The sequence below is a fragment of the Somniosus microcephalus genome, unplaced genomic scaffold (assembly GCF_052327205.1).
Source record: "Somniosus microcephalus isolate GS21.2 unplaced genomic scaffold, FLI_Smic_1.0 unresolved_chr4, whole genome shotgun sequence".
Taxonomy (NCBI): domain Eukaryota; kingdom Metazoa; phylum Chordata; class Chondrichthyes; order Squaliformes; family Somniosidae; genus Somniosus; species Somniosus microcephalus.
Genome location: NW_028225182.1, coordinates 27,306,836 through 27,378,924, shown reverse-complemented (window position 1 = coordinate 27,378,924; position 72,089 = coordinate 27,306,836). Strand labels below are relative to the sequence as shown.

Here is a 72,089-nt window from a genome sequence, read left to right as displayed (position 1 = left end):
CCTTAGAGATATTGATTTGCGTCAGTTCCTCCTTTGCCAATGTCCCTATTTTTCCCGATATCCCAGGGAGGTTTTTTGTGTCTTCCTTCGTAAAGACTGACCCAAAGTATGCATTTAGTTGATCTGCCATTTCCTTATTTCCCATTATATATTCCCCCGTATCTGACTGCAATGGACCAACTTTGGTTTTCACCAGTCTTTTCCTTTTGATATATTTATAAAAGCTTTTGGAGTTAGTTTTTATATTTTCCGCCAGCTTGTTTTCGTAAGCTATTTTGCCCCTCTTGATCATGCCCTTTGCCCTCCTTTGCTCTATCTTAAACTGTTCCCAATCTTCCGCTCTGGCGCTTTTTTTGGCTATTTTATACGCCCTATCTTTGGATTTTATGCTGTCTCTAATTTCCCCTGTTATCCACGGTTGAGTCACCCTTTTAGATTTCCTTTTATGCCAGATTGGTATAAACAATTTTTGCAATTTTGTCATTCTATCTTTAAATGTTTGCCATTGTTTATCTACCTCCAGTCCTCCCAGGAACGTTGTCCAATCAGACCTACTCAGTTCCCGTCTCATGGCATCATAATTCCCCTTGTTTAAATTCAGGACCTTAGTCTCTGAGTCAATTTCTTCGCTCTCCATTTCGAGTGAGAAATCGATCATGTTATGATCGCTCTGACCCAAGGGTCCCCGTACAACAAGATTACTGATTAGTCCCTTCTCATTGCACAGTACCCAGTCCAATATAGCCTGTTCCCGAGTTGGTTCCTCGACATATTGATCCAGATAACCATCCCTTAAACACTCAAGGAATTCCTCCTCCTCATTATTTTTACTGATTAGGCTAGTCCAATCTATATGTAAGTTAAAGTCACCTATGATGACAGCTGTGCTCTTATTGCACGCTTCTCTAATTTCCCTCGTGATGCCCTCCCTAACCTCTATTTTACTATTTGGAGGCCTATATACCACTCCTATTAATGTTTTTCGCCCCTCGCTATTTCTTAGCTCCACCCATATAGATTCTGTATTAACTGAGTTAATATCCTTCTTTTCAATTGCATTTATCCCCTCTTTTACTAGCAATGCTACCCCTCCTCCCTTTCTTTTTTGTCGATCCTTCCTAAATACTGAATACCCCTGTATGTTAAGCTCCCAGCCCCGCTCACCCTGCAACCATGTTTCCGTAATCCCAATTAGATCATAATTATTAACCTCTATTTCCACAGCTAATTCATCTACCTTGTTCCTGATGCTTCTCGCATTAAGGTATAAAACCCTCAGGCTTTTTTTATGCTCACATTTTTTATGAATTAGTTTGGCCCTTTGTTTTTTGTTCCTCACCCTTTTACCATTTATTTCTGTCTGCCTTTCACTTTCCTCTATTTCACTACATAGGTTTCTAGCCCCCTGCCATACTAGTTTAAATGCTCCCGAACTGCTTTATCAAAAATTACCCCGAGAACATCAGTTCCATCTCTGCACAGGTGTAGACCGTCCCTTTTGTATAGGTCACACCTACCACAAAACTGGTTCCAATGCCTCAAAAATTTAAAACCCTCCCTCTTACACCACTGCTCAAGCCACGTATTTAGCCTAACTATCCTGTTCTCTGTACTCTTACTAGCACGTGGCACTGGTAGTAATCCAGAGATTACTACCTTCGAGGTCCTACTTTTTAGCTTGGCTCCTAACTCCCTAAATTCTACTTGTAGGACCTCTTCCCTTTTTTTAGCTACGTCGTTGGTACCAACATGTATCACGACAACTGGCTGTTCCCCCTCCCCCTCCAGAATGTTCTGCACCCGCGCCGAGACATCCTTGACCCTTGCACCAGGGAGGCAACATACCATCCTGGAGTCTCGGTCGCGACCACAGAAACCCCTATCTATTCCCCTTACAATCGAATCCCCTATTACTATAGCCCTGCCACTCTTTTTCCCTCCCTTCTTTGCAACAGAGCCAGTCATGGTGCCATGAGCCTGGCTGCTGGTGCCTTCCCCCGTTTTCTTTCTGTTGTTCTTTGAACTTCCTCACTTTCTCCCCCTCTTTTGTTTTCAGGAGGTTCTCCGGGATGGGTAGGTTTGACCTTAGCATACGTCCCATAAGGAGTTGGGCTGGTGACTTACCACACTCGAGCGGCGTTGTGCAGTATACAAGCATGCTCTGGTAGAAGTCAGTTCCACTGTCTTTTGCCTTGTACATCAGTCTTTTCACTGTCTGGACCGATTTTTCCACGAGACCATTGGACTGTGGAAAGTGAGGACTTGACGTTGTGTGGACAAAGTCCCACTCTTTGGCAAAGTGTCGGAAACTTGCATTGTAAAACTGAGGTCCGTTGTCTGTGAAGACCTCGCTTGCCACGCCATGTCTGGAGAATATGGCTTTCATACATTTTATCACAGCATCTGCAGTGGTGGTGTACAGTCTACAAACCTCTGGATACAGGGAGTAATAGTCTGTGACTACAAGATAGTCCTTCCCTTGACATACGAATAGGTCAGCGCCTACCTTCCGGTAAGGTCTGTCTGGTGCTGGGTGTGGCTTTAGTGGTTCTACCGGATTGCTTGCTTGATATTTCAGGCATATTGTGCAGTTTGACACCTCATTTGTCACATCTTGGTTGATTCGTGGCCAGTACATCACCTCACGTGCTCTTTTCTTACACTTTTCGATTCCCAGATGTCCTCCATGGATCCTTTTTAGCATCTCTTTTCTCAGACTCTTTGGGATAACTATTTTACTTCCTTTGTAGATGATGTCTTCGACCACTGATAGTTACGCCCTGCAGTTCCAGTACTCTGCTATATCAGGTGAGCAGTCTTGCTTCATGTTGGTAAGGCATCATAATCAAACAGGCAAATACCATCACTATTTGCTGATATCATTACACCACAGAGGAAAAATAACAGTATTTTTACTCCCAAATATTAAATATTTTGTTCCATGAGATTTATCTGCTTTTATTGATGAATTTAAAAAGTCTCTATTAAAACCTGAGCCAGTGTGTTGTGAGACAAAGAGCCTTGTGTCCAATGCGGGGAATTAAGGCCCACAGCGGCCCCGGGCCCTGAACAAGGGACTGGAGAAACTCGCTGCCCAGCGGATCAGACAATCAGCCGGCGCTAGTCCCGCCCCTCGGGCTCCCCGATTGGTTGGAGGACCCGCCGCCGGCTCACTCTTCCAGCCCCGCCCACTGGGCACCGCTGGTCCCGCCCCTCGGGCTCCCCGATTGGTTGGAGGACCTGCCGCCGGTTCGCTCCTCCAGCCCTGCCCCGCTCGCTCCCTATTGGTCGGAAGCTCCCGTCAATCACCCGGGCAGTGTGAGCTGAGCATGCGCGGACCTTGGCAGCTGCCGCTGACACATCAGGTGAGAGAGCTCAGGGAGTGGGTTAATGAACCCCGGGGGAGGCTGCGAGATTGTCAGCAGCTCAGCTCTGCTCGGTGCTGTGTGAACGGGCTGCTCCACACCCCGGCTGCTCACGGGGAATGTCAGTGTGGAGGGCCCAGTGCAGAAGGCCCAGGGTGGAAGACCCAGAGGAGAGTGTCCGAGGCGGGAGGCCCAGCACGGAGAACACCAGGCGGGGGGCCCAGCAAAGAGGACCCTAGGTGGGAGGCCCAGCACAGAGGACCCCAGGCGGGAGGCCCAGCACGGAGGACCCCAGGCGGGGGGCCCAGCACGGAGGACCCCAGGCGGGAGGCCCAGCACGGAGGACCCCAGGCGGGGGGCCCAGCACGGAGGACCCCAGGCGGGGGGCCCAGCACAGAGGACCCCAGGCGGAAGGCCCAGCACGGAGGGCCCCAGGCGGGAGGCCCACCACGGAGGGCCCCAGGCGGGTGGCCCAGCATGGAGGGCCCCAGGCGGGGGGCCCAGGGCGGAGGACCCCAGGCTGGAGGCCCAGGGCGGAGGACCCCAGTCGGGAGGCCCAACACGGAGGACCCCAGGCGGGGGGCCCAGGGCGGAGGACCCCAGGCTGGAGGCCCAGGGCGGAGGACCCCAGTCGGGAGGCCCAACACGGAGGACCCCAGGCGGGGGGCCCAGCACGGAGGACCCCAGGCAGGGGGCCCAGCATGAAGGACCCCAGGCGGGGGGCCCAGGGCGGTGGACTACAGGCTGGAGGCCCAGGGCGGAGGACCCCAGGCGGGGGGCCCAGGGCGGAGGACCCCAGGCGGGGGGCCCAGCGTGGAGGGCCCCAGGCGGGGGGCCCAGCACGGAGGACTCCAGGCGGGGGGCCCAGGGCGGAGCGGCTGGTCGACAGAAGCGGAGCCGGGAGATGCTGTGGGTGAGCGTGCTGCACGGTTTCTAAAGTTGAAGAACGGTCTCCGGCCCGAATGAGTTCCAGCGGCCCCACCTGTGCTTCGTCTGGTGGCAGCTGTGAGGCTTTGTTTCAGTGATGGGATCGGGTTTGTGCGCTGCCATTTTGGTGGAGGAAAGACAGACTGTTCCTATCTATAGTCTGGTGCTTGAACAGCCGTAAGATGGGAAAAGAGAACGGGATACAAGTGAAAAAGGAATAAAGGAAAATAAAAGACAAAACAAGGTATATCGGCAAGGAATAGCCAATGTCTTGATGGCTGGGTTCTGTGAGTGATAACAGCAAGAAGAAGGAAATTTGAGTACTCGTTTTCCTCTTTTACGGGGTTTGAGAAAGTGGTCGGCTTCTTTTCTGTGGAAAGGTTGAAGACTGTGGATAAGGATTATGACATTATATGGTTGGATAACATCAAGTGAAGACCAGGAGTTATTAGAGTGCCAATAGGACTGGCGTTGAACTGGTATGACTTGTTTTTTGAAGAAGTTTCGGGTTCTGGTTAAAAGTAGTTTACTTGAAGTCTTAAGTGATTTTTTGATATGGTTGTGGGTCTTTGTATATTGTGGTGTTATTTAGTGTTAAAGCCTTCCTTAATTGAATGAATGAACGCTCTAGTGAACGCACGCATGCGGATACAAATATATGCACGCACGCACGCATACACAATGGAACTTATGTTCGACCGAATGAAGGGCCCGCTCCCCAGGATGAAGGCCCGCTTGGTGAGCGTGAAGCCTGCCCGACGGGTGAACGAACACACGCATGCACGCAGATAGAAATGGCACACATGTGCGCAGTCATGCACAATGGAACTTACGCTTGAGCGAACGAACGGACGAATGGAGGAATGAATGATTGAACGATGCCAGTTGGACTGGTGTGTACGGATTCTTGGTTTATTAAATAGTTGCAGTTTGTACTGTAAATATTATTGATTTACCTGTAAAATGTATTGTTGTATTTATATTGTTGACCATAATTGGTCAATGAATGTAATGGATTTACTATGTAACTGATGAGTTGTATAAGTACTGTTGTACTTGAATGTTAAAATTTTAAAAAGGACAACAGGTTATACACCAAGCAAAAATGATGAGTTACTAGATTGCCAGTAGGACTGGGATGTATTGTTTTTTACTATGGGTACCTGTATTGTTGACATTGGTTTTGTCTGGAAAAATGTATTATTGTATTTGTACTGTTAATCTTAAAGCTGTTTTTTAAGGCTTAGCCTTATTGTGGTTAATGAATATAATGGATTTATCATGTAATTAATGAGTTGTAACAAGTACTACCATATTTAAATAACAGAGAAAAAATGAACCCCGGGATCCCTGATAGCCAGCCAGGAATCTTGTGCTGCTGCTGTGCCAGAAGAGAGGAGAGGAGAGGAGAGGACAGGACAGGTGAGGTCTCTCTCTCTCGCTGTGTCCAGGAGGAGAGACCACATCTGTTGCTGCTGCAGCTACTATTGGGGTGCCAGAGGAGAGGAGAGGAGAGACCAGGAGACCAGACCAGAGCTAACAACAAAGGGAAGCCATTCCATCACTGTTTCCCCAACTGGTCTCCATTACAGGAGAGGGAGAGAGGTGAGAAAAACGAACATCCTACATCTGTTCAGAAGGAGGGAGAGCCGTTGGAAAACTTCTACAGGTGGGTGTTTCATGGTGCACTCTCATAAAGACTTTGTATTTAAGTGGAGGGGAGGAAAGAAGAAGGAGAAGAAAACATCTAGGGGTGTGTGTGAGCGTGTGTGGCTCTTGTAAAAACTAGGCCACACACACCACTAGCAAACACCCCTCCCTATTGCTTCCCTTTGTTGTTAGCTCTGGTCTGGTCTCCTGGTCTCTCCTCTCCTCTGGCACCCGAATAGTAGCTGCAGCAACAACAGATGTGGTCTCTCCTCCTGGACACAGAGAGAGAGACCTCACCTGTCCTGTCCTCTCCTCTCCTCTCCTCTCCTCTCTTCTGGCACAGCAGCAGCACAAGATTCCTGGCTGGCTATCAGGGATCCCGAGGTTCATTTTTTCTCTTTTACTTAAATCTGGTAGTACTTGTTACAACTCATTAATTACATGATAAATCCATTACATTCATTAACCACAATAAGGCTAAGCCTTAAAAAACAGCTTTAAGATTAACAATACAAATACAATAATACATTTTTCCAGACAAAACCAATGTCAACAATACAGGTACCCATAGTAAAAAGCAATACATACCAGTCCTACTGGCAATCTAGTAACTCTTCATTTTTGCTTGGTATAACCTGTTGTCCTTTTTAAAATGTTAACATTCAAGTACAACAGTACTTATACAACTCATCAGTTACATAGTAAATCCATTACATTCACTGACCAATTATGGTCAACAATATAAATACAACAATACATTTTACAGGTAAATCAATAATATTTACAGTACAAACTGCAACTATTTAATAAACCAAGAATCCGTACACACCAGTCCAACTGGCATCGTTCAATCATTGATTCCTCCATTCGTCCATTTGTTTGCTCAAGCGTAAGTTCCATTGTGCATGACTGTGTACATGTGTGCCATTTCTGTCTGCGTGCATGCGTGCGTTCGTTCATCCGTCCGGCAGGCTTCACGCTCACCAAGCGGGCCTTCATCCTGGGGAGCGAGGGCCCTTCATTCGATCGAACGTAAGTTCCATTGTGTATGTGTGCGTATCATTTGTCTACCTGTGTGCATGCGTGCGTTCGTTCATCCGTCCGGCAGGCCTCACACTCACCGAGTGACCCCCGTCCTGGGGAGCAGGCCCTTCATTTGGTCGAACGTAAGTTCCACTGTGTATGCGTGTGTGCGTGCATATATTTGTATCCGCATGCGTGCGTTCACTAGAGCATTCGTTCGTACGTTCGATTAAGGAAGGCTTTAACACTAAATAACACCACAATATACAAAGTCCTACAACCATATCAAAAAATCACTTAAGACTTCAAGTAAACTACTTTTAACCAGAACCCGAAACTTCTTCAAAAAACAAGTAATACCAGTTCAACGCCAGTCCTATTGGCACTCTAATAACTCCTGGTCTTCACTTGATGTTATCCAACCATATAATGTCATAATCCTTATCCACAGTCTTCAACCTTTCCACAGAAAAGAAGCCGACCACTTTCTCAAACCCCGTAAAAGAGGAAAACGACTACTCAAATTTCCTTCTTCTTGCTGTTATCACTCACAGAACCCAGCCATCAAGACATTGGTTATTCCTTGCCGATATACCTTGTTTTGTCTTTTATTTTCCTTTTTCACTTGTATCCCGTTCTCTTTTCCCATCTTATGGCTGTTCAAGCACCATACTATAGATAGGAACAGTCTGTCTTTCCTCCACCAAAATGGCAGCGCACAAACCCGATCCCATCACCGAAACAAAGCCTCACAGCTGCCACCAGACGAAGCACAGGCGGGGCCGCTGGAACTCATTCGGGCCGGAGACCGTTCTTCAACTTTAGAAACCGTGCAGCATGCTCACCCACAGCATCTCCCGACTCCGCTTCTGTCGACCAGCTGCTCTGCCCTGGGCCCCCCGCCTGGGGTCCTCCGCCCTGGGCCCCCCGCCTGGGGTCCTCCGTGCTGGGCCCCCCGCCTGGGGTCCTCCGCCCTGGGGTCCTCCGCGCTGGGCCCCCCGCCTGGGGTCCTCCGCCCTGGGTCCTCCGCGCTGGGCCCCCCGCCTGGGGTCCTCCGTGCTGGGCCCCCCGCCTGGCGTCCTCCGCCCTGGGTCCCCCACCTGGGGTCCTCCGTGCTGGCCCCCCCGGCTGGGGTCCTCCGTGCTGGGCCCCCCGCCTGATGTCCTCCACCCTGGGTCCTCCGCCCTGGGCCCCCCGCCTGGGGTCCTCCGCCCTGGGCCCCCCGCCTGGGGTCCTCCGCGCTGGGCCTCCCGCGTGCTGGGCCCCCCGCCTGGGGTCCTCCGTGCTGGGCCCCCCGCCTGGGGTCCTCCGTGCAGGGCCCCCCGCCTAGGGTCCTCCGTGCTGGGCCCCCCGCCTAGGGTCCTCCGTGCTGGGCCCCCACCCTAGGGCCCTCCGTGCTGGGCCTCCCGCCTGGGGTCCTCCGTACTGGGCCCCCCGCCTGGGGTCCTCCGTACTGGGCCCCCCGCCTGGGGTCCTCCGTGCTGGGCCTCCCGCCTAGGACACTCTCCTCTGGGTCCTCCGCCCTGGGCCCCCTGCCTGGGGTCCTCCGTGCTGGGCCTCCCGCGTGCTGGGCCCCCCGCCTGGGGTCCTCCGTGCTGGGCCCCCCGCCTAGGGTCCTCCGTGCTGGGCCACCCGCCTAGGGTCCTCCGTGCTGGGCCCCCCGCCTAGGGTCCTCCGTGCTGGGCCCCCCCGCCTAGGGTCCTCCGTGCTGGGCCCCCCGCCTAGGGTCCTCCGTGCTGGGCCCCCCGCCTAGGGTTCTCCGTGCTGGGCCCCCCGCCTAGGGTCCTCCGTGCTGGGCCCCCCCGCCTAGGGTCCTCCGTGCTGGGCCCCCCGCCTAGGGTCCTCCGTGCTGGGCCCCCCGCCTAGGGTCCTCCGTGCTGGGCCCCCCGCCTAGGGTCCTCCGTGCTGGCCCCCCCCCAGGGCCCTCCGTGCTGGGCCTCCCGCCTGGGGTCCTCCGTACTGGGCCCCCCGCCTAGGGTCCTCCGTGCTGGGCCCCCCGCCTGGGGTCCTCCGTGCTGGGCCCCCCGCCTCGGGTCCTCCGTGCTGGGCCTCCCGCCTAGGACACTCTCCTCTGGGTCCTCCGTGCTGGGCCCCCCGCCTAGGACACTCTCCTCTGGGCCTTCCACCTTGGGCCTTCTGCACTGGGCCTTCCGCACTGACATTCTCCGTGAGCAGCCGGGGTGTGGAGCAGCCTGTTCACGCAGCACCGAGCAGAGCTGAGCTGCTGAGAACCTCGCAGCCTCCCCTGGGGTTCATTAACCCGCTCCCTGAGTTCTCTCACCTGATGTGTCAGCGGCAGCTGCCAAAGTCCGTGCATGCACAGCTCACACCGCCCGGGTGATTGACGGGAGCTTCCGACCAATAGGGAGCCGGCGGCGGGTCCTCCAACCAATCGGGGAGCCCGAGGGACGGGACTAGCGCCGGCTGATTGATCCGCAGGGCAGCGAGTTTCTCCAGTCCCTTGTTCGGGGCCCGGGGAATCTGTGGGCCTTTATTCCCCGCATTGGACACAAGGCTCTTTGTCTCACAACACACTGGCTCAGGTTTTAATAGAGACTTTTCAAATTCATCAATAAAAGCAGATAAATCTCGTGGAACAAAATACTTCATATTTGGGAGTAAAAATACTGTTATTTTTCCTCTGTGGAATTTGTTAGTTTCAGACAATAACAACGATTTGTATTTATAGAACGTATTTAATATAGTAAAATGTCCCAACGTGCTTCACGGGAGCGTTATAAAACAAAATTTGACACCAGGTACAAACCAAGCATATTCCCATAAGGAGGAAAGATGGGGCGACCAAAGCTCAAGCTCCCTGGATGACAAAGGATGTAGACGTTAGAATAAAACAGAAAAGGGAGGTTTACGACAAATGTCAGGTACAGAATACCGTCAAAAACCAGGAGAATACAGAGAGTGGGGGGAAATTGAAAAAGGATATATGAAAGAAAGACTTGCATTTATATAGCGCCTTTCATGACCACCAGACATCTCAAAGCTCTTTACAGCCAATGAAGTACTTCTGAAGTGGAGTCATTGTTGTAATGTGGGAAACACGGCAGCCAATTTGTGCTCAGCAAGCTCCCACAAACAGCATTGTGATAATAACCAGGTAATCTGTTTTTGTTATGTTGGTTGAGGGATAAATATTGGCCAGGACACCGGGGATAACTCCCTTACTCTTCTTCAAAAGAGTGCCATGGGATCTTTTACATCCACCTGAGAGCAGACGGGGCCTCAGTTTAAAATCTCATCAGAAACAGTGCAGCACTCCCTCAGCACTGCACTGGAGTGTCAGCCTAGCTTTATCTGCTCAAGTCCCTGGAGTGGGACTAGAACCCACAACCTTCTGACTCAGAGAGCAAGTGTGCTGCCCACTTTTTTTTTTATATTATACTTTATTGAACATTAAGAACATTTACAACATCGTGATCATTGCATTGTATGATACAAATCAATTCCACTGCCCTGCACAGCCATTCCGCCACCACATTTTAACATCAAAACCTGAAGTTAAATTTGTCACCTGTAACATATATTAATCGATTGTACTTTAAAAATTGGTTGTAAAATACTGTCCTTAAATTCCTTTCTGAATAAAACATCCACAGAGCCTTATAATGATCTTTTAGCTTATATTTAAAATACTCTTTTAGATTGATTCTCCTCCCCTTAAAAAACAGAGCATTCCTTCTTTGCACAATCACGAATCTAGCCAAACTGAATATTAAATTAATTGCCGCTCCGCTAGACTCTGGCAGACTCTCCTGCAATCCCCATCTCAAAATTGAGTCCCACAGGATTCCCATTCTCGCTGTTCGGTCCCCACCCAGCAAAAAAGCTTCACACAACTGTCGAACATAGTACTTAAAGTCATTTACCTGCGGACATAACACCAGTAAATGGGACAGAGTCTCATCCTGTGTCCCACACATTGGGCAAGTTGCCGCCTCCACTCGTCCAATCTTGCACAAGACCGTCATGGTAAAAATCCGGTTATGAGCCAATTTGAAATCCAGTTCAATCCATTCTGGGCATTAAAAATTCGCCCACACTCCCTTCCAAATCCTGTTGAAGTCCAGCTGTGGGTATATACTCTGCCAAAACTCCTGACCAGCAGGTGTCTTGAATCTCCATTCTCTGAATACCTCATAGAAATCTCGAGTATTACAGTTGTCAAATTGGACTAACTCTCCCCCTTTCTCCAGTACAAAGCTTGGAAAAGCAGGACGCATTTTACTTCCTTTGGAGATTTCCGCATTTATTTCTTCCATCCAATCCTGTGGCATTGCCCTCACAATCTTCTCATACATGATTCCTATTGCTTTTCCTTCTACCTCCTGATCCTCCTCCCACACCATGTCCCTCACTATCGCTTCCGGCAACCAACCTGGAATCACCTCGTATAATACATCTTTCACCGATATAATCCCAGCTTTTATAAAAGCTTGATTAAATAAAACCTCTCCTTCGATGTTGACCCACCTGTTCAAAAATAAGGGCTGTTCTAAAAATTCCTCAGCCCCCTTGGGCATAAACTGCACACTTTTTAAAAATTGGGCCCAAGTCTCTACAACCCCCGAATAAAACCTACGGAGAAGTTTAATCGATTTCAAAAACATATTATTGTATTCCATATACAATATGCCCTGCCCTCCTATCCCACTTCGTTTTAAAAAAATGCTCAAAACTCTTCCAAAAACTTGAATTTGACTTCTGAAGAAATCTCTTCACCCATTTGATTCTAAAGGATTTTTTCTTCAAATCAATATCTGGGAAGTTGAGTCCTCCCTGATTTCTCCGTCCAATGATGGTATTGTAAGCCACCAAGGCTGGTTTCCCTTCCCATAAAAACCTCACACAAGCCTCTCGGATGGACTTTTCTGCCCACTCAGGAATATCCTCCACTGTCAATAAGTACCATAGCTTAGATAGCAGGAGAGCAGACACCACTGTTGCTCTTCCTTGCACTTTCAACCACCTTCTTTCCCATCTTCCCAAAATCTTTTTAATTTTCATAACCTTCGGTTCCCAATTTAATTGATCCGCTTCTTCCCTGTCTTTCTTGCACCCCATAAACTTCCAAAACCTCCACCACCTTAAAGGGACATTCCCCCAACCATTCCCCCCTACCCCTCCCTGCAACCAGGCATTGGGACTTACTATAATTCACTCTGGCACCTGAAGCTCTACAATATTCCTCCGCTACCTCCATAGCTTTCCTCACTGACTCCCCATTTCTCAATGTTAAGGTTGTGTCATCTGCATATTGGTGTATCACCGACACCAGCCCGGAACTGGGTACCACAATCCCAACTACACCTTGTTTCTCTCGCATCATGTAACCTAATGGTTCTGCTACCAATGTGTACAACAATGGGGACAGGGGACAACCCTGTCTCACTGATCTCTGTATCGGAAAATACTTAGATAAAAAACCATTACATTTAACACAGCTAAATATGTTTGAATAAAAAATCCTTATCCACTGAATGAAATTTTCCTTGAAACCAAATGCTTCCAAAACCTTCAATAAAAACTCATGAGAGACCCTATCAAAGGCTTTCTCTTGATCTATCTTTAATACATAAGCCTCCCTCCCACTCTCTTCTATGAGCTCTATCACATCTCGGATTGAGACCACAGAGTCTGCGATGTCCCGGCCTATGACTCCATAGGACTGAGAGGGCCAAACTATCTCCGGTAACACCTCCTTCAAACGATTTGCCATAACCCTCGCCAAGATCTTATAATCCACATTTAATAGTGTGATGGGCCTCCAATTCTTCAGATCCCGTCTATCCCCTTTATTTTTATATAAGCTAAGCTTATGATACCTCTCCTCATAGATGGGGCCAGGCTTCCCTCAATTTTAATTTCCTTAAAAACTCCTAAGAGCAATGAACTTAAAATCTCGAAAAATTCCTTATAAAATTCTGCATTTAGTCCATCGGACCCTGGGCTTTTCCCCCCCTTCATTCCACTTATTGCTATTTTTATTTCCGCTAATCCTACTTCTTTATCACATATGCTTCTCTCATCCTCCTTTAAACCCTTTTCAATAAAAGCAGTAACCTTCTCCATCTCCAAATTGGAAATGTCTTCTTTTGTATATAGCTCTTGATAAAAGCTGCTAGCCGCCTCCAAAATCTCCCCACTTTCATGAATGATCTTCTCCCCAACCTTCAACTCCTCAATTAACGATAATCTCTGTTGCAGCTTCTCTTGCTCTAGAAAATATCTAGTGCATCTTTCACCCTCCAATGCATCCCTAGCCTTTGCACGGAGAATGGCCCCCTTGCATTTTTCAGCTTGCAATAATTCCCACTCTTCCTTTAGCACCTGGAACTTAGTCTCAGCTCCCTTATCCCCTCCGTCAACTGCTTTACAGACATCCGTAAACCTTTTGTTTATATTCTCTTCTCCATGCCGGTTAGCTGCCACCCTCTTTTTCCCATAACGTACCGAAAAAACTTTTACCTCATATTTGAAATTATCCCACCAAACTCATCTTTCTTTCAAGAACAAAGGTTCCTTCTAAGCATCCTTTATTATATTTATAATCCCTTCTTTATAAGCAATTTCTTTCAGGTATTAATTGTTTAAAATCCATACCCCTGAACCGATCTTAACTCTGCTGTTCCTAATTCTAAGAACCAAAGCCGAGTGATCACTAAAAAATACTTTTTTATAATAAATCTCCATCACCTCCGAACTTAACCCTTCCCGCATTAACACAAAATCTATTCGGCTCTGTTTTAAAACATCACCCACCCAACCTGCTCTGGAGAACTCCCTTTTTATGGGGTTCCGGTCCCTCCATAAGTCTCTCAAATTTAAATTTGCCATCATTTTTATAATCATCCCTCTGGAGTTATCATCCTTAAAGGTCATCTGGGCTGAAATGTCCATCCAAGATAAAAATACATTAAAATCCCCCACTATACAAGGATTTTCCACCTCTGCCACTTCAGTGAATAACCCCCAAAAAAACTCGCGACGCTTGCAATGGTCGTTCGGTGCACAGATATTAAAAAGATCACAATTAAATCCCTCCAATTTTACCCTTAGCCGTAAAAATCTCCCCTCAGTGTCCTTGTCCATCAAGGCAACGTTCTCTTCTATGGACGGACTCACCAAAACAGCCACCCCTCTACGGTTATTGTTTGCACAACTTGCAAACACCTCTCCCTTCCAAACCTTCTGAGCTCTTTCTAGAATATCCTCATCCCAAAAGGTTTCTTGCAGACACAAGTCCGTGCCTTTAAAACCCTGCAACAACTGCTGCAATTTCTTCTCACCCCTCAGTCCGTTCACATTGATCGAGACCAATGTAATCATGGCTCCAAAGAAGGAAGTATGCCTGATAATCTCCCCATCATTTAATCTCTGGCTCTTCCCTCCTCTCATGCTCCTTCTCAAATTTTCGGGCAGCTGTTGCTTTTTCCTGAAGCCTCCGGCTCTTTTTCCCCTCCTGTTTGACCCCTCCCTGCTGTTTCAGCCTCTTCCTTGCCTTAAGTTTGGACCCAGGAGTTGCCCTTTCTCCCTCCTTCTGCCCCTCACTAACCTTTCCCTTTCCACATGATGCCACCCCACCCCTGACTTCCATGTCTCTGTCCCCCTCTACTTCCTCACACTCAAGCTATTCTGCAACCCCCTGTGCCTGCTCCCCGTCAGATACTTCATCTCCCATAGTCTTCCTGCTATCGCAGTTTCTCCCACTGTGCCGCCCCCTTCGACCACGTCTCTACCTCTGACCCTTGCACCTTGTTCCCTCACTCCATGGGACAATGGCGCACCTAAATTGTTCCCTTCTGACGTCTCTACCTCACCGATCCCATTCTGCTGTCCCTTTAAGGCTCCTGCCTCTTGCACCCTCTCCCCGCCCTGCCCCCTCCCGCTCACCAAAATATCCGACTCCCCACCTCTCCCCGGAGCACCCACATCTAGGGTTGCAAAATTCTGGGAATTTTTAAAAGAGGAAACTTTCCATGGGAATTTTCAGGAATTTAGAGTTTTTTTGCACACTGATGGTCAGAGACAAAAACCCTTATATTATCTTTGTCGTCAAAATAGACATACTGTTCTGTACAAATAAAAACAGGCTTTCAAAACTTTATTTCGGTTATAATTTTGAACTTTATTGAACCCCCACAAAAAAGACCCCTCTAAAATAAAATAAGAGCGTCAGCTTATTTAGCCTGTAATTTGTCCTTATTTTGTCCCTTTGAGTCTTCTACTCATGAGTCTTCTGAATCTTCTACTCCTCATTGCTCCTCCTGATTCTCTGACTCTGACGTGTCCATTTCCTCCTCTGTGTCAGTGTCTAGCTGTGTGGTGGACACTTCTGTATCTGGCTCAATAAGTTGTAGGTTCGCCCGGATAGCCACCAGTTTCTCCATTCTCTTGTTAGTCAGCCTGTTGCGCACCTTTGTATGCGTCTTCCCAAAAAGTGACCAGTTTCGTTCAGAGGCCGCTGATGAAGGTGGGATTTGGAGTATCACCGATGCAATAGGTGACAGGGCCTCAGATGCACAAAGTCCCTTCCACCAGGTATGTGCACTGATATGCTTGCATGATTCCCATATCCCATCCCCATTCCAAAGACCTTGCTTGGTAGAGAACTTTGCCAGACTTCCCAGAACTTTGCCCACATCCAGATTGAGAGGGTAGAAATCACACTGTAAGCGCTGTTGATCTGTTCTCCAGAAAGTATTGGTCTCCCAACATGCTTTGGGTCCAGCATGTATGCTGCAGCATGAATCGGCTTGACACAAAAATCTTGACGCGTCTGTATGAATTGAACAATTGCCTTCTCCTCTGCTTTGAGCAGCAGGGATGTGGGTAGGGCAATGCTGATTTGTTCTTTTAAATCAGTAAAAAGCCTGAGAACATCTGACAAGACAGCGTCATCTCCTTCAATCTGAGCAATTGCAGATGCTACTGGTGAGAGTAGTTTAAGGCTGCTAACCACTCTCTCCCAAAACACATCATCCAGCAGTATTTTCTTGATGGTGGTTTCCATATCCCCAGACTGGGATATTGCCATTTCTTGCAGTGACTCCTTACCCTCCAGAAGGCTGTTGTACATTATGACAACACCACCCCATCTAGTGTTGTTGGGCAGCTTCAGTGTGGTGTTCTTGTTCTTTGTCATTTGCTTGGAGTTGTAGGTTGCTGCAACTACCTGTTTTCCCCTGACATACTTAACAACTTGCTTGGCTCTCTTGTACAGTGCTTCCATGGTTCTCAAACCCATGATGTCCTTGAGGAGCAGGTTAAGCCCATGAGCTGCGCACCCAATAGACGTAATATGAGGGTAGGCCTCCTCCACTTGAGCCCAAGCAGCCTTCATATTCGCAGCATTGTCAGTAACTACTGCAAAGACCTTCTGTGATCCAAGATCATTGATGACCGCTTTCAGCTCATCAGCAATGTATGTGTCTGTTGTCCTTCGTGTCTGTGCTCTTGAAGAACACTGGGAGAGGAGTGGAGATGATGTAGTTTATGATGCCCTCCCCTCGTACATTTGACCACCCATCTGAGATAACTGCACCACAGTCTGCCATCGCTATCGTTTCTTTGAGCTTTCCTTGGACTCTTATACTCAGCCTCCAGCAAATAAGTAGACAAAGCATGTCTGGTGGGAGGACAGTATGCAGGGCGAATAACATTGAAAAATCTCTTCCAGTACACATTGGCTGTGAGCATGAGGGGTGAGCCTGTTGCATATACAGCTCGAGCAAGGCACTCATCTGCATTCTTCTGGCTATGGTTATCCATTGTATCAAAGAACCTTCCAAGTGGGCCAGGAGTTGCTGATGATAAGGAGCCTGATGCTGAATGAGAACCATCATCTTCTTGAATAGAAGCAGAGGAACTCTGGGCTGACTGCTGTGAGCTTTGAGTGAAGTTGTTGCATTTGGATAAATGCTGCTGCATCTTTGTGGCATTCTTTACATATGGCTTTCTACAGTGTTTGCACATGTACCCAGTCGTTCCATCTTTAATGCCTGGGGTAAAATGCTTCCGCACATCCGACGGTAAACGTGGCATTGTTCTATGCAGAGAAATAAAGGGCATTCATCTCTGTGTCGAACTGCGGTCGATCAGCACGATTGCAACAGGGTGAGTACATTTTTGCTGATGCTCCATGTGATGGAAGCATGACCTGTACACACACGACACTACATCACCAATAGTGTATTATTTTGTATATTTTAAATTGAAGGACAACAGAGTTCAACAAGTAACTGGTTTATTTGGTATAAAGTCTGATTTACTTACTGCATCATCACAACATCAGCAGAAAACAAAATGACTTCCCTCAGGACCCCTAACCTGGATCTTAAAAAAACTATAGCAGTCTTACAGATGCCTGCAGGCCAATCACAATTCGATATGCAAATATTACAAATAGAGGGAGCTAATCGCTCATCCACTCAATCAGGACACATTTGTTCACAGTCACACACAAAACTTGTAATTATTAAAACAAGCCAAGTAAGAAGATAAACATATATTGATTAAGAAATTCCTTAATAATTAAGATTCCATCTCTGTTAGTAATTTTAAGAGAGGACCTGTGGAAAAAAAAATACAAAAAAAACAATATTATGCTAGCATGTGCTTTTTTGGGCAAAATTCCCAAAATGCCCAAGCTAAACTTCCCGTGGAAAATTTCCGGAAATTTACCGGAAACTTTCCACGCCTTTGCAACCCTACCCACATCCACCACACACCCCGCTCCTGCCTCCTCTCCCCCCGCAGACACCAGACTCCCCGGGGGGAGCCGAACTGCACTAAGGCTCGAGTCTGCACTCGACCCTTGCTGCCCGCTGCTGTCTTTGTTCCCCTCCATAGCACTCGCCGTGTTTTCCGCTATCTCCATCTCGATCTCCACTCCGCCAACCTCTGCCTCTTCCTGTGCTCCTTTTTCCTTCATTTTACCGGCTGTGTCCACCGACTGCACCGCACCTCCGGCCGTTCCACACTCCTCTCCTGCTCCTTCTCCCATCTCATCACTCATTTCGCTCCCTTCTGCCACACACTCACAGCAGGTGGGGCCTTTACGACACACCCCACAGCTCTCCGCCTTGCAGCTCCGCGCGATATGACCCGACTAACCGCAATTGTAATACAAATCAGGACAGTTTCATACGAGATGGTCATGTCCCAGACAATAGTAACACACCTTTACTTGGTTATCGTGCAGCACACGAAAGTACTGTACTCCTTCCAGTGTCTCAAACTTCATACTGTAAGGCAAAGACCTCACCCCCTCTGGGAACCGCACCTTTACATACCGGGTTCCGTCTGCTACCCGTGTTCCCAGATAGTACCTCCTCTTTATTTCAGAACAGATTTTAATGTCCCACACTCCAACTTTTTGCTCAGCACTTCATCCTCGATGTACACAGGCAAGTTCAAAAATGAAACCACCACCTCCTCTGAATATAGCAGTCACCTCCAAAAATTTCTCCCCAACTTTCAGACTGAGCAGCAGTTTTTCCACCTCCTCACGGCCACTGACCGTCACCTCAAATCCCACATTTGGTTTTGGTCGGCAGGCAAAACAGCTTCCCTCACCACAGTCCTCATGAACTGCCTGGATTATATCCCAGGCTCGAATCTTATCTTCACATTGCACCACCACCATATTTTCTTTACCAAACCTCCTGAGGTCCCGGCCCAAATCTTTGGGCCTTGATTTTCCCCTTCCCACCACAGTTTCTTCCCTAATAAAATTCCTCTTGGGAATATTGTCCTCTGAGGGGCCCGGCACTCCGGACCCCTCAGCAGCCATCTGGCTGTTTTTTGTGGGTCAAAAAGGCCCTAAAACCTGAAAACAATACCCCAAAACCCACCACCAACTTTTTACAAAACTTCCTCCAACTCCCAGCTGCAATTAGGCAACCAGTCACACCTGGCTCACTCCTAGCCCCTCCCACCTAGAGAGTGCTACCCACTGAGCCCCAGCTGGCACAAGGGAGAGAAGACAAGAAAAGATTAGTGGGTAATGTAAAAGGGAACCCAAAAATCTTTTACAAACATATGAAAAGTAAAAGGATAGTTAAAGGAATCGTGGGGCCGATTAGGGGCCAAATAGGAGCTCATCATACGGAGGCAGAGGGCGTGGCTGAGGTACTGAATGAGTACTTAGCATCTGTCTTCACAAAAGAAGAGGATGAAGTTAATGTCGCAGTAGAGGAGGGGGGAGTAGAGAAATTGGATAAAAATGGATAGAAAGGAGGTGCTAAATAGGTTGTCATCACTCAAAGTTAACAAGTCACCCAGTCCAGGTGGATGCATCCTAGGTTGCAGAGGGAAGCTAGGGTGGAGATAGCAGAAGCTCCGACCACAATCTTTCAATCTCCCTCAGATATATGGGAGTGGTGCCAGAGGACTGGAGGATTGCAAATGTTATACCCTGTTTAAAAAAGGGGAGAGGGATAAACCTGGTAACTACAGGCCAATCAGTCTAATGTCAGTGGTGTAGGTGGGCATCCTTTACCTGGTTTACGGTAATTGACCTGGTCAGGCAGCCTTTGCCACTGCACTGTGGCCAATTCCAATCAGTGGTTTCGAATCGCTAAAACCACCCCCCCTCCAGTTCTGACTGGAGGAACTTATAATTAATGATATATTAAAAAGGGGCAAATGGTCTGGATGCAAGAAAGTCAAATTTTATTGAAACTAAAGAAACTACACCACACGATCAAAGTAATCACAGTAAAATTGCTTAACAGGGGAAGGCAGACGGCAAAAATGAGGGATAAATGGCTACAATGTTAACCGTACAATCTTAGCAACATTTCCCTTAAATTATCACCCCTTTACTTCTCACTAGATTGTCTTGCTAGTGGGTCAAAACCTTGCTCACCTGCAGTCCAAAGAGTAAGAGACAAAAACGGGGGCAGAGGACTTCCTGAGAGTCTTTATACCCTGGGAGTCTTCGTCTACGATGTGGATTAATATTTCCCGATCTTCGGGGGCTGAGGAGATTTTGCGGCCCCTACAGTGGTGGGTGAACGACTAGAGACCATTGTCAAGGACAAAATTAATTCTCACTTGGAGAAGCATGTGTTAATAAGGGGCAGCCAGGATGAATTTGTTAAAGGTAAATCGTGTCTGATTAACCTGATTGAGTTCTCTGATGAAGTAACAGAGGGTTGATGAAGGTAGTGCAGCAGATGTTGTATATATGGACTTTCAAAAGGCATTTGATAAAATACCACATAAGAGACTTACTCTGAAAATAGAAGCAGAGGGAATTAAAGGGCTGATGGTAATTTGGGTATATAATTGGCTAAGGGAGAACAGGCAGTGAGCAGTGCTGAGGGATGTTTTTCTGACTGGAGGGAAGTATGCAGTGGGCTCCCCCAGGGGTCGGGATTAGGACCATTGCTTTTCTTGTTATATATAACTGACCTGGACTTGGGTATAGGTAAACAATTCCAAAGTTTACGGATGATACTATTTACTATGTTGCCAAGTTTTGTGAGTGTAGTAGTAGCAGACTTCAGAAGGACAGAGACAGACTGTGAAATGAGCAGACACAAGGCAGATGAAATTAAATGAGGATAAGTGTGAAGTGATGCACTTTGGGAGAAACAACAGGGAGAGGCCGTATAATCTAAATGGGACTATTTTGAGGGGGTGCAAGAGCAGAGGGACCTGGGGGTCCATATTCACAAGTCTTTGAAAGTGCCACGGCAAGTTGGTGAGGCGGTTCAGAAAGCGTATGGGATACTTGGCTTTGTAAATAGTGCCATTGAATACAAAAACAAGGAAGTTACACTAAACCTTTACAAATCACTAGTTAGGAACATAGGACAGGAGGAGGCCATTCAGCCCCTCGAGCCTGTTCCACCATTCAATGAGATCATGGCTGATCTGCGACCTAACTCCATACACCCGCCTTTGGCCCATATCCCTTAATACTTTTGGTTAACAAAAACCTATCAATCTCAGATTTAAAATTAACAATTGACCGAGCATCAATTGCTGTTTGCGGAAGAGAGTTCCAAACTTCTACCACCCTTTGTGTGTAGAAGTGTTTCCTAATTTCACTCCTGAAAGGTCTGGCTCTAATTTTTAGACTATGCCCCCAGTCCTAGAATCCCCAACCAGCGGAAATAGTTTCTCTCTATCTACCCTATCTGTTCCCCCTTAATATCCTGAAAACTTCGATCAGATGACCCCTTAACTTTCTAAATTCCAGGGAATACAACCCTATTTTGTGTAATCCCTCCTCGTAACTTAACCCTTGAAGTCCGGGTATCATTCTGGTAAACCTACGCTGCACTCCCTCCAAGGCCAATATATCCTTCCTAAGGTGTGATGCCTAGAACTGCTCAGTGCTCCAGGTGTGGTCTAACCAGGGTTTTGTACAGCTGCAGGGTTTTGGCCTCAGCTGGAGTGTTGTGTACAGTTCTGGGCACCACACTTTAGGAAGGATGTCAAGGCCTTGGAGAGGGTGCAGAGGAGGTTGACCAGGATGGTACCAGGGATGAGGGACTTCAGTTATGTGGAGAGACTGGAGAAGCTGGGATTGTTCCCCTTAGAGCAGAGAAGGTTAAGAGGAGACCGAATAGAGGTGTTCAAAATGATGAGGGGATTTGATCGAGCAAGTAGGGAGAAACTGTTCACTCTGGCAAGTGGGTCGGTAACCAAAGGTCATAGATTTAAAATAGTTGCTAAAAGAACTAGAGGGGAAATGAGGAGAATTGTTTTCATACAGAGGGTTATTAAGATCTGGAACGCACCATCTGAAAGGATGCTGGAATCAGGTTCCACAGGAACTTTCAAACAGTAATTGGACGAGTCCTTGAAGAGGACTAGTTTGCAGAGTTCTGGGGATAAAGCTGGGGTGTGGGACTAAATTGGAGAGCTCTTTCAAAGACACAATGGGCCAAATCACCACCTTCTGTGCTGTTAGATTCTATGATCAGTGTGAAGTCGCTGGTGTCTCTTCAGCTCCCCGGAGCTTTTAAAGCTCTTCCCACAGTCGGAACATTTAAAGGGCCTCTCGTCAGTGTGAACTCGCTGATGTGTCAGCAGGTTGGATGACCGAGTGAATCCCTTCCCACACACGGAGCAGGTGAACGGTCTCTCCCCAGTGTGAACTCGCCGATGTGCCAGCAGGTTGGGTGAATGAGCGAATCCCTTCCCACACACAGAGCAGCTGAACGGCCTCTCCCCAGTGTGTAGGTGTTGGTGTAGCTTGAGCTCCCCGGAGCTTTTAAAACTCTTCCCACACTCAGAACATTGAAATGGTCTCTCATCAGTGTGAACTCGCTGGTGTCCCTTCAGATCCCCAGAGCTTTTAAAGCTCTTCCCACAGTCAGAACATTGAAAGGGTCTCTCGTCAGTGTGAACTCGCTGGTGTACCAGCAGGCTGGAGGGCCGAGCGAATCCCTTCCCACACACGGAGCAGGTGAATGGCCCCTCCCCAGTGTGTAGGTGTCGGTGTCTCTTCAAACCCCCGGAGCTTTTAAAGCTCATCCCACAGTCAGAACATTTAAAGGGTCTCTCGTCACTGTGAACTCGCTGGTGTACCAGCAGTTGGGATGACTGAGTGAATCCCTTCCCACACACGGAGCAGGTGAATGGCCTCTCCCCAGTGTGAACTCCCTGATGTACCAGCAGGTGGAATGACTGAATGAATCCCTTCCCACACACGGAGCAGGTGAATGGCCTCTCCCCAGTGTGAACTCGCTGATGTACCATCAGGTTGAATGACTGAATGAATCCCTTCCCACACACGGAGCAGGTGAATGGCCTCTCCCCAGTGTGAACTCGCTGATGTACCATCAGGTGGAATGACTGAATGAATCCCTTCCCACACACGGAGCAGGTGAATGGCCTCTCCCCAGTGTGTAGGTGTTGGTGTCGCTTCAACTCCCCGGAGCTTTTAAAGCTCATCCCACAGTCAGAACATTTAAAGAGTCTCTCGTCACTGTGAACTCGCTGATGTACCAGCAGTTGGGATGAATCAGTGAATCCCTTACCACACACGGAGCAGGTGAACGGCCTCTCCCCAGTGTGTAGGAGCCAGTGTCCCTTCAGCTCCTGGGGGCTTTTAAAGCTCTTCCCACAGTCAGAACATTGAAATGGTCTCTCATCAGTGTGAACAAGCTGGTGTCCCTTCAGATACCGAGCGCTCTTAAAGCTCTTCCCACAGTCAGAACATTGAAATGGTCTCTCATCAGTGTGGACAAGTTGGTGTTGCTTTAGTTCCCAGGGGCTTTTAAAGCTCTTCCCACAGTCAGAACATTGAAATGGTCTCTCCTCAGTGTGAACTCCCTGGTGTGTTTGCAGGTGGGATGAACAAACAAATCCCTTTCCACACACGGAGCAGGTGAACAGACTGTCCCTGGGGTGACTGCGCCATTGAACTTCCAATGCAGACGGGGAGCTGAAGCCCTTCCCGCCGTCCCCACCTTTACCCGGTTTCTCCCTGGTGTGACGGTGCACGTGTCTCACCAGGTCAGGCGATCGGCTGAATCCGCGTCCACACACTGAACACGTGTGCGGTTTGTCTGCGTTGCGATCCCTGCTCTCTCCTTCCATGTGCAAAGGCCGATGATATTCAGGTCCTGATGAATCCAGCGACTCTGTCAGATCTTGACGTGATGTTTGGTCTGAGCTTCCCGCCTGTGACTGCTCCACTTCTATAACCCTGTAAATTGAGATCAGAAAAGGATCAGAGGCAAACTGTTGTTTAATTTTCCCCTTTCCGAACCTAGGGGCAGTGAAGCTGATTTTCAGGCCCCAGCTGCTGCACAGGTTGGTTGAAAGGATCAGCAGTAATGGCGGCTGTAATACCCACAAGCCTCCACGCTCCAGAAAGCGCTCTGTTGACTGAGTCCCGCGCATGTGCTCATGGCCCCCGCGCTCTCCCTCCTGCTCTACAATCGCCCGTCCCGATTGGTCCGCAACACATGCTCAGCACACAAAACCCCGCGGTTGGAACATCGGGCGTGCATGCGGAGCCGCAACATCTGGTACATGTGAGCGGCTCAGGTGGGGGCGAGTCGGTGTTTCGCCTCAGCCGCCAGGGAGGTGCGCATGCGCAGGACGACCCAACATTCTTCCTGTCAGCAATCACTCCCTCGTTTCTTTAATAAAAACAGAAAATGCTGGAAATACTCAGCAGGTCAGGCAGCATCTGTGGAGAGAGAAACAGAGTTAACGTTTCAGGTCGATGACCATTCGTCAGAACTGCTTGCTCTTTAGTGTCAGCCAGTGGCTCAGTGGGCAGCACTCTCGCCTCGGAGTCAGAAAGTTGTGGGTTCATAGTCCCACTCCAGAGACTTGAGCACAAAAATCCAGGCTGACACTCCAGTGCAGTGCTGAGGGAGTGCGGCACTGTCGGAGATGCCGTCTTTCAGATGAGATGTTAAATTGAGGCCCTGTTTGCTCTCTCAGGTGGATGTAAAAGATCCCATGGCATTATTTCAGGAAAGACTTGCATTTATATAGTGCCACCAGATATCCTAAAGTGCTTTACAGCCAATGAAGTACTACAATGAAGTAGTCACTGTTGTAATGTGGGAAAGAGCAGGGGAATTATCCCCAGCGTCCGAGCCAATGTTTATCCCTCAATCAACATAAAAAAATGATAGATTATCTGGTCATTATCACAGTGCTGTTTGTGGGAGCTTGCTGTGCGCTAACTGACTGCCGCATTTCCTACATTACAACAGTGACTACACTTCAAAAGTACTTCATTGGCTGTAAAGTACTTTGGGACGTCCGGTGGTGGTGAAAGGCGCTATATAAATGCAAGTCTTTGTTTTTTCACTGGTCTCACCAGCGAACTCTTCTGGCGGTTGGTTGATTGACAGACGAGAGCCCGCGCATGCACACAGGGAGCGGCGGTTTGGGCCGAGTCCGGCACAGCGACCCCTCCCGGTCACCAATGGTAATGACCGCGCATGCCCAGAGGAGACCAACCCCCCTCCCCCACTCGGAGCTGCGCCTGCGCACTCTGATCCTGCCGGACGGAGTCGGCGCAGGGCCATTCCGGGGAAAGGCCTTGGTGTCGGGTCCAGAGTCGCAATCGGTGACGTGAAGTGAGTTTTCTCCGCTCCGATTGGGTGGAGAATGGCGCGGGGTGGATTGGGAATCGAAATAGAAAAACCTCAGAGTCCGCGAGGCCGCGGACCGAGCGGCGGCACTTGGACGGTGCACGTGACCTCCTCGGGGACACGTCACCCGGGCCCGCGGCCTGATTGACGGCAGATTCCCACCAATAGGGAGCGAGCGGGGCGGGGCTGGAGGAGCGAGCCGGCGGCGGGTCCTCCAACCAATTGGGGAGCCCGAGGGGCGGGACTAGCGGCTCCCAGTGGGCAGGGCTGGAGGAGCGAGCGGGCGGCAGGTCCTCCAGCCAATCGGAGAGCCCGAGGGGCGGGACCAGCGCCGGCTGATTGTCTGATCCGCAGGGCAGTGAGTTTCTCCAGTCCCTTGTTCAGGGCCCGGGGAGGCTGTGGGCCTTCATTCCCCGCATTGGCACAAGGCTCTTTGTCTCAGGCATAGGGCGACGTCGCACTGAAACCTTCCGCACTCCTTTACAAAGATGGCTGCCGTTAACCTGGGCCTGTAAGGGGAAGAAATCCCCACAACTGCAAACACGGGATCTTCAGCTTAATATTCGGGGGCTTGCCTCCTGCACGAGTCGTTTATGAAGCCTCCCCACCCACCTACCAGTCCATTACTCCCCTCCGTCGCGATTTTTACCGGCTGCACCATCGCCCTCCCGGCTTCAGCCCCTCTCCATCTCCAGTAATGCACTGCGCATGCTCAATATACCGGCCCCTTCCGCGCCTGCGCGCTGGGCTCTTGTAGTTTGGGTGCGGCACGTGGTCCACCGCAGGGAATGCTGGGTAAAAGACCAGATTAGTGAATGGAACATGATTTACTGTGATCAGATTGAGGACTGAACCATGTTCATTCTGGTAGTCATGGTTTGTTTCTGCTGATCTTAATAACTCCTGTATCTGCGCTGGAGATTAATATTCTGTTTAAATAGTGAATAAATAAAGCTCGAGGAACAGCACCTCATCTTTCGATTAGGCACTTTACAGCCTTCTGGACTCAACATTGAGTTCAACAATTTCAAACTTTAACCCTCCCATTTTTCATGCTGTATGATTTTGCCATCCCCATTTGTAACATTTTCCAAGACTCGGTTTCACAGCCACATCTCTTTCCTCAGCACCTGTCTCCGGTTCCAACTTATTCCACGTGGATTCCAACTGAACTTCCACCCTTCGTGTTTCAGATCCACCCAGGATAACTTTCCTGCCTCTTACCTTAGTAATATGTTACATCTCCAGCTTTTTCCAGTTCTGATGAAGGGTCCCAGACCTGAAACGTTAACTCTGTTTCTCTCTCCACGGATCCTGCCTGGCCTGCTGAGTATTTCCAGCATTTTCTGTTGTTATTTCAGTGAATAAATAAGCTTTGTTTCAAACACACAGTGTGTCAAATATTTGATTTCTCCATAAGAGAAGACGAATTGATGTTCTTCTGTTCCAGACTGTTTAATTTTTGGGCCTTTTCTTACTCTAGATTATTTCCGTTCTCATCTCGTTCGCCTTCTACCACATCAAACCCCAAGCTTGCTCTGTTTACATAGAAACATAGAAGATAGGAGCAGGAGTAGGCCATTCGGCCCCTCGAGCCTGCTCCGCCATTCAATGAGATCATGGCTGATCATCCAAATTCAGTACCCGGTCCCTGCCTTCTCCCCATATCCCTTGATACCTTTAGCTCTAAGAAATATATCTAACTCCTTCTTGAATATATTTAAAGACTTGGCCTCAACCGCCTTCTGTGGTAGAGAATTCCACAGGTTCACCACTCTCTGGGTGAAGAAATTCTTCCTCATCTCTGTCCTGAATGGCTTACCCCTTATCCTTAGACTATGACCCCTGGTTCTGGACTCTCCGACCATCAGGAACATTCTACCTGCATCTAATTTGTCCAGACCTGTCAGAATTTTATAAGTTTCGATGAGATCCCCGCTCATTCTTCTAAACTCCAGCGAGTATAAGCCCAATCGACCCAATCTCTCCTCATACGTCATTCCTGCCATCCCAGGGATCAGCCTTGTGAATCTTCGCTGAACTCCTTCCATGGCAAGAACATCCTTCCTCAGATAAGGCGACCAAAACTGCACACAGTACTCAAGGTGTGGTCTCACCAAGGCCCTGTACAACTGCAGCAGGACATCCTTGCTCCTGTACTCAAACCCTTTTGCTATGAAGGCCAACATACCATTTGCCTTCTTCACCGCCTGCTGCACCTGCATGCTTACCTTCAGCGACTGGTGCACAAGGACGCCCAGGTCTCGTTGCACTTCCCCTTCTCCCAATCTATTGCCATTCAGATAACAGTCTGCCTTTCTGTTTTTGACACCAAAGTGGATAACCTCGCATTTATCCACGTTATATTGCATCTGCCACGCTTCTGCCCAATCACCCAACCTCTGGGATCTCAGAAAACACCATGAATATACAACTGGTGGATTTGACTGCTGTTTTACAATCATAATTCTCCATTTGTGTGTGTGCCCGTGCATTATAACTATCAATCAGCGGCCTTTCCTTTCCCCACTGTGGAAATGTAAAAGCGATTGTTAATTCAGTACCAGTTTGAGTCTTTGTAAATTTCAGCATGTTGCTGTTTCACGAACGCTGCCACTAGTGTAATAAACACACAACAGCAACAGAGGGGCAAGGAGAATGTATGAGAAATGATTAGTGGTAACATAATAGGGAACACTAATGCCTTTTATAAACATACAAAGCGTGAAAGAATAGTCCAAGGAAAGGTGGGGCCAATTACTGACCAAAAAGGCAATCTTGTGGAAGCAGAGGACATGGCTGAGGTACTAAATTAACACTTTGCCTGCGTATTCACTAAAGGAGAGGATGCTGCCAATCGTACAGTAAAGGAGGAGGTGTTAGAGAAATTGGACAGGATATAAATCGATTAGGACGATGTACTAAATTGGTTGGCAGGGCTCAAAGTAGAAATGTCACCCGCTCTGCCACAATCTTCCAATCCTTAGATATGGGAAAGGTGCCAGAGGACGGGAGGGCTGCAAACGTTACTTCCCTGTTCAAAAAAGGAGAGCGCGATGAACCAAATAACTACAGGCGACTCAGCTTAACATCGGTGTTATTTCCGAAACACAATTAACCGTCACTTGGAAGAACATGGGTTTATTAGCGACAGACAAAATGGATTTTATTTAAAGGCAAATCAAACCTGGCTGACTTGAATGAGCCAATGGATGAAATAGGAGAGGGTTGATGAAGGTAGTGCAGTTGATGTTCTGTTTCTGGACTTTCAGAAGGCCTTTGATAAAGTACCTCATAATAGACTGGTGAACAAAATTGGAGCCAATGATATTAAAGGAGCAGTGGCAGCGTGGATACTAAATTGGTGAAGGGACAGAAAACAGACAGTAGTTGTGAACCGATATTGTTCACACTGGAGGGAAGTTTACAGTGTCCCCAGGGGGCGGGATTAGGACCACTGCTCTTTGATTTATTTCAGTGACATGGACTTAGGTATACAGGGCATAGTTTAAAAGTTTGTCGATGACACGAATCTCGGAAAAGTCGTAAACCGTGAGGAGGATAGCAGAAGACTTCAGGAGGAAATAGAGACACTGGTGAAATGGGCAGACACATGGCAGGTGAAATTTAATGCAGAGAAGTGCGAAATGCTGCATTTTGGAAGGAAGAATGAGGCGATGCAATTTAAACCAACTGGTACAATTTAAAGGGGTTGCAGGAACAGTAAAACTTGGGGGTATAGATACAGAAATCTTTTACGGTGGCAGGACAGGACGATAAGGCTTTTAGAAACGTATATGGGAGCATTGGCTTTATAAAGAGGCACAGGAACATAGGAACAGGAGTAGGCCACTCATTCACTCCAGCTTGTTCCTCCATTCAATTCGATCATGGCTGAGCTGTATCTTAACTCCATCTCCCCGCCTTGGTTCCATATCCCTAAATACCATTGCCTAACACAAATCTATCAATCACAGTTTGTCATTTTCAATTGACCGAGACTCAACAGCTTCTTGAGGGCGAGTGTTCCAGATTTCCACTACACTGTGTCTGAAGAAATGCTTTCTAACATCGCCCCTGAACGGCCTCGCTCTGCGGTTAAGGTTATGCCCCTTTTTCTGGACTAGTCCACCGAAAGACATAGTTTAACTCTTTCTATGCTAGCAATTCCGTTGATCATCTTAAACACCTCAATTAGTTCACCCCTTAACTTTGTATAATCAAGGGAATAAAAGCTTCGTCTGTGTAATCTATCCTCATACAGGAAACTTTCATTTAACCGGAAGTCCGGAAAGCTCTATCTACTGGCAAAATTCAGGAGCCGTTTCCTATAAGTTTTTTTACTTCTCATTGCTTTTTTTTTCCCCAGTCAGGCTCTGCAAGGTCTGTAGCTAAGCAACAGCTTCAGCTGGAGACGCTTTTAAGCTGCAGCCGACTGTTTTGAAGCTGTTGCTAAACAACAGGGTTTGTTGATTCACATGGAGCTGAAAAGCTCGATGTTTTAACATTAGCGCTGGTTTGTCCGGCAGTTTTGAGGGGACGGCACCAACTCGGTCCAGTCAGTGCCGGATACCAGGCAGTTTCCAGTAATTTAAAGCTTTTAGCCCCGGGATCGTTCTGGTGAATCTGAGCTGCACCACCTCCAAAGCCAAGATATTGTTGCCGAGGTGCGGTTCTCTAAATGGGTCTAACCCGAGCTCTGTACAGCTGGAACAGAACTTCTACCCCTTTGTCTTCCAGCCCGCCAGATAAAGCCCAACATTCCATTAGACTTTTGCTTATTTTTGGTCCCTATCCACTAGCTTCTAGTGATTTCTGTACCCAGACCCAGAGTTCTCTCTGCCCATCCACAGTTCCTAACTTCTAACCATTTAGAACATTCTCTGATCGATCCTTTTTAGGTCCAACGTGAATGAGCTCATTTTGTCCTGAAGTGAGGGGAGTGCGACAAACTCGCTCAATCCACTCCAGGAGGGTGGGTTCTCCGGCGTTCTGAATGTTATTTAATATTGGTGTCGCGAGTCTAACGCCCTCGAACGTATATGTGGACACGGTGTCAAGATGTAATGAGAGTGGGAGGAGGCTCCCGTGGAGAATAAACACAGCATAGACCACTGGAGCCGAATGGACTGTTTCTCTGCTGCAGTTTCAATGTAAATCTAATCTGCCCCGAACTGTCACAAATTCCAATCTCTGTGACTGTGACCATGGTGTGTAACCCTTCCTTGTCCATCATTCACCTTCCTTGTCCATCATTCGATATAGTCTCATCTGGCATTCTTTTCCATGTCATGGCCTCCACTGTCCATCCCATAAAACTGATCCTCGTGTGCTTCCTGTCCTAGCTCCCTGATCGCAGATCGCAAATCTCCAGCAATGGGTTAACTTTCGTCTTTCTATCCACACCTATATGGTTGGCCAATATTGAACCGATGATGCTGCTTCTGGTGCATAGTAACCGATTACTGTAGCGCTGGAGGCAGATTGGATTGTTTCAATACCTGCTTCTTGGGATTTGCTGGTGGATTGAAATCTCGGTGCCGAGATCGCCTCATCCGGCACCTCCATTGACGAGGCGAAGCTGCATCATAGACCCATAATATGATACAGCACAGAAGGAGGTCATTCAGCCCATCAGGCACCTCCATTGACTGGGTGAGGCTGCATCATAGACCCATAATATGATACAGCACAGAAGGAGGTCATTCAGCCCATCAGGCACCTCCATTGACTGGGTGAGGCTGCATCATAGACCCATAATATGATACAGCACAGGAGGTCATTCAGCCCATCAGGCACCTCCATTGACTGGGCGAGGCTGCATCATAGACCCATAATATGATACAGCACAGAAGGTCATTCAGCCCATCAGGCACCTCCATTGACTGGGCGAGGCTACATCATAGACCCATAATATGATACAGCACAGGAGGTCATTCAGCCCATCACACCGGTGCTGACTCTTTGGAAGAGCTATCCCATTATTCCCACTGTCCCTCTCTTTCCCCATAGCCCTGTAAATGTTTTCCCTTCAAGTATTTATCCAATTCCCTTTTCAATGTTACAACAGAATCTGCTTCCTCCACCCTCTCGGACAATACATTCCAGATCACACTAACTCGCTGTGTAACACAATGTTACCTCACCACCCTTTCGGGCAATGCATTCCAGATCACACTAACTCGCTGTGTAACACAATGTTACCTCACCACCCTTTCGGGCAATGCATTCCAGATCTCACTAACTCGCTGTGTAACAATGTTACCTCACCACCCTTTCGGGCAATGCATTCCAGATCACACTAACTCACTGTGTAACACAATGTTTCCTCACCACCCTTTCGGGCAATGCATTCCAGATCACACTAACTCACTGTGTAACACAATGTTTCCTCACCACCCTTTCGGACAATGCATTCCAGATCACACTAACTCGCTGTGTAACACAATGTTACCTCACCACCCTTTCGGGCAATACATTCCAGATCACACTAACTCGCTGTGTAACACAATGTTACCTCACCACCCTTTCGGGCAATACATTCCAGATCTCACTAACTCGCTGTGTAACACAATGTTACCTCACCACCCTTTCGGACAATACATTCCAGATCTCACTAACTCGCTGTGTAACACAATGTTACCTCACCACCCTTTCGGGCAATGCATTCCAGATCTCACTAACTCGCTGTGTAACACAATGTTACCTCACCACCCTTTCGGGCAATACATTCCAGATCTCACTAACTCGCTGTGTAACACAATGTTACCTCACCACCCTTTCGGGCAATACATTCCAGATCTCACTAACTCGCTGTGTAACACAATGTTACCTCACCACCCTTTCGGGCAATGCATTCCAGATCTCACTAACTCGCTGTGTAACACAATGTTACCTCACCACCCTTTCGGGCAATACATTCCAGATCTCACTAACTCGCTGTGTAACACAATGTTACCTCACCACCCTTTCGGGCAATGCATTCCAGATCTCACTAACTCGCTGTGTAACACAATGTTACCTCACCACCCTTTCGGGCAATGCATTCCAGATCTCACTAACTCGCTGTGTAACACAATGTTACCTCACCACCCTTTCGGACAATGCATTCCAGATCACACTAACTCACTGTGTAACACAATGTTACCTCACCACCCTTTCGGGCAATGCATTCCAGATCACACTAACTCGCTGTGTAACACAATGTTACCTCACCACCCTTTCGGGCAATGCATTCCAGATCTCACTAACTCGCTGTGTAACACAATGTTACCTCACCACCCTTTCGGGCAATGCATTCCAGATCACACTAACTCACTGTGTAACACAATGTTACCTCACCACCCTTTCGGACAATGCATTCCAGATCTCACTAACTCGCTGTGTAACACAATGTTACCTCACCACCCTTTCGGACAATGCATTCCAGATCACACTAACTCACTGTGTAACACAATGTTTCCTCACCACCCTTTCGGGCAATGCATTCCAGATCTCACTAACTCGCTGTGTAACAATGTTACCTCACCACCCTTTCGGGCAATGCATTCCAGATCACACTAACTCGCTGTGTAACACAATGTTTCCTCACCACCCTTTCGGACAATGCATTCCAGATCACACTAACTCGCTGTGTAACACAATGTTTCCTCACCACCCTTTCGGGCAATGCATTCCAGATCTCACTAACTCACTGTGTAACACAATGTTACCTCACCACCCTTTCGGGCAATACATTCCAGATCACACTAACTCGCTGTGTAACACAATGTTACCTCACCACCCTTTCGGGCAATACATTCCAGATCACACTAACTCGCTGTGTAACACAATGTTACCTCACCACCCTTTCGGGCAATACATTCCAGATCTCACTAACTCGCTGTGTAACACAATGTTACCTCACCACCCTTTCGGACAATGCATTCCAGATCACACTAACTCGCTGTGTAACACAATGTTACCTCACCACCCTTTCGGGCAATACATTCCAGATCTCACTAACTCGCTGTGTAACACAATGTTACCTCACCACCCTTTCGGGCAATACATTCCAGATCTCACTAACTCGCTGTGTAACACAATGTTACCTCACCACCCTTTCGGGCAATGCATTCCAGATCTCACTAACTCGCTGTGTAACACAATGTTACCTCACCACCCTTTCGGACAATGCATTCCAGATCTCACTAACTCACTGTGTAACACAATGTTACCTCACCACCCTTTCGGGCAATACATTCCAGATCTCACTAACTCGCTGTGTAACACAATGTTACCTCACCACCCTTTCGGACAATGCATTCCAGATCACACTAACTCACTGTGTAACACAATGTTACCTCACCACCCTTTCGGGCAATGCATTCCAGATCACACTAACTCGCTGTGTAACACAATGTTACCTCACCACCCTTTCGGGCAATGCATTCCAGATCTCACTAACTCGCTGTGTAACACAATGTTTCCTCACCACCCTTTCGGACAATGCATTCCAGATCTCACTAACTCGCTGTGTAACACAATGTTACCTCACCACCCTTTCGGGCAATGCATTCCAGATCTCACTAACTCGCTGTGTAACACAATGTTACCTCACCACCCTTTCGGGCAATGCATTCCAGATCTCACTAGCTCGCTGTGTAACACAATGTTACCTCACCACCCTTTCGGGCAATGCATTCCAGATCACACTAACTCGCTGTGTAACACAATGTTACCTCACCACCCTTTCGGACAATGCATTCCAGATCACACTAACTCGCTGTGTAACACAATGTTACCTCACCACCCTTTCGGGCAATGCATTCCAGATCTCACTAACTCGCTGTGTAACACAATGTTACCTCACCACCCTTTCGGGCAATGCATTCCAGATCTCACTAACTCGCTGTGTAACACAATGTTACCTCACCACCCTTTCGGGCAATGCATTCCAGATCTCACTAACTCGCTGTGTAACACAATGTTACCTCACCACCCTTTCGGGCAATGCATTCCAGATCTCACTAACTCGCTGTGTAACACAATGTTACCTCACCACCCTTTCGGACAATGCATTCCAGATCTCACTAACTCGCTGTGTAACACAATGTTACCTCACCACCCTTTCGGGCAATGCATTCCAGATCTCACTAACTCACTGTGTAACACAATGTTACCTCACCACCCTTTCGGGCAATGCATTCCAGATCTCACTAACTCGCTGTGTAGCACAATGTTACCTCACCACCCTTTCGGACAATGCATTCCAGATCTCACTAACTCGCTGTGTAACACAATGTTACCTCACCACCCTTTCGGACAATGCATTCCAGATCTCACTAACTCGCTGTGTAACACAATGTTACCTCACCACCCTTTCGGACAATGCATTCCAGATCTCACTAACTCGCTGTGTAACACAATGTTACCTCACCACCCTTTCGGGCAATGCATTCCAGATCACACTAACTCACTGTGTAACACAATGTTACCTCACCACCCTTTCGGGCAATGCATTCCAGATCACACTAACTCGCTGTGTAACACAATGTTACCTCACCACCCTTTCGGACAATGCATTCCAGATCACACTAACTCGCTGTGTAACACAATGTTACCTCACCTCCCTTTCGGGCAATGCATTCCAGATCTCACTAACTCGCTGTGTAACACAATGTTTCCTCACCTCGCCTGTGGCTCTTTTTCCACTCACTTTAAATCTGCATCGTCTGGTTACTGACCCTTCTGCCAATAGAAACAGTTCCTCCTTATTTACTCATCAAAACCAATCATGAGTTTCAACAGCTCTATAAAATCTTTGTTTAACCAACTCTGCTCTAAAGATAACAAACCAGTCTCTCCCCAGAACACTCGGGGGAGGAGCAGCAGAGGAGAGGAGTTGGTGAGCCCGGCTTAAAAGCCCGCGAGCACCGAGGCCCGAGACCAGAGCACTCGGGGGAGGAGCAGCAGAGGAGAGGAGTTGGTGAGCCCGGCTTAAAAGCCCGCGAGCACCGAGGCCCGAGACCAGAGCACTCGGGGGAGGAGCAGCAGAGGAGAGGAGTTGGTGAGCCCGGCTTAAAAGCCCGCGAGCACCGAGGCGCGAGACCAGAGCACTCGGGGGAGGAGCAGCAGAGGAGAGGAGTTGGTGAGCCCGGCTTAAAAGCCCGCGAGCACCGAGGCCCGAGACCAGAGCACTCGGGGGAGGAGCAGCAGAGGAGAGGAGTTGGTGAGCCCGGCTTAAAAGCCCGCGAGCACCGAGGCCCGAGACCAGAGCACTCGGGGGAGGAGCAGCAGAGGAGAGGAGTTGGTGAGCCCGGCTTAAAAGCCCGCGAGCACCGAGGCCCGAGACCAGAGCACTCGGGGGAGGAGCAGCAGAGGAGAGGAGTTGGTGAGCCCGGCTTAAAAGCCCGCGAGCACCGAGGCATACCAAATCAACAGCGGGGAGAGAGGTAAAAAGTAATTAGAGTGTGACGTCACCAGGGAGCAGGTAAGTGATTGGTTGGTGAGTATTTCTCTTTTTTAAACTTTAACTCTGTAGTTTATAGTTACTAGGGTCTTTTCTGGTGTAGCAGGTACTGTTGGTAGACTACACAAGCGCCTTAGAGATATCCTTAATTGGTGATAGTAAATTAATCTAAATTAAATAAGGGGTAAGTCATGCCAGGAGAGCCCAGCCCCGTGATGTGCTCCGCCTGCTCTATGTGGGAATTCAGGGGCACTGCCCCTGATGACTACGTGTGCAGGAAATGCATCCATCTGCAGCTTTTAACAGACCGCGTTGAGGAGCTGGAGCTGCGGGTGGATGGGTTGTGGAGCATTCACGAGGCTGAGAAGTTGGTGGATAGCACGTTTAGTGAGTTGGTCACACCGCAGGGAAGGGCTACACAGGAAGAAAGGAAAGGGGTGACCATCAGGCGGAGCAATAGAAGTAGGCAGGTAATGCAGAAAACCCCTGTGGCCATTCCCCTCTCAAACAGGTATACCATTTTGGATACTGTTGGGGGGGATGACCCACCAGGGGTAGGCAGCAGCAGCCAGCTTCCTGGCACTGGGGGCGCTCCTGCTGCCCAGGAGGGGAGGGAAAAGAGTGGGAGAGCAATAGTGGTAGGGGATTCTATAGTAAGGGGAACGGATAGGCGTTTCTGTGGCCGTAGACGTGAATCCAGGATGGTTTGTTGCCTCCCTGGTGCCAGGGTCAAGGATGTCACTGAGCGGCTGCAGGGCATTCTGGAGGGGGAGGGTGAACAGCCGGAGGTCGTGGTCCACATTGGTACCAACGACATAGGTAAAAAGAGGGATGAGGTCCTGCAGCAAGAATTTAGGGAGCTAGGGGCAGGGTTAAGGAGCAGGACCTCAAAGGTTGTAATCTCTGGATTACTCCCGGTGCCACGTGCTAGTGAGTATAGGAATAGGAGGATAGAACAGATGAATGCGTGGCTGAAGGGATGGTGCAGGAGGGAGGGCTTTAGTTTCCTGGATCACTGGGACTGCTTCTGGGGCAGGTGGGACTTGTACAAGTCGGACGGTTTACACCTGAACCAGAGGGGAACCAATATCCTTGCGGGGAGGTTTGCTAGCACTGCTGGGGGGGGTTTAAACTAACTCGGCAGGGGGATGGGATACAGAGTGGAGCTATAGTAGGGGGTGAGGTACAGCCAAATACGGAGGAAAAAACAAGTCAGCAGGGAAGGCAGAGCAAAGATGTGAAGGCAAAAGGGAATATGGCAGGGCTGGAATGCATTTATTTTAATGCAAGGAGTCTTGCAAATAAGGTGGATGAACTGAAGTTGTTGATGAACACATGGGAGTACGATATTGTGGCTATCACGGAGACATGGTTGAGGGAGGGTCAGGACTGGCAGCTGAATATTCCGGGGTATAGAATCTTCAGGCGAGACAGAGGGGGGGGTAAAAGGGGAGGGGGTGTTGCAATATTAATTAAGGAGTCTATTACTGCTGTAAGGAGGGATGATATATTAGCGGGTTCCTCTAATGAGGCCATATGGGTAGAACTTAAAAACAAAAAGGGGGCAAGCACCTTGCTGGGAGTGTACTATAGGCCCCCAAACAGCCAGGGGGAGATAGAGGAACAGATATGCAGGCAAATCTCAGAGAAGTGCGAAAATAATAGGGTAATAATAGTGGGGGATTTCAACTTCCCCAATATAAATTGGGATAGTCAGACTGTGAAAGGCTTGGAGGGTGAAAAATTCTTAAAGTGCATTCAGGAAAGCTTTTTGAGCCAACATGTAGAAGGTCCTACAAGAGAGGGAGCGGTGCTGGACCTAATTCTAGGGAATGGAGACGGGCAGGTGGTGGACGTGTCTGTAGGAGAGCATTTTGGCGATAGTGACCACAATTCGGTGAGATTTAAGGTGGTCATGGAAAAAGACAAAGACGGCCCGGAAATAAGGGTTCTAAATTGGGGGAAGGCAGATTTTAATAAGATAAGACAGGATCTGGCCAAAGTGGACTGGGAGCAGCTACTTATAGGAAAATCCACATCAAAACAGTGGGAGGCTTTCAGAAGGGAAATAGAGAGAGTACAACACCAACATGTTCCTGTAAGGGTCAAGGGTGGGACCAACAAGCAAAGGGAACCTTGGATGACAAAGGACATACAAAAATGCATTAGGAAAAAAAGGGGGGCTTTTGGCAGTTACAAAAGACAAAAGACGGTGGAAGCCCTAGAGGAGTATAAGAGGTGCAGGGGCATACTTAAAAAGGAAATTAGGAGGGCGAGGAGGGGCCATGAAATAACACTGGCGAGCAAGATAAAGGAAAATCCTAAGATGTTTTATAAGTATATTAAGGGCAAGAGGATAACCAGGGAAAGGGTAGGGCCCATTAGGGACCAAAGTGGCAAGCTGTGTGTAGAGCCAGAAGAAGTAGGTGGGGTTTTAAATGAATTTTTTGCCTCCGTGTTCACTGTGGAGAAAGATGATGTAGGCATAGAAATCGGGCAAGGGGACTGTGACATACTTGAACATATTAGCATCGAGAGGGAGGAGGTACTAGCGGTTTTAGCAGGCCAAAAAGTGGATAAATCCCCAGGCCCGGACGAGATGTATCCCAGGCTGTTGTGTGAGGCAAGGGAGGAGATTGCGGGGGCTCTGACACAAATTTTCAGAACCTCTCTGGCCACAGGGGATGTACCAGAGGACTGGAGAACAGCTAACGTAGTACCATTATTCAAGAAGGGTAGCAGGGATAAACCAGGGAATTACAGGCCAGTGAGCCTAACATCTGTGGTAGGGAAATTATTGGAAAAAATTCTGAGGGACAGAATTAGTCTCCACTTGGAGAGGCAAGGATTAATCGGGGATAGTCAGCATGGCTTTGTCAAGGGTAAATCATGTCTGACCAATCTGATTGAATTTTTCGAGGGGGTGACTAGCTGTGTAGATGAGGGAAATGCTGTGGATGTGGTTTACATGGACTTCAGTAAAGCTTTTGACAAAGTCCCGCATAGGAGACTGGTCAAGAAGGTAAGAGCCCATGGGATCCAGGGGGCCTTGGCGCGTTGGATCCTAAACTGGCTGAGTGGCAGGAGGCAGAGGGTGATGGTCGAAGGTTGCTTTTGTGACTGGAAGCCTGTGTCCAGTGGGGTACCTCAGGGATCGGTGCTGGGTCCCTTGCTGTTTGTGATCTACATTAACGATTTGGATGAGAATGTAAAGGGTATGATCAGTAAGTTCGCGGATGACACGAAAATTGGTGGGGTGGTAAATTGCGAGGAGGAAAGTCTCAGGCTACAGGACGATATTAACGGGTTGGTCAGATGGGCGGAAAAGTGGCAAATGGAATTTAACCCGGAAAAATGTGAGGTGATGCATTTTGGACGGTCAAATAAGGCAAGGGAATACACAATGGGTGGTAGGGCCCTAGGAAGTACAGAGGGTCAGAGGGACCTTGGTGTACATGTACATAGATCCCTGAAGGCAGCGGAGCAGGTAGATAAGGTGGTTAAAAAGGCATATGGGATACTTGCCTTCATTAGCAGAGGCATAGAATATAAGAGTAGGGAGGTTATGATGGAGCTGTACAAAACGCTGGTGAGGCCACAGCTGGAGTACTGTGTGCAGTTCTGGTCGCCTCACTATAGGAAGGATGTGATTGCTCTGGAGAGGGTGCAGAGAAGATTCACCAGGATGTTACCTGGGATGGAGCGCCTTAGCTATGAAGAGAGACTCTACAGGCTGGGGTTGTTTTCCTTGGAGCAAAGGAGGCTGAGGGGGGACCTGATTGAGATGTACAAAATGATGAGGGGCATAGATAGGGTAGATAAAGAGGAACTTTTCCCCTTAGTAGGGGGGTCAATAACAAGGGGGCACAGATTCAGGGTAAGGGGCAGGAGATTTAGGGGGGATTTGAGGAGGAACTTTTTCACCCAGAGGGTGGTTGGAAGCTGGAACTCACTGCCTGAAAGGGTGGTAGAGGCAGGAACCCTCACAACATTCAAGAAGCATTTGGATGAGCACTTGAAATGCCATTGCATACAAGGCTATGGACCAAATGCTGGAAAATGGGATTAGACTGGACAGGGATGGATGGGCGGCGCAGACACGATGGGCCGAAGGGCCTCTTTCTGTGCTGTAAAACTCTATGACTCTATGAACTGAAGTCCCTCATCCTTAGTACAATTCTCTCAAATCTCTTCTGCACCGTCTCCAAGGCCTTGATATCCTCCCTAAAGTGTGGTGCCCAGAATTGAAAACCATACTGCAGCTGAGGCCTAACCAGTCTTTTATAACAGTTTAACATAACTTCCTTGCTGTTATTTGCTATTCCTCTTGTAATAAACCCGAGGACATGGCTCATGGTGTCAGCACTTGACTAATGAGCACTGTCGGAGGGGAGGACATTCACCACTGCTCCACTAATATTAACAGTGGTGTAACTTTAAGCAGATTGGTGACGCAATATCTTTAGGGGTCTTACAATATCTGGAAATCTCTTAAATACATAACTGGTTTGATCTGACTGCTGTTTTACAATTATAATTCTCCACGTGTGCACGTGTCCTGCTGTGTGTCTAACAAACTCTCAGTCAGCGTCCTTCCCTTTCCCCACTGGGGAAATGTGAAAGCGATTCAGTCCCGGATCAGTAATTTCTCCAAACTTAAGTTGATGTTATTCGCCGGCATTAAGTTATAACCCAATTTGAGACCTTGTAAGATGGAGTTTTCTGCTGTTTGACACACGCAGACTCTGGTATAATAAACACACGACAACAACAACAGCACCGTAGGGAATCAAGCTGAATACAGAAAGTACAGAGGAGAAATCAAAAACAAACTAAGAGGGGCACGGAAAAACTGAGGAAAGATTAGTGGGAATAGAATAGGGAACATTAAAATCTTTCTTAAACATGTAAAGCCTAAAAGGAGAGTCAATGGAAAGGTGCGATGATTAAGGACCAAAAGGGCAATCTTCTGGTGGATGCAGTGGGCATGGCTGAGGTACTGAATGAGTACTTTGCATCTGCCTTCACTAAAGAAGAGGATGCTGCCAATGTTACAGTAAAGGAGGGGGTGGTAGTGAAATTGGACAGGATATAAATAGACCAAGAGGATGTAGTGAAACAGTTGACAGCGCTCAAAGTGGAAGTGTCATGGTCTGGATGGGATGCATCCTGGGTTACTGAGAGAAGGAAGGCTCTGGCCACAATCTTTGAATCCTCCTTGGATAGGGGAGTGGTGCCACAGGACTGGGGATTTGCAAATGTTACCCCGTCGTTTAAAAATGGAGCGTGTGGTAAACCAATGAACGACAGGCGAATCAGTCTAGCGCCGGTGTTCAGGAACCTTCTGGAGATAAATTATCGAGAACCTGCTAAGATATCATCCCTCCTTACAGCAGTAATTGACTCCTTGATTAATATTGTGACACCCCCCCCTCTGTCTTGCCTGAAGATTCTATACCCTGGAATATTGAGCTGCCAGTCCTGCCCCTCCCTCAACCATGTCTGTGATAACAATATCATACTCCCATGTGTTCATCAACACCTTAAATTCATCGGCTTTACTCGCAAGACTCCTTGCATTAAAATAAATGCCATCCAGCCTTGCCATACTCCCTTGTGCCGTTACATATTTGCTCTGCCTTGCAGGCTGACCTGTTTTTTCCTCTATATTTGGCTGTGCATCACACCCTACTGTAGCTCCACTCTGTATCCCACCCCCTGCCAAGTTAGTTTAAACTCCCAACAGTACTAACAAACCTCCCTGCAAGGATGTTGGTCCCGTTCCGGTTCAGGTGCAAACCGTCCGACTTGTACAGGTCCCACCTTCCCCAGAAACAGAGCCAGTGATCCAGGAAACTAAAGCCCTCCCTCCTGCACCAACTCTTCAGCCACGCATTCATCTGCTCTATCCACCTATTCCTATACTCACTAGCACGTGGTACCGGGAGTAATCCAGAGATTACAACCTTTGAGGTCCTGCTTTTTAATCTGCTACCTAGCTCCCTAAATTCTTGTTGCAGGACCTCATCCCGCTTTCTACCCATGACCTTGGTACCAATGTGAACCACGACCTCTGACTGTTCGCCCTCCCCCTTCAGAATGCCCTGCAGCCGTTCAGTGACATCCTTGACCCTGGCACCAGGGAGGCAACATACCATCCTGGAGTCACATCTGCGGCCACAGAAACGTCTATCTGTTCCCCTTACGATAGAATCCCCCATCACTATTGCTCTCCCACTCTTTTTCCTCCCCTCCTGTGCAGCTGAGCCACTCGTAGTGCCACGGACTGGGCTCTTGCTGCATTCCCCTCAGAAAGCATCTCCCCCAGCAGTATCCAAAACGGAAAATCTGTTGGCGAGGGAGATGGACCCTGCACTACCTTCCTAGTTCTTTTACTCTGTCTGGCGGTCACCCATTCCGTCTGACCACCTCATTAGACGAGCTATGAAGATCTCAGCTTCACGGATGCTCCACAGTGACTCCAGCCGCAGCTCCAGCTCAGAAACGTGGATTTCGAGTAGCTGCAGCTGGAGACACTTCCTGCACACATGTTCGCCCTGGACACCGAAAGTGTCCCCGACTTCCCACATAGCACAGGAGGAGCACTCCACATTGCTGAGCTGCTCTGCCATGTCCTACCCTTAATTTACTCCCTTTAAAGAATATTAAATACACTAGGGACCTTACTTCCCTTTAAACACTTACGCTAAACTAGAGACCTTACTTTTACTTTAACGACTGGGCTGTAGAAATACTCACCAGGTCCTACTTCCCAATCAGCTCCTTCCCTGGTTGCGACGTCACTTTAGCGGTTTTGCAGTTGTAGTTTGACTGCTCCCGCTCTCACTCTTTCCTGCAGTCCTGTGACGTGTCTCCTCGATTTTGCTGTACTTTTGGAATTCGCCGGACTTGTATCTGCCTCCTCACTGCTGCCGACTCCTTGAAGGTCCACGCTGTCCTCGGCCTCCCGCTCTATTTATACCTCCTCGCTGCTGCTGCCGACTCCTCGCAGGTCCGCGTTGTCCTCGGCCTCCCGATGTATTTATGCCTCCTCGCTGCTGCTGCCAACTCCTCACAGGTTCTCTTTAGAGCAGAAAAATGTTAATTGGGAGATTTAATAGAGGTGCTCAAAATCATGAAGGTGTTTCCATAGAGTAAATAAGGAGCAACTGTACCCACTGACAGAAGGGTCGGTAAACAGAGGAGACGGATTTAATGTAATTGACAAAACGCCAGAGGGGAGGTAAGATAAGATTGTTTTTAGGCATCGTGTTATGATCTGGAATGCAATGTCTGAAAGAGTGATGGGAGCAGAGGCAATAGTAACTTTTAAACCTGAATTAGTGAAACACACGAAGGGGAGAACATTAGCAGTGCTCTGGGCACAGAGCAGGGGGGTGGGACACATTGGTCTGCTCTTTCAAAGAGCCGGTACAGGCACGTTGTGCCCAATGGCCTCATTCTGTGCTGTCTGGTCCCAAGTTTCTATGGTATCAACCTCGAACTTTGTTCCTGAGCGAGTAATAAACGATAAATGTACCTGAATGTTATTTACAGAAGCAGACCATTAGCGTGTGAAATTGCATTGGGAAGTTTAATTCTGTGAACCAGCAAACGATGACCAAAAATTGATAAAAAGGGAGAAACTCGACTGAGTATACCAGCAAGAAACATTTAAAAATTGTAGGAGCTTCTGAAAGTAAGTAAACATGGAGAGTAGCAAAAGTAAACATTGGTCCCTTAGAGGCTGAGACAGGAGAAATTATAATGGGAAATGAGGAAATGGCAGATTTTAAACAAATATTTTGTATCTGTCTTCACAGTAGAAGACACAAATAGCGCACCAAAAATAGCAGGGAACCAAGGGACTAATGAAAGGACTGACATCAATTACTTTAAGTTCCTTCGAGAAAAAAAGTACTTGAGAAACTAATGGGACTAAAATCCGACAAATCCCCAGGACCTGACGGCCGACATCCTAGGGTTCTACAAGAGGTGGCTGAAGAGAGAGTGGATGCATTGGTTGTGATCTTCCAAAATTCCCTACATTCTGGAACAGTCCCAGCAGATTAGAAGGTAGAAAAAGTAACCCCGCTATTCTAGAAAGGGGGAAGAGAGAAAGCAGGGAACTACAGGCCAGTGAGCCTGGCGTCAGGAAAATGCTGGAATCCATTATTAAGGGAGGGGTAAGAGGGCACTTAGAAAATCATATGATCAGGCGGAGTCAACATGGTTTTATGAAAGAGAAATCATGCTATTAGTGTTTTTTGAGGATGCAACTAGCTGGATAGATAATGGGGAACTGGTGGATGTAAAATATTTGGATTGCCAAAAGGCATTTGATAAGGTGCCACATAAAAGGTTGCTATGCAAGATAAGGACTCATGGGGTTGAGGGTAATATATTTGCTACAAGGACAGGTTGGAGAAGCTGGATTTGTTTTCATTAGAGCAAAGGAGGTTGAGGGGTGATTTGATAGAGGTGTACAAGATTATGACGGGTTTGGATAGACTGGACGGGGAAAGGCTGTTCCCACTAATGGATGGTACAAGGACTAGGGGACACAGATTTAAGGTTTTAGGCAAGAGATACAGGGGGGATGAGTAAAAACCTTTTTACGCAGCGAGTGGTGAGGACTTGGAACTCGCTGCCGACAGAAGTGGTGGAAGTGGAGTCACTCAATGTGTTCAAGGGGAGACTGGATAGGCACTTGAGGGAAATAAACTTGCAGGGCTACGGGGATAGAGCGGGGGAATGGGACTGACTGGATTGCTCTACAGAGAGCCGGCACGGACTCGATGGGCCGAATGGCCTCCTTCTGTGCCGTTATGACTATTAGCATTGATAGAGGATTGGTTAACTGACAGAAAACAGAGAGTAGGGATAAACAGGACATTTTCAGCTTGGCAAGCTAGTGGGGTGCCACAAGGATCAGTGCTTGGGCCTCTGCTATTTACAATCTATATTAATGACTTAGATGAAGGGACCGAGTGCAATGTATCCAAGTTTGCAGCTGATACAAAGCTAGGTGGGAAAGTAAGCTATGGGGCCACAAAGAGCCTGCAAAGGGATATGGGCAGTCTAAGTGTGCGGGCAATAAGGTGACAGATGGAATACATTGGGGCAGAAATTCGGGTCGGGGGCTTGCCGCGTGTGCAAGCCCCCGATCTGCACTTACCCGACGCGCCGGCCGTTGAGCTTCAGGGACGCCTGGAATTCCTGTTTCAAAATGTTGACTCCCGGGCAGCGTCTGACGTCACGCCGCCCAGGAGTGCAGCCAGCGCGAAGCCTGGAGCGCGCAGTGCAAGTGAGACACGCCCCTTGAGGTCTGTGTATTAGGACACGCCCCTTGAGGTCTGTGTAATAGGACACGCCCCTTGAGGTCTCAGTGTATTAGGACACGCCCCCAATCTTTCTCACAAGCTGCTAAGCATTTTTACATGCAGAGCAGCATTTCAAATAGGTTTTTGGTATTTTTATGAAGCTTTTGATAACTTTTATAAACTTTTAAAAACGTTTACATTATTTTGAAGAATCTGAAGTAGTTTTAAACAGAATTAAAGCTATTTAAAGACTTTTAAAAGCCCTGAAAGCATTTTTTTCATTCCATTTATTTAATTAGCAACGTCGTCATCGTACATGTCTTCACACTGTTCCCTTTGGGGAACTGTATGAAGTGGTGGAAGGATTTCTGGTTGTGATTAACGCTCCTTCTGTGACCGTAACCATCTTTGTACCAGCCATTAGGGTGGTTAGTCCTATGGCGGGAGGGTTTTACGGGCCCCCACAACCTATACGAGGGGGGGGGGGGGGGGGACACCCACGGACGCAAATATCCCACTGGATGTCTACCCAGAATTTAGAGCCGGAGCTCCGACTCCACTTGCCGGGACTGTCTGGAGCGGGGTTAGAAACCCTACCCCGTCTGGCCCAGCGGCGGGGATCCTACCGCTACGCCAAAGGCCCACTCAGATTAGCAACTTGAAATGGCTGGAATGAGCACAATTCACGGCATTAAAAGAACTCACAATTGAACTGATGATGACCTCAGCAATCTCCTCAACGAGGTGGAGGCGCAGCGCCTGCTCATCATTGGTAATGAGAAGTCCAAGGCGCCGCAAAAAGGACAGATGATAGCTTGGTCTTTCAAGTGGCAGCATAGGGCTCCAGTCACGGGGAGGGAAAAGGCGCAGGAAACGTATGGGTGTCACCTTTTGTGCGGAGTGGGCCTTTTGCGTAGCAGTAAGCATCCCCGCCGCTGGGCCAGAAGGAGTAGGGTTTTGAGCCCCGCTCCAGACAGTCCCGGCAAGTGGAGTCGGAGCTCCAGCTATAAATTCTGGGTGGGCATCCAGCGGGATACTTGCGTCCGCGGGTGTGGGTGGCCCTCCCCCCCTCAGATGGGTTGTGGGAGCCCGTAAAACCCTCACGCCATAGGACTAACCACCCTAATGGCTGGTATGAAGATGGTTATGGTCACAGAAGGAGCGTTAACGTGGCCAGAAATCCTTCCACCACTTCATACAGTTCCCGAAAGGGAACAGTGTGAGGATACGTACGACGATGACCTCTTGCGCAATGCACCTCCTTGGACCCTCAGTCGCAGATGCGAGGGGGCAAATCGCGCAATTGTTAAATTTTTCATTTTATTGACATGTAAAATGTTGGCCCAGTAATTCCGTTCCAAACGCGTGAGTACGGTCGGGGTACTCACGCGCCTGGCCGGAGGAAATGCCGGTTTTCAGCATGCACAGCGCATGCGGGGAAAACGGCATTTCCTGTCCTCTGAACGAAGGGGTTCAGAGGCAGAACGCGTGCGACTGCACAGGCAGCGCGTGCGCAATAAAATTCGCCGGTTTCATTCATGCTTTCAGTGAGGTTAAGTCCTTACAACTTACACATGAAAAAAGCATGAGTGCAGTTGCTCCAGAGGCTGCGGAGGAAGATATATTTTATCGTGGAGCTTCTGAAAGGCAATATTTTTGTTTGGGAAAGGGAGGAAAGTTATTTTAAGAAATGCTGAGGTAAGTTTTAAAGTTTATTTTTGTTTTTTAAAACGGGTTTTCAGTACTGTAGGTAGAAGGAGCAATTGTGGCTATGTGAATTGAATTTGCTGTGTTTATTAAATGTGAAAATGACACCAACATTTTTAAGAAAGAAACTTCATCAGTAATATATTCTTTTAAGTAATTATGTATGTATGTCTGTATATATTCCTTTGCGTATATGTATATATTCCTTTACTTGTGTATGAATGTATGTTTTTAATTATGACTTTCAGAGAAAGTAACTTATTGGAAAATCATAATTAAATACATACATTCATACACATAAGTAAAGGAATATATACATATACGTAAAGGAATATATACGGACATACATACATAATTACTTAGAATATATTACTGATTAAGTTTCTTTCTTAAAAATGTTGGAAATGTTACATTACTCATTTTAGAACAGTCATTTTCACATTTAATAAACACAGCAAATTCAATTCACACAGCCACAATTGCTCCTTCTACCTACAGTACTGAAAACCTGATTTAGAAAAAAAATTAAACTTTAAAACTTACCTCATCATTTCTTAAAATAAACTTTCCTCCCTTTCCCAAACAAAATCAGAAGCTCCACGATAAAATATATCTTCCTCCGCAGCAACTTTACACATGCTTTTTTCATGTGTAAGTTGTAAGGACTTAACCTCACTGAATCCATGAATGAAATCGACGAAGTTCACTTCGCACGCGCTGCCTGTGCAGTCGCACGCGCTGTGCCTCTGAACCCCTTCGTTCAGAGGACAGGAAATGCCGGTTTTCTCCGCATGCGCTGTGCATGCTGAAAACTGGCATTTCCTCCGGCCAGACGCGCGAGTACCCCGACCGTACTCACGCGTTTGGAACGGAATTACTGGGCCAACGTGGGGAAATGTGTGCGTATTCACTTCAGTAGGAAGAGTAGAAAAACAGAACTTTTTTTTAAATGGTGAAAAATTATTAAATGTTGGTGTTCAGAGAGATTTAGGTGTTCTCGTACAGGAAACAAAGTTAGCATGCAGGTACAGCAAGCAATTGGGCAGGCGGATGGCATGTTGGCCTTTATTACAAGGGGTTGGAATACAACAGTGAGGAAGTCTTGCTGCAATTGGACAGGGCTTTGGTGAGACAACACCGGAGTACCGGGCACAGTTCTGGTCTCATGTCGATAAAGGATGGGATAAAGACAGTAGGGAGAAATTATCTTAGCTCCGAAAATAAAGTAAAAACATCAGTTTGGGTGGAGCCAAGAAACAGCAAGGGGCAGAAAACATTGGTTGGAGGTGTTTATAGGCCCCCAAACTAGTTGTAATGTAGGGCGGCGTATAATTCAGGGAACTAGAGGTGCATGTAGCAAGGGTAATATATTAATCATGGGGGATTTTAAGCTCTGTATAGATTGGGAAAACCAAATCTGCAGTAATAGTGTGGGGACATCATCTGAGTCAATGGGACTCTCTGACCTTTCTCCCCAGTCCATCCCCAGGACCAGTGTGTATCTGAGTCAATGGGACTCTCTCTGACCTTTCTCCCCAGTCTATCTCCAGGACCAGTGTGTATCTGAGTCAATGGGACTCTCTCTGACCTTTCTCCCCAGTCCATCTCCAGGACCAGTGTGTATCTGAGTCAATGGGACTCTCTCTGACCTTTCTCCCCAGTCCATCTCCAGGACCAGTGTGTATCTGAGTCAATGGGACTCTCTCTGACCTTTCTCCCCAGTCCATCTCCAGGACCAGTGTGTATCTGAGTCAATGGGTCTCTCTCTGACCTTTCTCCACAGTTCATCTCCAGGACCAGTGTGTATCTGAGTCAATGGAAATCTCTGACCTTTCTCCCCAGTCCATCTCCAGGACCAGTGTGTATCTGAGTCAATGGGACTCTCTCTGACCTTTCTCCCCAGTCCATCTCCAGGACCAGTGTGTATCTGAGTCAATGGGTCTCTCTCTGACCTTTCTCCACAGTTCATCTCCAGGACCAGTGTGTATCTGAGTCAATGGAAATCTCTGACCTTTCTCCCCAGTCCATCTCCAGGACCAGTGAGTATCTGAGTCAATGGGACTCTCTCTGGCCTTTCTCCCCGGTCCATCTCCAGGACCAGTGTGTATCTGAGTCAATGGAAATCTCTGACCTTTCTCCCCAGTCTATCTCCAGGACCAGTGTGTATCTGAGTCAATGGAAATCTCTGACCTTTCTCCCCAGTCTATCTCCAGGACCAGTGTGTATCTGAGTCAATGGGACCCTCTCTGACCTTTCTCCCCAGTCTATCTCCAGGACCAGTGTGTATCTGAGTCAATGGAAATCTCTGACCTTTCTCCCCAGTCCATCTCCAGGACCAGTGTGTATCTGAGTCAATGGAAATCTCTGACCTTTCTCCCCAGTCTATCTCCAGGACCAGTGTGTATCTGAGTCAATGGGACCCTCTCTGACCTTTCTCCCCAGCCCATCTCCAGGACCAGTGTGTATCTGAGTCAATGGGACTCAATTCAATTCAATTCGCTTTATTGGCATGACAAGGTACATCTTATGTTGCCAAAGCATCGAAAAACATTCATGGTTGAACACAAAAATACAGATCTATCCATACAGTGTATAAACAGATATATCCGAGTGTATAAATATACATTCATATATAATTTGTATATACTCCTTTCTTATATTTAGTGGTTGTCCCTCTGTTTATGGCAAGCTGTAACATAGTGTGCCGCTAAGGTTACACAATTTCTCTCCTCCCCTTGTAGGTATGGGAGTTTTTGGTCGTCATTCAAATTTCTGAATTCCGGGCATATTTTTGTGAATTTTGGGTAGAAATTCTCCCTTTTGCCCTGATATTTTCCAGAAGCTGTGAGGAAGTGCATCTGTCTCCACCACTCCCTGACTGCAGCGAGAGCATATCCTGTCCTCTCTTGGTAGCCGGGTCTGCCTGCGTCTACCTTTTTCAATCGCCAGGCTATGTTCACTAAGTCTGTACATGGTCAGAGAGAGTCGCATTGACCTTTCTCCACAGTCCATCTCCAGGACCAGTGTGTATCTGAGTCAATGGGACTCTCTCTGACCTTTCTCCACAGTCCATCTCCAGGACCAGTGTGTATCTGAGTCAATGGAAATCTCTGACCTTTCTCCCCAGTCCATCTCCAGGACCAGTGTGTATCTGAGTCAATGGGCTCTCTCTGACCTTTCTCCCCAGTCCATCTCCAGGACCAGTGTGTATCTGAGTCAATGGAAATCTCTGACCTTTCTCCCCAGTCCATCTCCAGGACCAGTGTGTATCTGAGTCAATGGGCTCTCTCTGACCTTTCTCCACAGTCCATCTCCAGGACCAGTGTGTATCTGAGTCAATGGAAATCTCTGACCTTTCTCCCCAGTCCATCTCCAGGACCAGTGTGTATCTGAGTCAATGGGCTCTCTCTGACCTTTCTCCCCAGTCCATCTCCAGGACCAGTGTGTATCTGAGTCAATGGGACTCTCTCCGACCTTTCTCCCCAGTCCATCTCCAGGACCAGTGTGTATCTGAGTCAATGGGACTCTCTGACCTTTCTCCCCAGTCCATCTCCAGGACCAGTGTGTATCTGAGTCAATGGGACTCTCTCTGACCTTTCTCCCCAGTCTATCTCCAGGACCAGTGTGTATCTGAGTCAATGGGACTCTCTGACCTTTCTCCCCAGTCCATCTCCAGGACCAGTGTGTATCTGAGTCAATGGGACTCTCTCCGACCTTTCTCCCCAGTCCATCTCCAGGACCAGTGTGTATCTGAGTCAATGGGACTCTCTGACCTTTCTCCCCAGTCCATCTCCAGGACCAGTGTGTATCTGAGTCAATGGGACTCTCTCTGACCTTTCTCCCCAGTCCATCTCCAGGACCAGTGTGTATCTGAGTCAATGGGACTCTCTCTGACCTTTCTCCCCAGTCCATCTCCAGGACCAGTGTGTATCTGAGTCAATGGGACTCTCTCTGACCTTTCTCCCCAATCCATCTCCAGGACCAGTGTGTATCTGAGTCAATGGGACTCTCTCTGGCCTTTCTCCCCGGTCCATCTCCAGGACCAGTGTGTATCTGAGTCAATGGGACTCTCTCTGACCTTTATCCCCAGTCCATCTCCAGGACCAGTGTGTATCTGAGTCAATGGAAATCTCTGACCTTTCTCCCCAGTCCATCTCCAGGACCAGTGTGTATCTGAGTCAATGGGACTCTCTGACCTTTCTCCCCAGTCCATCCCCAGGACCAGTGTGTATCTGAGTCAATGGGACCCTCTCTGACCTTTCTCCCCAGTCTATCTCCAGGACCAGTGTGTATCTGAGTCAATGGGACTCTCTCTGACCTTTCTCCCCAGTCTATCTCCAGGACCAGTGTGTATCTGAGTCAATGGGACTCTCTCTGACCTTTCTCCCCAGTCCATCCCCAGGACCAGTGTGTATCTGAGTCAATGGGACCCTCTCTGACCTTTCTCCCCAGTCTATCTCCAGGACCAGTGTGTATCTGAGTCAATGGGACCCTCTCTGACCTTTCTCCCCAGTCTATCTCCAGGACCAGTGAGTATCTGAGTCAATGGGACTCTCTCTGACCTTTCTCCCCAGTCCATCCCCAGGACCAGTGTGTATCTGAGTCAATGGGACTCTCTCTGACCTTTCTCCCCAGTCCATCTCCAGGACCAGTGTGTATCTGAGTCAATGGGACTCTCTCTGACCTTTCTCCCCAGTCCATCTCCAGGACCAGTGTGTATCTGAGTCAATGGGACTCTCTCTGACCTTTCTCCCCAATCCATCTCCAGGACCAGTGTGTATCTGAGTCAATGGGACTCTCTCTGACCTTTCTCCCCAGTCCATCTCCAGGACCAGTGTGTATCTGAGTCAATGGGACTCTCTCTGACCTTTCTCCCCAGTCCATCTCCAGGACCAGTGTGTATCTGAGTCAATGGGACTCAATTCAATTCAATTTGCTTTATTGGCATGACAAGGTACATCTTATGTTGCCAAAGCATCGAAAAACATTCATGGTTGAACACAAAAATACAGATCTATCCATACAGTGTATAAACAGATATATCCGAGTGTATAAATATACATTCATATATAATTTGTATATACCTCCTTTCTTATATTTAGTGGTTGTCCCTCTGTTTATGGCAAGCTGTAACATAGTGTGCCGCTAAGGTTACACAATTTCTCTCCTCCCCTTGTAGGTATGGGAGTTTTTGGTCGTCATTCAAATTTCTGAATTCCGGGCATATTTTTGTGAATTTTGGGTAGAAATTCTCCTTTTGCCCTGATATTTTCCAGAAGCTGTGAGGAAGTGCATCTGTCTCCACCACTCCCTGACTGCAGCGAGAGCATATCCTGTCCTCTCTTGGTAGCCGGGTCTGCCTGCGTCTACCTTTTTCAATCGCCAGGCTATGTTCACTAAGTCTGTACATGGTCAGAGAGAGTCACATTGACATTTCTCCCCAGTCCATCTCCAGGACCAGTGTGTATCTGAGTCAATGGGACTCTCTCTGACCTTTTTCCCCCCCAGTCGATCTCTGGAAGCTCTTTGAATCGGAAGAGTTCTCTCCGGTGGGTGCTCCCACAATCCTGTGTTGGTTCACCTGCTGTCGTTCCTCAGTCTGCAATCCCAGTTTACTCTCAGCTGTGGACCTTTCTCAATCACTCAGTCTTTCACCGGGAAATCTAATTATGGCAGGACAGAAAATAACAAAATCAATAGTGTGAAGTCATGTAATATAGACATTTCTTTTGCTTCATAAAAATAAAAGTTTGGGTCTGAGTACTTCGGTCTGATGTTGTCCCTTGTCTCAGATCCCCGCCACGCCCCGCCTGGGCTTCCAGCAAATCACCAAGGTTCTGGATAGAAATGTACAATTTCCCTGTGCTTTAAGCAAACCGAAGCTGGGGCCATCTTTCCCAGGTAACACACTGTCTGATCTCACTGGGCCCATCCTCCCCGGGTTACTCACTGTCTGATCTCACTGGGCCCATCCTCCCCGGGTTACACACTGTCTGATCTCACTGGGCCCATCCTCCCCGGGTTACACACTGTCTGATCTCACTGGGCCCATCCTCCCCGGGTTACACACTGTCTGATCTCACTGGGCCCATCCTCCCCGGGTTACACACTGTCTGATCTCACTGGGCCCATCCTCCCCGGGTTACACACTGTCTGATCTCACTGGGCCCATCCTCCCCGGGTTACACACTGTCTGATCTCACTGGGTCCATCCACCCCGGGTTACACACTGTCTGATCTCACTGGGCCCATCCTCCCCGGGTTACACACTGTCTGATCTCACTGGCCCATCCTCCCCGGGTTACACACTGTCTGATCTCACTGAGCCCATCCTCCCCGGGTTACACACTGTCTGATCTCACTGGCCCATCCTCCCCGGGTTACACACTGTCTGATCTCACTGGGCCCATCCTCCCCGGGTTACACACTGTCTGATCTCACTGGGTCCATCCTCCCCAGGTTACACACTGTCTGATCTCACTGGGCCCATCCTCCCCGGGTTACACACTGTCTGATCTCACTGGGCCCATCCTCCCCGGGTTACACACTGTCTGATCTCACTGGGTCCATCCTCCCTGGGTTACACACTGTCTGATCTCACTGGGCCCATCCTCCCTGTGTTACACACCGTCTGATCTCACTGGGCCCATCCTCCCCCGGGTTACACAATCATAGAAATTTACAGCACAGGAGGGGGACATTCGGCCCATCTTGTCCGAGTCGGCTGACAAAGATCGATCCACTCTAATCCCACTTTCCCGCACTTGGTCCGTAGCCGTGTAGCTTACGGCACTTCAAGCAGTTTTTAAACGTGATGAGGTTCTCTCTGCCTCGACCACACCTTTCAGGCAGTGAGTTCCAGACCTCCACCACCCTCTGGGTGTAAAAAACTTCGCCTCAAAACCCCTCTAATCCTTTGACCATCTGCTTTAAATCTATGCCCCCTGGCTATTGACCTCTCCACGAAGGGGAAATAGGTCTTTCCTATCCACTCAATCTACGCCCCTAATAAATTGATACACTTCAATCGAGTCTCCCGCTTGGCCTTCTCTGTTCCAGAACAACCCAGCCTATCCAATCGTTCCACATCGCAAAAATTCCCCAGCCCAGGCAAAATCCCCGTAAATCTCCTCTGTACCCCCTCTAGTGCAATCACATCCTTCCTGTAATGTGTTGACCAGACCAGCACACAGTATTCTAGCCGAGGCCTAACTAGTGTTTTATACAGTTCACACATCACCTCCCAGCTCTTGTATTCTTCGACCCAAACACCCCCCCCCGCCCCTTCGACCCAAACATCCCCCCCACCCGCACCTTCGACCCAAACTCCCCCCGCCCACCCCTTCGACCCAAACACCCCCCCCCTTCGACCCAAACACCCCCCCGCCCCTTCGACCCAAACTCCGCCCCCCCCCGGCCCGCCCCCTCGACCCAAAATCCGCCCCCCCCAGCCCGCCCCCTCGACCCAAAATCCGCCCCCCCCAGCCCGCCCCCTCGACCCAACCACCACCCCCCGGCCCGCCCCCTCGACCCAAGCATCCCCCCCCCCACCGGCCCGCCCCCTCGACCCAAGCATCCCCCCCCCACCGGCCCGCCCCCTCGACCCAAGCATCCCCCCCCCACCGGCCCGCCCCCTCGACCCAAGCATCCCCCCCCCCCCCACCGGCCCGCCCCCTCGACCCAAGCATCCCCCCCCCCACCGGCCTGCCCCCTCGACCCAAACATCCCCCCCCCCGCACCTTCGACCCACACTCCCCCCGCCCACCCCTTCGACCCACTCCCCACCCCCCTTCGACCCAAACACCCCCCTTCGACCCAAACACCACCCCGCCCCTTCGACCCAAACTCCGCCCCCCCCCAGCCCGCCCCCTCGACCCAACCACCGCCTCCCGACCCGCCCCCTCGACCCAAGCATCCCCCCACCCCGGCCCGCCCCCTCGACCCAAACTTCCCCCCCCCGGCCCGCCCCTTCGACTCAAACACCACCCCCTCCGACCCAAACACCGCCCTCCCCGGCCCGCCACTCCGCCCCAAACGCCCCCCCGGCTTGCCCCCTCCACACCCCCACCCCGGGCTCGCCCCCCGCCCCTCGCCCCAAACACCCCCCCCAGGCCCCTCCGCCCCTCACCCCCAGGCCCCTCCGCTCCCCCCGCCCCAAACACAGCCCCTCCGCCCCCTCCACAGCCCCCCAGCCCCTCCGCCCTCCCCCGCCCCAAACGCCCGCCCCCCAGGCCCTTCCGCCCCAAACGCCCAGGCACCCCCCCAGGCCCCTCCGCGCCCCCCCCCCAGGCCCCTCCGCCCCAAACGCCCCCCCCCCCCAGGCCCCCCCCAGGCCCCTCCGCCCCAAACGCCCCCCCCCCCCAGGCCCCTCCGCCCCAAACGCCCGCCCCAAACGCCCCCCCCCCGCCCCAAGCTCCTCCGCCTCAAACACCCCCCCCCCCGCCCCAAACATACCGCCCCCAGGCCCCTCCGCCCCAAACACCCACCCCCCCCTGGCGTGTCCATGTGTAGATAAAGACACTGAAGACAGGAGTTGGTTCATAGGTATTTACTAAGCAAGTCTGTGGGGGGGGGGGGGGGGGGGGGGGGGGGGGGGGGGGGGTTTCTAAAGGATATACACAATACACAGGCTTATATAGCCCAAGTGGCAATTACCGGCATTACGCACACCTGGGGCTCTGAAAGGCACATACACCATAATTGCTCCCCTTCTAGCTAACTAGTACATCATATTTTAAGTAATTATTAATTACATGTTATATGCAAAATAATATACATTGCTGTATTAATTAATTATAAGTTAGTCTCTCAGGCGGCTTCCTGACTCGGTCCGGATAACGCCTCGGGGGTGTAGTAGTTTCTGGTGGTGCAGTAGGTTCTTCTGGCAAGGCTGATTCGGCTTCAAGGCCAGTGTCGGGTTCATCGGGCTCCAGTATCACCGGATCGGAGGTAGATATGGGTATCTCTACTTCATCGTTAGATGTATAGAGCGGTGGTGTAGGTTGTCCCTTTTCGGATGACTTGATGATTTGGTCAGCATGGCGCCTTATTATGCTGTCTCCGATGTCCACAGTATACATCAGTGGTCCTAATCGTGTGCAGATAGTTCCAGGCTGCCATTTCTTGGTACGGTAGTCCCGGGCCAAAACCGGTTGGCCTATCTGGAAGGCCCTAGTTGGCCTTTCATTCATGCCCTGAAACTGCCGGTTCTCCACGTCCCTTCGGATGTTGGGCTTGACCAAATCCAGCCGGCATCTTAGGTTTCTATTGTAGAACATCATGGCGGGAGTTTGGTTAGTAACCATATGCGTTGCATTCCTATATGCAAATAAGAAGTTATCCACCTTGTGCTGAAGTTTTATGTCTTCATTACCCATGGCCTTTATGGCCTTCTTAAAGGTCTGGACAAACCTTTCAGCCAATCCATTGGTGGCGGGATGGTATGGGGCGGATGTGTAGTGCTTTACCCCATTGTTCTTTAAGAACTTTCTGAATTCTTCAGACACAAATTGCGGTCCATTATCAGAACATATCTGCTCCGGCAGCCCATTCCTGGCAAATATGGTCCTTAATACTGTGATGGTTTTTTCCGTGGTGGTGGAGGACATCTTTATTACCTCCGGCCACTTGGAGTGTGCATCCACTGCGATTAAGAACATTGAGTCCATAAATGGACCAGCAAAGTCGATGTGCACCCTTTGCCAGGGAGATGAGGGCCACTCCCATGGATGTAGAGGGGCCTGTGGCGGAGCATTTTGGACCTTCTGGCATCCTAGGCAGCTCTTGGTCATGTCTTCGATGTCTCCATCGATACCTGGCCACCATACAAACGCCCTAGCTAGGTTCTTCATTTTCATTCCACCCAGATGCCCCTCGTGAAGCTCCTTTAGTATTTTATCCTGGAGTTTGGGTGGAATCATCACTCTGGATCCACACATCAAGGTTCCTCGGCACACTGACAGCTGTTCTCTTCTTTGCGAGAATGCTGGCAACAGTGGTTCGCCATGTGCTGGCCATCCCTTCACCGTTAAATCGTAGACCCGTGAGAGAGTAGGGTCATTTCTTGTCTCCCTTTCAATGGCAGAATTTGTCACCGTAGACATTCCACTATGGTAGAGTGGAATATCTCTACTGGGTCTACTGTAGGTGCCTCTTCTATCGTTGGCAATGGTAGGTGTGATAAACCGTCAGCATTCCCATGCTGTTTTGACCCTTTGTATTCAATGTTGTATTGGTGTGGCCCTAGAAAAAGGGACCATCTCTGTAGTCTTTGTGCCGTCATAATGGGGACGCCTTTTTCAGGGTTGAATATGGAGATGAGGGGTTGATGGTCAGTCAGCAAGGTAAATTTTTGTCCGTGTAGGTAATGGTTGAATTTCTTCACTCCCCATACCAGGCTGAGTGCTTCCCTGTCTATCTGGGCATAGTTACGCTCAGCTGAGTTCAATGAGCGTGACACAAAAGCTATCGGCCGTTCCGAGCCATCAGGGAATCTATGGACAATACCGCTCCTATGCCGTAAGGTGATGCATCGCACGCCAGTCTGATTGGTAGTGATGGGTTGTAATGAGCCAAAATTTTCTCGGATGTGATTAAGTCTTTACATTTATGGAAGGCACGTTTACAGTCTTCGTTCCATTTCCAAATCACTCCTGTGTGTAGAAGATCATTAAGAGGGTGTAGAATAGTTGATAAGTTCGGTAAAAATTTATGATAGTAATTTATTAATCCCAGGAATGACCTTAATTGTGAAACATTTTCAGGTGCTGGGGCTTTTATAACTGCTTCAATTTTTTCAGGTGACTTATGCAACCCTTCCTTATTAGTTATGTGGCCACAATATGATATCTGATTTTGGAAAAATTCACACTTGGGGCGATTTGCTCGTAGGCCTCGTTCTTTCAGCCTAGTGAGCACCTGCTCCAAATTGGCAAGGTGCTCGTTGTCGTTTTCTCCTGTTATAAGGATGTCGTCTAGGTAGCATTGAGTCCCCGGAATCCCTTGCAGGACTTGCTCCATAGCTCTTTGCCAGATAGCTGGAGCTGATGCTATTCCAAAAACCAGTCAATTGTACTGGTACAGGCCTTTGTGTGTGTTTATTGTGAGATACTTTTTAGAGGTCTCCTCAACCTCCATCTGTAGATATGCTTGTGCCAAGTCAATTTTTGTGAAACGTTTCCCTCCGGATAGTGAGGCGAAAATATCTTCTATCCTCAGAAGAGGATACTGTACCGTGTGAAGGACCGGGTTTACAGTCACCTTAAAGTCCCCACAGATGCGAATTTTTTTCTGTTCCTCAGTTATTTTTCAATGTTTTTTTCCATGACTGGAACGATGGGTGTTGCCCATTCGCTCCAATCTATTTTGGATAATATGCCTGCCTTTTCCAAATTCTTCAGCTCTGCCTCGACTGCCGGACGTATTGCGGATGGCACCGGTCTTGCCTTAAAATTTTTTGGAATTGCTGTATCTTCCACTTTTATTGAGGCGGTGATGCCTTTCAAGGTTCCTAGTTTCTCTTGAAACACTTCTTTGGTGTTGGCCAAGATGTCTTTTAATCGTTCAGGTATGATGTCATCATTGTTTTTTTTCCTTACTGGTCACCGTCAGTGCCTGAATGGAGTGCCAGTCTAAACGTATCTTCCTTATCCATTCACGTCCCAACAACGGTGGACCACCATCTTGTAGAATGTATAAATACAACTTTTGTATTTCTTTGCCGTTGTATACCACAGGCACATTTATTTTTCCTTTGGGGTAGACTTTCTGCCCCGTATATGTTTTTAAGATAATGGATGTGTCTTTTAGAGGTATATGCGAAAATAGCCTCTCGTAATCTCGTCGATTTATTACGGTTAGAGCTGATCCTGTATCTAGCTCCATTTTAACTGGGGACCCTGCTATTGTGAGGGTAACCCAAATGGTTTGGTAATCCTCTTTGGCAAGTACATTATGTAATTTGAGACAGCTTAGTCTCTTGTTTCCGGAGTCGCTATCGCTATTCTGGTCTTCGGAGCTATTGTCCGTCATCATTTGTACCTTCCTGTACTTTTCTTTATTGATTTTTTGTTTTCTGTCAGTGGATTTATTTTGTCCAGATTGGCATACCCGTGCAATGTGTCCAATCTTACCACATTGCCTGCATGCTTTGCCCTTGAACCAGCAGTCCCTCTGGTTATGGGTGGATCTGCCGCAGCGATAACATCTTCCGAACTCCTGTGTCATTTTATGGGTGCCGAAGTCCTGTGTCTCTTGTTGTATCTCTGCAGCTCCTTTTGCTGCTGCTTCGTATGATACAGCCATACTGAAAGCTTTGTCCAATGTTAAATCTTTTTCAGAAAGCAGTCTTTTTTGTGTTCCTTCACTTAAGAGACCGCAAACAAATTTGTCTCGAAGATAATCCGATAGTCCTGCTCCGAATTGGCAGTACTTTGATAGCTTTCTTAATTCGTTTAGGTAATCAGCGTTACTTTCATTCTTGTGTTGATTTCTCTTGAAGAACTTGAATCGTTCCGCTATCAGCGGCGGTGTTGGGTTTAAATGCTCCTGCAGGGTATCAACAATTTCTTTAAAAGTCTTGTCCTTTGGTTTGGCTGGAGTGATTAAATTTCGTAACAGCCCGTATGTCTTCGCGCCCATTAAGTTCAGAAGTACTGAAGCTTTTTTTTCATGTAATCCCATTTGCATTGCAATAAACCTCTACTCTTTCCACGTATGTGGTCCAATCTTCTATTTCACCATCAAAAGCCTCAATATTACCAGATTTAGGCATTTCAGAAAAGATATGGCGCTTCCCGCGCTTTTTTTCCCCTCTCTGTAGCAACAATATGGCGCTTCCCGCGCTTTCCCGCCGCTGCTACCGATAACAACGCTGTTTTACTGTGGTTTCCGTTTATTCACTGTTGGAGACTCGTTCCCGACGGAGGTCTAAACGCTGACCTGCTTGCCGTGCCGGCCGTCTCTCGAGTGCACCCTCCCAGTCCGTTATTGCTTGCCTCCGATTTCGCTGCCTGTCTCAGCTGTAGAGCCCGCCGCTGGAGCTTCAGCCTGACGCCCAGGAAAGATTAGCGCAGTACCTGTCACCAGCTTGGCCAGCTGGTGAAACCACAGTTTCTCTTACTTCCTTGAGTCTTCTGGACGCTGGAGGAATCGATGTCCTTGAGGTGTTGCCGAATTGCAGGTAAGTCCGTTTCCACTTCGTCGCCACTGTCGTGTCCGTGTGTAGATAAAGACACTGAAGACAGGAGTTGGTTCATAGGTATTTACGAAGCAAGTCTGGGGGGGGTTTCTAAAGGATATACACAATACACAGGCTTATATAGCCCAAGTGGCAATTACCGGCATTACGCACACCTGGGGCTCTGAAAGGCACATACACCATAATTGCTCTTAAAGGCACATACACCACACCCCCCCCCCCCAAGCCCCTCCGCCCCAAACATACCGCCCCCAGGCCCCTCCGCCTCAAACGCCCCCCCCCGCCCCAAACATACCGCCCCCAGGCCCCTCCGCCCCAAACATACCGCCCCCAGGCCCCTCCGCCCCAAACATACCGCCCCCAGGCCCCTCCGCCTCAAACGCCCCCCCCAGGCCCCTCCGCCCCAAGTTACCCCCGGTTCCCCGGGACTGCCTGGCAAAGGCCGGCGCTGCTGTAAATGTCGGAGATTCCCGGTTCCCCACACTCACCCGCACCATGTCTGTCCATCCATCTGCCCGCCCTCTCTCGCTCCGGCTCCATCCTCAGTCCCGCCTCCATTTTACCTCCTTCCTCAAACCGGAGCCTCATCCGGGCACTGGCAGCACCACCGAGCATGCGCACTGCGGCCACATACGCAGCTAATTAAAGTCCCTCGCTGAGTCCGGCTCTTCCGTTGGCTGCGACTCGCGGATTGACAGCCGCGCCCACCAATCACCGCCCGGAACGCCTCGGGGTCCCGCGCACTGCGTTGAAAGGCCGCGGCCGGCTCCGGGGTCACGTGCCTCCTGATCTGACCCCGCCCCCCGAACCGCCGTGCACGCGCCGCCGCCCGCGGTGACGTCATAGCCCCGCCCACTGCGGCGGCTGAGGGGCGGGGCCACAGTGAACAATGGTGTTGGGGCAGAAATTCCGATCTGCACTTACCCGACGCGCCTGCCGTTCACCTCCAGGGACGCCTGGAATTCCTGTTTGAAAGAGAAGAATCCCTGGCAGCGTCTGACGTCACGCCGCCCAGGCGTGCAGCCAGCGCGAAGCCTGGAGCGCGCTGTGCAAGTGAGACACGCCTCTTGAGGTCTGAGTTTAATAGGACACGCCCCTTGAGGTCTCAGTGTAATAGGACACGCCCCTTGAGGTCTCAGTGTATTAGGACATGCCCCCAATCTTTCTCACAAGGTGCAAAGCATTTTTACATGCAGAGCAGCATTTCAAATAGGTTTTTGGTATTTTTATGAAGCTTTTGGTAACTTTTATAAACTTTTAAAAACGTTTACATTATTTTGAAGAATCTGAAGTAGTTTTAAACAGAATTAAAGCAATTTAAAGACTTTTAAGAGCCCTGAAATAATTTTTTTCATTCCATTTATTTATTTAGCAACGTCGTCGTCATACGTGTCTTCACACTGTTCCCTTTGAGGAACTGTATGAAGTGGTGGAAGGATTTCTGGTTGTGATTAACGCTCATTCCGTGACCGTAACCATCTTTGAACCAGCCATTAGGGTGTTTAGTCCTATGGCGGGAGGGTTTTACGGGCTCCCACAAGCTATACAAGGAGGGGGGGCCACCCACAACCACGGACGCAAATATCCCACTAGATGTCAACCCAGAATTTAGAGCCGGAGCTCCGACTCCACTTGCCGGGACTGTCTGGAGCGGGGTTCGAAACCCTACCCCGTCTGGCCCAGCGGCGGGGATCCTACCGCTACGCCAAAGACCCACTCCGATTAGCAACGTGAAATGGCTGGAATGAGCACAATTCACGGCATTAAAAGAACTCACAATTGAACTGATGATGACCTCAGCAATCTCCTCAACGAGGTGGAGGCGCAGCGCCTGCTCATCATTGGTAATGAGAAGTCCAAGGCGCCGCAAAAACGACAGATGATAGCTTGGTCTTTCAAGTGGCAGCACAGGGCTCCAGTCACGGGGAGGGAAAAGGCGCAGGAAACGTATGGGTGTTACCTTTTGCGCGGAGTGGGCCTTTTACGTAGCGGTAAGCATCCCCGCCGCTGGGCCAGAAGGAGTAGGTTTTCGAACCCCACTCCAGACAGTCCCGGCAAGTGGAGTCGGAGCTCCAACTATAAATTCTGGGTCGACATCCAGCGGGATACTTGCGTCCGCGGGTGTGGGTGGCCCCCCCCCTCAGATGGGTTGTGGGAGCCCGTAAAACCCTCACGCCATAGGACTAAACACCCTAATGGCTGGTATGAAGATGGTTATGGTCACGGAAGGAGCGTTAACGTGGCCAGAAATCCTTCCACCACTTCATACAGAAAGGGAACAGTGTGAGGATATGTACGACGATGGCGTCTTGCGCAATGCACCTCCTTGGACCCTCAGTCGCAGATGCGAGGGGGCAAATCGTGCAACTGTTAAATTTTTCATTTTATTGACATGTAAAATGTTGGCCCAGTAATTCCGTTCCAAACGCGTGAGTACGGTCGGGGTACTCACGCGTCTGGCCGGAGGAAATGCCGGTTTTCAGCATGCACAGCGCATGCGGGGAAAACCGGCATTTCCTGTCCTCTGAACGAAGGGGTTCAGAGGCAGAACGCGTGCGACTACACAGAGGCAGCGCGTGCGCAGTAAAATTCGCCGGTTTCATTCATGCTTTCAGTGAGGTTAAGTCCTTACAACTTACACATGAAAAAAGCATGAGTACAGTTGCTCCAGAGGCTGCGGAGGAAGATATATTTTATCGTGGAGCTTCTGAAAGGCAATATTTTTGTTTGGGAAAGGGAGGAAAGTTATTTTAAGAAATGCTGAGGTAAGTTTTAAAATTTATTTTTGTTTTTTAAAACGGGTTTTCAGTACTGTAGGTAGAAGGAGCAATTGTGGCTATGTGAATTGAATTTGCTGTGTTTATTAAATGTAAAAATGACTCCAACATTTTTAAGAAAGAAATTTTTCATCAGTAATATATTCTTTTAAGTAATTATGTATGTATGTCTGTATATATTCCTTTACTTATGTGTATGAATGTATGTATTTAATTATGACGTTCAGAGAAAGTAACTTATTGGAAAATCATAATTAAATACATACATTCATACACATAAGTAAAGGAATATATACATATATACGTAAAGGAATATATACGGACATACATACATAGTTACTTAAAACAATATATTACTGATGAAAAGTTTCTTTCTTAAAAATGTTGGAAATGTTACATTACTCATTTGAGAACAGTCATTTTCACATTTAATAAACACAGCAAATTCAATTCACACAGACACAATTGCTCCTTCTACCTACAGTAATGAAAACCCATTTAAAAAGAAAATTAAACTTTAAAACTTACCTCATCATTTCTTAAAATAACTTTCCTCCCTTTCCCAAACAAAAATATTGCCTTTCAGAAGCTCCACGATAAAATATATCTTCCTCCGCAGCCTTGGAGCAACTTTACACATGCTTTTTTCATGTGTAAGTTGTAACGACTTAACCTCACTGAATCCATGAATGAAATCGACGAAGTTCACTGCGCACGCACTGCCTGTGCAGTCGCACGCGCTGTGCCTCTGAACCCCTTCGTTCAGAGGACAGGAAATGCCGGTTTTCTCCGCATGCACTGTGCATGCTGAAAACCGGCATTTCCTCCGGCCAGACGCGTGAGTACCCCGACCGTACTCACGCGTTTGGAACGGAATTACTGGGCCGTTAAAGGGTCTAAAATCACCACAGACAATGCTGCAAAACTCAGCAGGCCAGGCAGGCCTCTCCATGGCCACAGTGAACAATGGTGTTAAAGGGTCTAAAATCACCACAGACAATGCTGCAAAACTCAGCAGGCCAGGCAGGCCTCTCCATGGCCACAGTGAACAATGGTGTTAAAGGGTCTAAAATCACCACAGACAATGCTGCAAAACTCAGCAGGCCAGGCAGGCCTCTCCATGGCCACAGTGAACAATGGTGTTAAAGGGCCTAAAATCACCACAGACAATGCTGCAAAACTCAGCAGGCCAGGCAGACCTCTCCATGGCCACAGTGAACAATGGTGTTAAACAGTCTAAAATCACCACAGACAATGCTGGGAAACTCAGCAGGCCAGGCAGGCCTCTCCATGGCCACAGTGAACAATGGTGTTAAAGGGTCTAAAATCACCACAGACAATGCTGCAAAACTCAGCAGGCCAGGCAGGCCTCTCCATGGCCACAGTGAACAATGATGTTAAAGGGTCTAAAATCACCACAGACAATGCTGCAAAACTCAGCAGGCCAGGCAGGCCTCTCCATGGCCACAGTGAACAATGGTGTTAAAGGTTCTAAAATCACCACAGACAATGCTGCAAAACTCAGCAGGCCAGGCAGGCCTCTCCATGGCCACAGTGAACAATGATGTTAAAGGGTCTAAAATCACAACAGACAATGCTGCAAAACTCAGCAGGCCAGGCAACATCCGTGCAGGGAAATTAGAGTCATTGTTTCCGGTCAAAACCCTTTATCAAGACTAAAGAGACACAGGGAATGAAATAGATTGAAAGGCCGGCTGGGAGAGAACCAAAGAGAAGAGACATTAAGAGGTATTCAAAACCAGACGAGATGGTGATAGGACTCCCACCCCGCCTCCTGCAAGGACTCTATTCCAGTCTCCCTGTTTCTCCATCTCCGCCATATCTGCTCCGACGATGCCACCTTCCACACCAGTGCTTCCGACATGTCTTCCTTATTCCTCAACCGAGGATTCCACCTCTGCCGCGGTTGACACGGCCCTCGACCGGGTCCGTTCTATCTCACGCACTTCTGCCCTCACCCCTGCCCCTCCCTCCCGGAACCACAATAGGCTTCCCCTTGTCCTGACCTTTCACCCCACCTGCCTCCACATTCAACGGGTCATCCTGCGTCATTTCCGCCACCTCCAACGTGATCCCACCACCAAACACATCTTCCCCTCCCCTCCCCTTTCAGCATTCCGTAGGGACCGCTCCCTCTGAGACACCCTAGTCCACTCCTCTATCACCCCGAACAACTCTTCCCCTTCGCCTGGCACCTTCCCATGCAAGCGCAGGAGATGTAACACCTGCCCCTATACCTCCCCCCTTCCCACTGTCCAGGGCCCCAAACACCCCTTCCAGGTGAAACAACAATTTACTTGTACTTCTTGCAATCTAGTATACTGTATCCGCTGCTCAAGATGCGGTCTCCTCTACATTGGGGAGACCAAACGCAGATTGGGTGACCGCTTTGCAGAACACCTCCGTTCAGTCCGTAAGGGGGACCCCGAGCTTCCGGTCACCTGTCATTTTAATTCACCGCCCCATTCCCACTCAGACCTCACTGTACTCGGGCTCTTGCATTGTTCCACGGAAGCTCAACGTAAACTCGAGCAACAGCACCTCATCTTCCGATTAGGCACTTTACAGCCTTCCGGACTCAATATCGAGTTCAACAATTTCAGATCATAACCTCAGCCCCTATTACATTTTTACTTATATATTTTATATTTTTTATCCACACCTTTGTTTTGGCCTTTCCCCCCCCCCCCCCCGCTTTTTCATTTTTTTCTCTCTCCCACATGGCAGCTGTCTCCCATTCTGCCAGCGCATTTCACTCCTAATCTAGAGCTGTCTTTTGTCTCCACTAGTCCTATCACCATCTCATCTCATTTTGAAAAACTCTCAATGTCTCTTCTCTTTTGTTCTCTCCCAGCCTGGCCTCTTAATCTATTTCATTCCCTGTGCCTCTTTAGTCTTGATAAAGGGTTTTGACCCGAAACGTTGACTCTAATTTCTCTCCACGGATGTTGCCTGGCCTGCTGAGTTTTCCCAGCATTTTCTGTTGTTATTTCGGATTTACAGCATCTGCAGTATTTTGCTATCGTACATCATGCTAAAAGGTCTAAGTGTGTTAAAAAACAAGCCTGAAGGCTTTGTGTCTTAATACGAGGAGCATTCGTAATAAGGTGGATGAATTAGCTGCGCAAATAGAGGTAAACAAATATGATTTGATTCGGATTACGGAAACATGGCTCCAGGGTGGCCAAGGCAGGGAACTCAACATCCAGGAGTATTCAATATTCAGGAAAGACAGACAAAAAGGAAAGGGAGGTGGGGTAGCATTGCTGGCTAAAGAGGGGATTAACACAATGCTGAGGAAGGATATTAGCTCTGATGATGTGGAATCTGTATGGGTAGAACTGAGAAATACCAAGGGGCAGAAAACGTTAGTGGGAGTGGTATATAGACCTCCAAACAGTAATGCGGAGGTTGGAGATGGCAATAAAAGTGAAATTAGAGATGCGTGCAATAAGGGTACAGCAGCTATCATGGGTGACTTTAATCTACATATAGATTGGGCTAACCAAATTAGTAACAATACTGTGGAGGAGGAATTCCTAGAGTGTTTACGGGATGGTTTGCTGGACCAATATATTGAGGAACCAACCAGACATCAGGCCATCTTAGACTGGGTATTATATAACGAGAAAGGATGAATTAGCAATCCTGTTGTACGAGGCCCCTTGGGTTGGAGCGATCATAATATGATCGAATTCTTCATTAAGATGGAGAATGAAGTAGTTGACTCAGAGACTGGGGTCCTGAATTTAAATAAAGGAAACTACGATGGTCTGAGGCTCGAGTTGGGTAGAATTGATTGGGGAATGTCACTCAAAGGGTTGACAGTGGATAGGCAATGGCAAACATTTAAAGACCGCATGGATGAGCTACAGAATTTGTTCATCCCAGTTTGGCATAAAAATAAAACAAAAAAGGTGACTCAACTGTGGCTAACAAGGGAAATTAGGGATAGCATAAGATCCAAGGAGAGGACATATAAATTTGCCAGAAAAAACAATAATCCTGAGGATTGGCAGCAGTTTAGGATTCAACAAAGGAGGACAAAGGGATTAATTAGGAAGGGGAAAATAGAATATGAGAGTAAGCTTGCAGGGAACATAAAAACTGACTGTAAAAGCTTTTGTAGATATGTGAACAGAAAAGGATTGGTGAAGTCAAACGTAGGTCCCTTGCAGTCAGAATCAGGGGAATTTATAATGGGGAACAAAGAAATGGCAGACCAACTGTTAGATCCGTGTGTTAATGGAGACACGGAATGCAGGAGTTGATTTAACAAGTGTTTACTGAACAAAGTGTGGAGGTGAACTAACTACACAAGATGCTATACAGGCTTATATACCCAAGTGGTCATTACTGGTACCACAGTACACAGGGGCTTCAAAAACATAGTTCCTCTTAAAGGTACATACACTACAATTCCTCCCCTTTTAGATAAATAGTACATAACATTTTTACAAGAACAATAATCTACACATTTGCTGAAGTTAATCAATTACAAATTCAGTCTCTCTTGAGGCTTCCTGACTCAGTCCGGATAACGCCTCGGTGGTGTAGTCGGTTTCGGTGGTGTAGTAGGTTCCTTTGGCAAGGTCGATTCGGCTTCAATGCCAGTGTCGGGTCCATCTGGTTCCAGTATCACCGGATCGGAGGTAGATACTATGGGTATCTCTGCTTCATCACTAGGCGTATAGAGTTGTGGTGTAGGTTGTCCTTTTTCGGATGACTCTATGATCTGGTCAGCATGGCACCTTATTATGCTTTCTCCAATGTCCACGGTATACATCAGCGGTCCTAGTCATGTGCAAATAGTTCCAGGCTGCCATTTCTCGGTACGGTAGTCCCGGGCCAAAACTGGTTGACCTATCTGGAAGGTTCTAGTTGGCCTTTCATTCATGCTTTGAAATTGCCGGTTCTCTACGTCCCTTCTGACGTTTGGCTTGACCAAATCCAGCCGGCATCTTAGTCTTCTATTGAAAAACATCATGGCGGGGGTTTGGTTTGTAACCACATGTGTTGCATTCCTGTACGCAAACAAGAAGTTATCTACCTTATGTTGTAGATTTATGTCTTCATTACCCATGGCCTTTATGGCCTTCTTGAAGGTCTGGACAAACCCTTCAGCTAATCCATTGGTGGCGGGATGGTATGGGGCGGACGTGTAGTGCTTAACCCCATTGTTTTATAAGAACTTCCTGAATTCTTTGGATACAAATTGCGGTCCATTATCAGAACAGATCTGTTCAGGCAGCCCATTCCTGGCGAACATGGTCCTTAATACTGTGATGGTTTTTTCCGTGGTGGTGGAGGACATCTTTATTACCTCCGGCCACTTGGAGTGTGCATCTACCGCGATTAAGAACATTGAGTCCATAAATGGACCAGCAAAGTCGATGTGTACCCTTTGCCATGGAGATGAGGGCCACTCCCATGGATGTAGAGGGGCTTGTGGTGGGGCGTTTTGGACCTTCTGGCATCCTAGACAGCTCTTGGTCATTTCTTCGATGTCTCCATCGATACCTGGCCACCACACAAACGCTCTGGCTAAGTTCTTCATTTTCGCTCCACCCAGATGCCCCTCGTGAAGCTCCTTTAGCACTTTATCCTTGAGTTTGGGTGGAATCACCACTCTGGATCCACACATCAAGGTTCCTCGGCACACTGACAGCTGTTCTCTTCTTTGCGAGAATGCTGGCTACAGTGGTTCGCCATGTGCTGGCCATCCCTTCACCGTTAAATCATAGACTCATGAGAGAGTCGGGTCATTTCTCGTTTCCTTTTCAATGGTAGAATTTGTCACCGGTAGACATTCCACTATGGTCGAGTGGAACATCTCCACTGGGTCAACTGTAGGTGCCTCTTCTACCGTTGGCAATGGTAGGCGCGATAACCCGTCAGCATTCCCATGCTGTTTTGTTCCTTTGTACTCTATGTCATATTGGTGTGCCCCTAGGAAAAGGGACCACCTCTGTAGCCTTTGCACTGTCATAATGGGAACGCCCTTTTTAGGGTTGAATATGGAGACGAGGGGTTGATGGTCAGTCAACAAGGTAAATTTTTGTCCGTGTAGGTAATGGTTGAATTTCTTCACCCCACACACCAGGCTGAGTGCCTCCCTGTCGATCTGGGCATAGTTACGCTCAGCTGAGTTCAATGAGCGTGACGCAAAAACTATCGGCCGCTCCGAGCCATCAGGGAATCTATGCGATAATACCACTCCCACGCCGTAAGGGGATGCATCGCACACCAGTCTGATTGGCAGTGATGGGTTGTAATGAGCCAACACTTCCCTGGACGTGATCAAGCCTTTGCATTTATGGAAGGCACGTTTACAGTCTTCGCTCCATTTCCAAACTACTCCCGTTTGTAGCAGTGCGTTAAGAGGGTGCAGAACTGTTGACAAGTTCGGTAAAAATTTATGATAGTAATTTATTAATCCCAGGAACGACCTTAATTGTGAGACATTTTCAGGTGCTGGGGCTTTTACGACCGCTTCAATTTTTTCAGGTGACTTATGCAACCCTTCTTCGTTAGTGACATGGCCACAATATGACATTTGTTTCTGGAAAAATTCGCACTTGGGGCGATTTGCTCGTAGGCCCCGTTCTCTCAGCCTCGTGAGCACCTGCTCCAAGTTGGCAAGGTGCTCGTTGTCATTTTCTCCTGTTACAAGGATGTCGTCTAGGTAGCATTGAGTCCCTGGAATCCCTTGCAGGACTTGCTCCATAGCTCTTTGCCAGATAGCCGGAGCTGATGCCACTCCGAAAACCAGTCGATTGTACTGGTACAGGCCTTTGTGTGTGTTTATCGTGAGATACTTTTTAAAGGCCTCCTCAACCTCCATCTGTAGATATGCCTGTGCTAAGTCAATTTTGGTGAAACGTTTCCCTCCGGATAGTGAGGCGAAAATATCTTCTATCCTCGGAAGAGGATACTGTATCATGTGAAGAAGCGGGTTGACAGTCACCTTGAAGTCCCCACAGATGCGAATTTTTCTCTGTTCTTCAGATTTATCATTATTCAACGTTTTCTTCATGACCGGGACGATGGGTGTTGCCCACTCGCTCCAATCTACCTTGGATAACACGCCTGCTTTTTCCAAATTCTCCAGCTCTGCCTCGACGGCTGGACGAATTGCGTATGGCACCACCTTGCCTTAAAAAACTTGGGAATTGCCGCATCTTCCACTTTTATTGAGGCGGTGGCGCCTTTCAGGGTTCCGAGTTCCTGTTGAAACACTTCTTTGGCGTTAGCCAAGATTTCTTTTAATCGTCCAGGTATGACGTCATCATCATTTTTTTTCTTACTGGTCACCGTCAGTGCCTGAATGGAGTGCCAGTCTAAACGTATCTTTCTGATCCATTCACGTCCCAACAACGGTGGACCACCATCTTGCAGAACGTATAAATACAACTTCTGTATTTCCTTGCCGTTGTATACAACAGGCACCCTTGTTTTCCCTCTGGGGTATACTTTCTGCCCCATATATGTCTTCAAGATAATGGATGTGTCTTTCAAAGGTATATGCGGAAATAGCCGCTCGTAATCCCGTCGACTCATGACGGTCAGAGCTGATCCTGTATCTAGCTCCATTTTGACTGGGGACCCCGCTATCGTGAGGGTAACCCAAATTGTCTGGTAATCTTCTTTGGCAATTACATTATGTAATTTGAGACAGCTTAGTCTCTTGTTTCCGGAGTCGCTATCGCTCTTCTGGTCTTCAGAGCTACTGTCCGTCATCATTTGTACTTTTCTGTACTTTTCCTTATTGACCTTTTTACTGTCAGTGGATTTTTTTCCAGATCTGCATACACGTGCAATGTGTCCCATCTTTCCGCATTGCCTGCATGTTTTGTCCTTGAACCAGCCGTCCTTCTGGTCATGGGTGGATCTGCCGCAGCGATAACATCTCTCAAAACCCTGTGTCATTTCATGGGTGCTGAAGTCCTGTGGCTTTTGTTGTATCTCTGCAGCTCGTCTTGTTGCTGCTTCGTATGATACAGCCACACTGAAAGCCTTGTCCAGTGTCAAATCTTTCTCAGAAAGTAGTCTTTTCTGTGTTCCTTCACTTAGGAGACCGCAGATGAATTTGTCTCGTAGAGAATCTGCCAGTCATCCGTTACTTCATTCGCCTTGCAATATACCTCCACTCTTTCCACATATGTGGTCCAATCCTCTATATCACTATCGAAAGCAGTAATATTGCCAGTCTTCGGCATCCTGAAAATCCAAAATGGCGCCTCCCGCGCTTTTCCTTCTTCCCCGCCGAGTCAAGATGGCGCCTCCCGCGCTTTCCCGCCGCTACCGCTGCTGCCAACGCTGTTCTCCGCGGTTCCCGTTGCGACCTGCAGCTTTTCACGGTATTTCTATATATTTTTTAATATATATCTTTTAAATAGTTTCTCCATTACTTGGAGAACCGTTCCCGTCGTGGAGCGGACCCTCTGGTACTTTCCCCTCCCTCTGTTCGGTCCGAACGCCGACCTGCTTTGCAGCACCGGCCGCCTCCTGAGTGTTCCACCCTCTCTCTCTCTTTGCTTCTGCTTTCCGACTCGCTGCCCGGCCCCGCTGCAGAGCCACCCGATCGAGCCCCAGCCCCCTGCAGCCCAGGAAGAATCAGTGCACTACCTGCCACCAGCCCGTTTAGCTGGTGAAACCACAGTTTGTTTGTTTTTTCTTGCTTCTGGCTTCGACCTTCGTCTGAGGAATCGATCTCCTTGAGGTGCTGCCGAATTGCAGGTAAGTTCGTTTCTAACTCGTCACCACTGTTAGATCCGTGTGTTAATGGAGACACGGAATGCAGGAGTTGATTTAACAAGTGTTTACTGAACAAAGTCTGGAGGTGAACTAACTACACAAGACGCTACACAGGCTTATATACCCGAGTGGTCACTACTGGTACTACAGTACACAGGGGCTTCAAAAACATAGTTCCTCTTAAAGGTACATACACTACACCAACTAAATACATATTTTGGTTCTGTCTTCACAAAGGAGGACACAAATAACCTCCCAGAGATGCCGGGGAACATAGGGTCTAAAGAGAGGGAGGAACTGAATGAAATCAGTATTTGTAGGGAAATGGTGTTAGGGAAACTGATGGGACTTAAAGCCGATAAATCCCCAGGGCCTGATAATCTACATCCTAGGGTACTTAAGGAAGTGGCCCTAGAAATAGTAGATGCATTGCTGATCATCTTCCAACACTCGATGGAATCTGGAACCGTACCCATGGATTGGAGGGTAGCTAATGTTACCCCACTATTCAAAAAAGGTGGTAGAGAGAAAACGGGGAATTACAGACCGGTAAGCCTGACATCGGTAGTGGGGAAAATGCTAGTGTCCATTATAAAAGATGTAATAGCAGAGCACTTGGTAAACTGTGACAGGATTGGACAAAGTCAACATGGATTCACAAAAGGTAAATCGTGCTTGACGAATCTACTGGAATATTTTGAGGATGTAACTGGTAAAATAGATAAGGGAGAGCCAGTGGATGTGGTGTATCTGGACTTTCAGGGGGCCTTCGATAAGGTCCCGCATAAGAGAT

General features: G+C 48.4%; 1 long non-coding RNA gene across 1 annotated transcript; it reads right to left on the bottom strand.

Annotated features, from left to right (window-relative positions):
- Nucleotides 1–15,099: 15,099 nt before the first annotated feature.
- Nucleotides 15,100–60,438, bottom strand: LOC147090053 (uncharacterized). The gene is made up of 5 exons (XR_015075315.1): nucleotides 60,230–60,438; nucleotides 52,125–52,206; nucleotides 42,273–42,596; nucleotides 23,457–23,652; nucleotides 15,100–17,028 (listed from the first exon to the last, which is right to left on the bottom strand). It is a non-coding gene; the product is annotated as an uncharacterized LOC147090053 (long non-coding RNA).
- Nucleotides 60,439–72,089: the final 11,651 nt, after the last annotated feature.